Here is a 72,089-nt window from a genome sequence, read left to right as displayed (position 1 = left end):
TCAAATTGGAATTAAATATTATTTTTACTCGATTTGATTAAGTTCTCGTCCCGATTAAGAATGTAATATAAAAAATAGCTGATAAAAAATATAATAAAATAAAATATTTTATTTTAGGAAGGAATTATTAATTGTTACCGTTATTATTAGAATTAATATGCATAGATTTATTTGAAGATGGTTAAGAAAAATTAAGAAAGTTTTTTGGTTTGTTGCTTTTAATGTTGTTGTTGCGTTTGGAGTTGCTTGAGTAACTGTCGTCGACTCAGGTGATCACTTATGAATGAAGATCCATTCATTCCCAGGAAGGAGTAAGAGACATTATTAGAACTGTAGACACGCACCATCACGCGCGCGTGGAGACTCGCCTCTTGAACTGTTTCAGGCTTTTATCCTATTTGGTCCTGCTGTTTCCCAGTTCAAAAGCGCTTTTCCATTCAACCCAGGCCCCTCACTCTCCCTCTCTCATCTTCAATCATTTTTACCTTCTATTCAATATAATATATATAAACAATCAAAACACTACGAATTTTATTCAAATTTAAGATCTAGAAATATTTATTTTATTTTAGAAGATATATTAATATTTTCAACTGTAATACTGTTTATTTATTCTCTTCATCTTCTTCATAGGATATAAGTTTTGATGTAAAATTAAAAATTCTTTTTATTTTAAATTTTTAAGCAGTCGAATCTTTAATCGATCAATATACATAATATATTCAATTAATTTTAAATTTAACTCAATTTTACAAAATCAATTTATACGATATGGTTTACACTCATTTATATGATATTTTCAACAAACTTTTATCATGCCAAAATATATACATTTTGAACATAAGACTAGATATTAATAGATAATCTGATATTAACTCAATAGTGGATATTATAAATCTCGTTAAGATAGGTCTAACCATGACAATGTTTTAAATATTTAAATGATTTTTATTTTTAAATTTAAATATCAATCAAAATTATATTTAAAACAAAAATTGAATAGTTGAGGTTATAATTTTTATTTTTAGATGTTTAAAAACTGAAATATATTAAGACATTAATAAATTTCAATTTTACCGTTAAAGTTAAAATATAAATATACATATTTAACCGGTTAAATTAAAAATTTGTTATCTGTAAAGACTAAATTATCCAAATAGAGTAAATTAAAATTATATTGTATTATATTAAATTATAAAGTCATTTAATGAATTTATATGTATTGAGATCAAAATTAAAAGTCTATTGGATAAGCATGTCTTAATTTTTGGAAAAGTTACGTATAAACCGTTTTTGTTCTGTTCCATATGAAAAGTGAAAACTGTGTTTACCGTTTAATATTTTAAAATTTTAGAGAAGTTTGTGCTAATTTAATATGATTGCTTTTATCTTGGGAGTTAGTTGCATTGCATTACATTACATTACATTGATTAAAATACATTAAAAATAAAAAAATTTGCCAAGTAATATCTTTTATATTTCTATGACATTTATTAATTTACTTTTATCACTTTACCTATACACAAATAATACAACATTATTTTGTATATCTATTTTTCTACATTGTGGTATATTAGTGTACTTTTCCATCTAAAAAACTTATTTAATATTTTATCTCTGAAATTTAAAGAGTTTATACAAATATGATATATTAAAAAATGAAATTCTCTTTCCTGCATTCAGCTAAAACGCTTTAATATATATATAAAAAAAACATTTATCAGTAGAGACTAGTTTCTTAGATTGACGATAATATCACTAATATTTTTTAACTAATAAATTATCTAAATTTCCTTGAGAAATTTGTTTAAACTACGAAAATAATTTGTAACCGCTGTACATAATTCTTAACTTATTTTTGTATAATTTAACAAAATAAACTTTATACCAAAATTTATAATATAAATTCACATATGATAATTTTATTAAAAAATATTTAAGTAATCTATTTACTAAATACATAATCATGAACAGTTATTTAGTTAAAAATGCAAATGATGTACTGTGAAAGGTATGGAAGTTTTCTTTAAATAAATTTGCATTGGAAAGGTAATTTAGATGAGTTTGCCATGAGAAAATGACAAAACATATTAAAAGTAAATAGGATCCACACAGTGTTAACTTTAGTGCATATTTCGAATTAGGTGGAGTTTGAAAAGTTGATTTAACATACATAAACTTATTTTTATAGAATTGATTTCTGTAAAAAGTCATAACACATAAAATATGACAGTATTGATAAAAACATTATTGTTAAATGTATTATTAAAATATTATATATGTATATGTAAATGTTTTAATGTAATAATAAATGAGATTATTTGTTTGATTACTCAGCGTGACTGTATTATTGTTTAGGATAAACGAATAACTATTTAAAAATAACTATATGTTTATTATAACTTATTTTTCACAAACATATATGTTATTTATAGGTGCACATATTATATTTTTTTTATTTTCATTAAGGAAAAGTACATTCCACTTAAACATATCAAATGTTAAGGTACTTTTTTATCAGCCAAAAAGCTACACATTAAAAGCGAAAATATTTTTATATTCTGTATGATATAAGATACGTATTCATGTTAAATTTGTATATTCATTCTATCACTTATTTCTTGGAAACAAGTACATAAAAGAGAACTTGAAAAATAATTTTCTTTTTATTTGGTTTTAAGGAAATAAAAGAAGAAAGAAATTAAAAATAATGGAACAAACATATTAATTCCACCGTATTTTTATTGATTTTCCAATTTAAAGAAAAGAAACACTTTTATGTTCATTATTTCTTGGAATAAGTTAGAAAAAACTTCCACACCCATAATCAAATTTAATTAGATATATTCCATATTTGCAATAGTAACAAATCATAAGTTATTGCATCATTAAAGCTATTAACTTTTATAACATTAAAAATTTTGAAATCAACATCCAAAGCATTATCAAATGTCCGTTTTAAAAAAACATATATAAATCTATCAGCACCAACTATACTGAATATAAAATAAATAAATAAATAAATAAAAAACTGAGTGATTGATTAACGCAATCTCCTTCTTAACAACTAACACTTTATCAAATTCTCAATTTACATTGATTTTCAGAAGTTTCACAAAACATCGCAACCCTGCCAAATCCTCACTTTATTTATTTCTCTTTTTCCACGCGCCTCAGAGGTTGCGTGCCAATTCAAGTTCGTTATTAAATAACAACAACACAGGTGTGCGTTTCGGCTGGCAAAACACACACTCTAATCGCCGTCCATTCCAGCTGAATCTTGGAATCTTAAAAGTATCAACGGTCAGATCTCGATGCGTACAAACTCTGATGCGAAACATTCCACACTTGTATTTTAAACCCCAAAAAACAGAATATTGTAATATTTTATATTATGTGATAAATAATAAACAATTTTTTTTTTTAAATAAAAGAAAACCCTTTGCCATTCCCGTTATATTCATGAGAATCATTTCAACCCCATAAGAAGCACCACACAACATAACTAAAACACACACTCTCTCTCTCTTTCTTTTTCTCTGATGCATTCCTTCAAAAACACAACCTTTTAACTGTTTTTTTTTCCTTTTCCTTATTTTCTTCGCGGAATCCTAGAATGTCATCGCCGGGGTTCACTGGAGGAGGTGGGGCGTCGGAGTATTTCGCCGGAGCGGGTGGATTCACCGGCAGATCCATTCCGGCGGCCACCATGAACAACCCGAACGGCGTCGCGACTGCCACCGCAAACCTCCACCCTCTCTACCGAACCCAACAACAGAACCTCCCCGCAATGTTTCTAGATCCTGCCTCGCAGATCGCTCAACGCCAAACACCAACCCTTATGGGTAAACGCACCCTCACCGAATTCCAAACCTATAACCAAACCTATAACCAAGCCTATAACCAACCCAACAACAACCCCAACCACGTCCTCTCCAACCTCTTGCTTCGTTCCGTTAAGCCTCGAACCAGTTTCTCTCAGGTTTCCATGGATAACTTTCCCGAATTGCATAACCAAAACCCTTCTCTTTACCAACAGCAGCGTTTTGGTGTTCCTTTACTCCATCAGCTCCGTCCCCAGCCCATTAACCTTCCCAGCAATGGGTCTGGGCCCATGCCAAGCCCAAATTTCGGCTATCGGAACTCTGATTTGGGCATGCCACAGAACCGGGTTCGACTTTCTGGTCCTCTTCCGGTTCCCGTTCAGGTGGCTGAGCCGGAGAAGAAGATCATGGATCACCGGCTTCTGGAATTGGAGAAACAACTTCTGGAAGATAACGATGAAGGAGAAGCCGATGCTGCGTCCGTGATAACCTCCAGCGAGTGGTCTGAAACGTATCAGAATTTAATCAGTCCCGGTCCGGTTCAGAAACTGGCTTCCACATCACCGACTTCATCAACCACGTCGTCTACTTCATCTTCTTCCTCCATCGCTTCACCTGCTTCCGGATGCTCAAAGCAGACTCTCATGGAAGCCGCATCTGCAATTGTTGAAGGAAAATATGACATGGTTACTGAGATCCTGAACCGGTTGAACGGTCCGAACCGGACTGACAAATTAACCGATTGCATGGTGTTGGCGTTGAAGTCCAGGATGAATCCGGTGGAATATCCGCCTCCAGTGAAGGAGCTTTTCGGCTATGAACACGCTGAGTCCACTCAGTTGATTTTGGAAAACTCCATGTGCTTTAAGGTAGGGTTAATGGCTGCGAATCTGGCGATTTTGGAAGCTGCATTTGAGGAGAAAACCGAAAACAAATTCTGCGTGGTGGATTTTGAGATTGGACAGGGAAAGCAGTATCCGCACCTCATCAACGCGCTCTCAGCACGTGTACAAAACGTCACGCTCAAAATAGTGGCTGTGGCCGAGAGCGGCAGCGAAGACAGAGTACACATCGTCGGAGACATGCTGAGTCGTCTAGCAGAAAGGAAGAGGATCGGGTTCGAGTTCAGACTTGTATCAACTCAGAAACTCACCGAGTTGACTCGCGAGTCGCTGGGATGCAATGAGGACGAAGTTCTCATGGTGAACTTTGCTTTCAAGCTTAACAAAATCCCTGATGAGAGCGTCTCTACAGAAAATCCTCGTGACGAGCTTCTCCGGCGCGTGAAGGGACTCGCACCGCGCGTGGTGACAATAGTGGAGCAGGAGATGAACGCAAACACAGCACCTTTTTTGGCTCGCGTGGCAGAAACGCTGTCGTTTTATGGTGCCTTATTGGAGTCCATGACATCTAGGGATAACAATAACACCATCAACAGCTCTGACCGAGTCAGACTCGAAGAAGGACTGACCCGCAAGCTACACAACTCAGTAGCATGCGAAGGCAGAGATCGCATAGAGCGTTGTGAAGTGTTTGGAAAATGGCGAGCGCGCATGAGCATGGCAGGGTTCGAGTTAAAGCCACTGAGTCAAAACATGGCCGAGTCAATAAAATCCCGACTCACTGCCACCAACAACAACAACCGAGTCAACTCGGGACTGACAGTGAAGGAAGAGAACGGTGGTATTTTCTCAGGCTGGATGGGAAGAACACTGACGGTAGCATCTGCTTGGCGTTAACATGGCTCACTTTTTTTCCTTTTTTTCTTCTTTAATATTTAGTTTGGAATATTATTATGATTATATCACATATGATATATAAATATCACATTGTTACTATATTTTAACTATGTTTAGAGATAATGGAAAGGCAAAGAGTATAGAATTGGAAAATTATATGATAATAGGGTGAAAAGAAAATCTGAAAGGAAAGTCCCTAACCTATTACCCTTTACCCTTCTTCTCTTGGTTTTACCAAAACTACTAATAAAGAAGTGTTTGGATTCCGAGAAGACTTGTGTTACATTTATTGATTCTTCTCTGTGTTGATGTGCTTTTATTTGTTTATCATCGTCACTTAAGTGTGTGAAAAGAGTTGGTTGCTGTTTGGTACATAGCTTACTTCTCTCTCATACAATGCTTTCGTTTGCCTTCACATTACCGACAAATCAGGGCTCCACTCATACCCTTCATTTTTAGGGGTTTAGTTACATTTCAAACTTCCCTATTATCCAATTTTTCTTCTAAATTTTTAACCGTTTTTTACTAAACCAAGTTCTATTTTACCATGTTCTATTGTTGTGTAAGAATGTTATTCCATTTTACCACGTTCTATTGTTGTGTAAGAATGAATCATGTAGCTTTGAGTCCTGAAAAAAAAATCATAACCCCAGACATTTTATTTTATTTATTTTATAGGTGTTCAAGATTAGGTTACTACAAAAAAAAAAACACCAAGACTATGAGTGTTACCAGAAAATATAAAGACTGCCTTGCATATCATAGTTCAACTCCTTTTCGAGTTTGTTTGGTATAATCACATCTTTTGTATTTTGAATTGAGCTTAAATGTAAGAACAGATTTAGGTTATATAAAGAGACATTCTTCTTAGAAATATATATATATATTTATAACCTTTTTTTCTGGTTGGAAATAGATTGCACAAACTGAAATTCAGATACACTTATGACGTGTTTGTTTCAGCTTTTGCTTTTCTCGCTCATCATCCTCGCTTTTCATAATAAACGTTTTTGTCAGACATTGAAAATATGTTACTAGTTTTATTAGTAGGGAGAGTTAAATAGAACAATAGTTTTGTGGATGATAAGGTAAAATAAGAGTAACTGTGTTTTTGTGTCACTTAAAATTTCCTTTAGGTATGATGCCTGTATACATAATATTGTTATACAAAAATTTAAGACGGCATGGTTTAATATGCCTTAATAAAAGTTATTACAAAAGTTACATGTATATATATGTACATAGTAATAAGTACATTAATAAGGAGAAGAAGAAGAATAATATTAGAAAAGAACAATGTGATGAGCATAGTTTTGCTTTGGATAAAATGTTACAGTAGACAAATACAGTGTTTTTTATTCTATTTGTTTTTAATAAACTTAATTTTTTAATATAAAATATTCAACTTTTTAATTACAAATTGTTCAAACTGTAGTCTTAGAAAATATATTAATAAATCTTCTATATAGTGATTGAACTTAGAAGACAATATGACTATTGTATTTTCAAATTATATATATATATATATATATATATATATATATATATATATATATATATATATATATATATTCACAAAAACTTTATTCCAGTTATTTTAAACAAAATATATTCAAGGTGGGTTCAGTTAAAGTTCATGCCCTAATTATAGAGACATAGTAGGATCATAAAATTTGTTTGTTTTGTTATATTAATTTTTTGATACCTTTAGAATAGTTGGTATCTTTCCTATTAGTTAGATTTCTATTAACTAAATGTTATTATTTTATGTTCTTTTTTGTACATGAGTCAATGAATTTATAAGAAAATTATAACCTCCTTCTTTTTTTTTCTTCTTAATCAATATTTTCTCAAATTCTAATTTTTTATATATTAAAAAATAATATAAAAATGTTTTTTTTATTAAGGTTGGCTCTCAATTTTCTAGTAAATTCCACTGCTCATAATACAAAACCAAACTTACACCATTGATTTTGGACTATTTGATTTCAATGATGAAAGTTTACTCTTGTAAGAGTAATTTATACCAATTATATGTTATAATTAGAGAATAATAGACAATTATAGGAGACCCAATCCTCAGTGAAACTTGAAGGAGTATAATTTACACACATTAAAGGACGTATGAAAATAGTTGGAGAAAAACTTCTAATTTAAATGGAACAAATGATATTTTTTTTGAAAGATTACAAAAATATCACATAATATAATTAAAGAAGGATGAAACATGTATTTAGTTTTCTTACCTACCATATACTAGCTAGGAATCTTTCTTCTGTCCCTAAAATTTTGTACAAAAAAAAAATTATTTATAACTTTATAAAAATCACATGTGGGCTTGTCAAAATCTCAAGTGTGTTCAAATATCTTGGAGGCTATATTTGCTATAATAAAAAATACTTTTATATATAAAAAAGAAGAAAACTAATCATTATCAACCTTTTGTAATTGGTTAGAAATTCCAGAAAAAATGTGTGAGAAATGCAAAAGGTGAGTTACTATTTGTAGAAATGGTTTATTACAGTTGTGGTGAAACTGAATAATGCCTCAACTACTTTGTGTTCTTCTTCTTCACGAGTCATGTTTGTTCTCTTTTTTGTCGTCTTTAGCTAACTCAATTCAATTTCTCACTTTATATTGACACAATTTGTCTCTATTATAATAATATGTATACATCACACTAATCAATTTTATGCCACAAAACTATAATAATTCATCATTCATCATAACAAATAATTAGTAATTTCTTACCTCAAAACTAATTCAAATACATTGTAAAAGAATAAAAATAATATTTTTTTATAAATGCTTAATCAAAGGAAGAAAAAAGAAAAAAATTTGAAAGCAAGAAAATGTGGAGAATCAAAGGAAAAGTACTACTGTGTATAGATAAGATAGAATGTCACAAACATGTTCTATAATAAACATACTTTAAATTTGTTTCCATTGATTTCGCTTGGTGGATCACCACAAAGATTTTTGGTTTGCTGGTTCTTTCAATTTGTCAATGCATGATGGAAGGAGATTTTCTAAGATGATACACTTTTTAGAATTAAATTGGGTAAATAAAATTGTTTTGAAATATATATTACCAAAGAAAATTTGTGTTTTTGTAAGAAATATACATTTTTTTCTTCTAAACTTAAACCAAGGTGCTTGGAATATAGAAACACTCAGAAACATAGTGTACAGCCAAAAATTGTTTTTCTTGGTATAATTTATTTTTCTATTTTGTAGAGAAGAAGAAACTCCATTCATTATACAATATACTGTCTTGTATATCAAATATAAAAATATCTTTTATGGAAAAAATTGAAGCTCAATGCTATTATATAATAATAACTTAGTATAGTTGTTTACTAGAGTACTTGTATTAATTGTTCAGTTGAACAGCGTCATATAGATTTAAATGTTAAATGCTTATTTTAACAGTGTTATTTTACAATTAATATTTAAAATATTTAATTTATTAATGCTTCTCCTTCAAAATGTAAAACTTGTTGAAGGATATTATCATATAGTGTAAGTGCTTAAGATTGTTAAACAACTATAAGACAAAAATTGTAAACAATTTGTTTACATAAATAATATTTTTGTAAGCCATTCCACGCTATGTGTTTCAATAACAAGTTTTATTAAATGTTGTTTATAATAAAACAACTCATATAAAAAAGCTACCACATTAGAAATTATTGTGGGTACTATCTTTTTATTATTGGTACAGATAATTATAGTACATAATTTAATAATATGTTTAAACCATTATCATTTTATCAAAATAATTTTAGAAATATTTAATTTTAATAAATTATAAACATGATACGCCTTCATAATTTATTTTCAGTTTCTAAATAATTTTTTTTAACTCTTTTTAAATGAAATAAATATTACATTTAAATATATGTTTAAGTCTTTTTGTTCATATATAGTTTTAATCCCTATAAAGTATTTGCTAATTTCAAATTTTTGACGTCTTCTTATCCTTTTTTTACCTTCTCATACTTTAATTAATCTAATGTTAAAAGAAAAAGGTATTAATTACAATAATTAGAAAAATAAAAAATATTTTAAATTAGGATAATTATAGTTTTTAGACACAAAATTAATTTGAATGATGTATTTGGTATATAAATTGTTTACTTTTTAACATTATTTTATTTAAAATAATTATATTTTACAAATATTATAATTTATTTTTTGTATATTTATTTGGATATTACTGTAGCATCTAATCTTAATAGCATACAACCATTAAAATAAGAGTTATAAAAATGATAACTAACAATGAAAATTATAGATTTTAAAAGAAAGAAGATTTTACACCTAAAGAACAAACACTTATCTATGTTGCTACTTCATCCTGAACCTCGAACTAAAACAACTAGAGAGATGTTTTCCTTAAGTTCACACCATTTAAGGTGATCATTACAAAATAGAAAACACACACAAACAAAGACAAAAACAAGGGTAAGCTAATGATAAAAAGAATTATACATACTTTAATATAAATCATAAAACATGCAATTCTAATATCAAGTCAATTAAACAAACACAATTTGACACACACATTCCTAACGCTATACCTGACCATCCGAATACATATGTTGGTATCGAACTATTAAGGAAACCTACACATGTGAAAACAACATAATTTCAAATTTCCAACATACCTCCCAATTTTCACACAAGGTTAATTCGTCAAAAAACTATGGTCAATCTAACCTGAGGCTAAGGACTATTTGTCACTCCTCACTATATAACTACCCCACTCTACTTGAGATCAGATAGCTATTTGGGTAAGGAAACATTCCCCATTTCAAAACTCTTATACCAATATATTACACAACCAAAAACATAAAAGGTCTTTCTCATGGAACCCCTTTTTAGTTTAACAAATCATATAAGAGAAAAAACACAAAACTCATCATCATCATATATCATACATAATCATATGCATAATCATATATATAATCATATAGATATAATCTTGTTTGCAATTCATATTATAAACCAATTCATTCTTCACAATAAGTATTGTAAACCAATCATTCAAACAATCACCTATATAGAACACACCTTAAGAAGTATATAAAAACTTAGTTGAAATTCTAATATTACTAGTACAAAAACAACGTATAACGTCACACGTTCAACGTCTAACCACTGAATAACTAACATTAAAAATGAGCGGTGACATTTTTGTAAATAAATGCAATTATTAAACGTAGTTTAGAATTGTAATTCGACCTAAAAGGATATAAAACGTCGAATGAATTTTAAATTCGACGTCAAAAGGTTAGTGAATTTAATATAAATTTGAGCGGGAGATTGAAAATTCATTCACTTTATCTTAGCGCACGATACTCTCTGCTATTCTCAAACTTTTATCGAACAAAGTTTGACGAACATCACGTGTAATCTTTCTTTCATTTGATACAAATGCATGTTAATTAATTACTTTATGTATGATTTTTGTTTGTTTTAACCGATTATTTTCGTGCGTTTGTCCTTCATAGGCGCATTCTGCTTTCTCTCTCACTGTGAGGAAACTTTATTCCGACGAACTCACCTTTTAAAGGTTAGTTTTCGTTTTCGTTTTGAAGAACTTATTTGTTGAACTTGTTTGTTGTTTTTTTGTTGAACTTGTTTGTTGTTGTTGTTTAGTTGAACTTGTTTGTTGTTGTTGTTTGATTGAACATGTTTGTTGTTGGTTATTATTGTTTGTTGTCGATACTATAAATGCACGTTCATAGTTCATGCTTTATAAAATACCAAAAATTGAAATTTGTTGTTTTTTTTTCTTTTTAGGTCTCTCGTAAAGTTGTAAAAAAGGATCACAATTATTTAAAAAAAACAAAAAAACAAAATTCGACGTTAAGTTAATGTCGTATATTAACAAAATTCGTATATGACGTCGTTCGCAAATTTGCCGTTAAAAGCCCAAAATATTCGACGTTGTACGCGATTTTTGTACTAGTGTATTTTCGCTCAACCATCAAATTTGCTCGCTTAGCTAAAAGTGTCTGCTAACCCACTCGCTCAACCACCACGACTTGCTCTATAAATATAGAAATAGTGAGTTATGCTCGCTCAGAGACTATACTCACTCAGCTAGATATAGTTCTACTCGCTCAACGACTACATTTGCTTAGCAAGACTGCATAATTCTGCATAATACCAATTCTGCAAAATTTGGACGCCTCAACTTCTCATGACCTGCCCTATGCACTTTTTTCAACTTCTACCACTTCTAGATGAAATTCTAAGCTACAAAGGACCTAGCAAATAGTATGTAAACCAATCTAAACAAGTTTTAAACTGTTAACCACAAGATTTTTACTTAAAAACCACCAAAACCTCCCTTTATAAACTCAAATTCATAAATAACCAAACTAGGGACTCTAACAAGTCATAAATGACTTAACAACATACTTTAAAACCTCTATTTTGACATATAACCTATATTTCAAACTTTTACTAGTTTTGATCCCCAAAATGAACTTAACAACCTTCTAAACTCGACTTATTGAATACTCACACCTCATACGACAAACTTATTATTAAATAATTGCCTCAACAAGTCTTAATCGATCACCAAATACCATATGTGACTCAATTTTACACTTACAACTCCTAATTCAAAATCTCATCTATCAACATATTTGTTTTTTACTCAAAAGCCCTATTACTCCACCTAATTTTTCTTTCTCAATAATTTAGTAACATTTAACACCACCAACATCCAATAACACAAAAAATCCATAATCAAAGCAAATCCAAACAACATCATCACATTTTAGAGATATCATTTACAACCTTAAACATTTAAATATTAGTTAGAATCATTCCATTACCATTAGTACTAAAACTTATATTTATCTTTCAACCAAATCAAAATAATTTACTATCAATTCATAAATCATACAATTCACAACAAGAAAATAGAAACAAAGAAAGGTAATTATCTTCCTTTACCTTAAAAGAGAACTATCACAGCTTTAGACAACTCACCAACCTCGCTTCTAGCTCAAGGAATCCTAGAATCGCTTACATAACACAAAAATGTGATCAAAAAGGGTCTTTAGAACCTCTGATCAAATAAGAACTAGGAAAAGAGACCATACGACACATGCGATAAAAAAATCACCACACATGATCTCAAACTAAAGTGAAAGGAAAAGGGAGTCAAAACTTACTTCTCTAAACTAGAAATTGATCGGTAGAGAATGGAGGACTCACCATCGTGATCTCTTAGGCACTTCCTAATCGCCAAACAGACGATTCAGGAGTCAAATATCTTAGAGAGAAGGTAGAGAAACTCAAGGAACGATTTTTTTAGAAAGATGATTTATGTTTTAGATAATAAGACAGGATATAAACTTTTGTTTTTATTATTAAAATAAATTGATCTCATTAAAATAAAATACTCATCTACTTTGAATACTCCAATTTTTAAGTTATCATAATTACAATATTTTGTCATTATTATGAAATAAATTATGTTGTAAGGCCTATTTATAGTTTTAAAGTAAATTGAAAATGAGAGTATATATTTTGGAAAATAGTTGTACATATATTTTTTTTTCATTTATTTCAAATTTAATTTTTCTAAATTTTTAAATACTTTCATTTTTTTAAGATTCTTGGCTTACCTATAATTATGTTTTATAATAATATTACATGTAAAATTTTAATTTAAATCAATCAATCAATTCAAATATTAATTCAAATCAAAATTTTAATTTGAAGAAGTCTTTATTTCTTTTATGGTTGACTCTATTTTTTTTTTCTCAATTTTTGAATTATTCAGAATTTATTTTATTATTTGAAATCAACCATGAAAATATCCGATAATACTTATTTAAAAAAGTGGACATGTTTGTATAAGTTGTAGGTTTGAAGGATCATCCTATTACTTTGGAAGTACCATGGACAATGGGAGTTGTTTCTCTTCCAAGACAACCTACTTACGCATAAATAAAACTAGTAACTTACATTAACTAAGACATTCGGGATATATGTTATTGAGAATTTGTTTTTTAGTTATTCTTAGGAATACAATCATTTTTATTATTCTATTTTACAAGAAACAACTTTATCAATAAGAAAATTTCATTCATATTTTAAATATTAGTCCACAAATCAAAATTATCAATAATTTATCAAAATTGGTAAAATGATTTATCAAAATTGGTAAAATATTTATGAATAAGATTTGTTAACGAGATTATTCGTTAGTAATGAAGCACTGATAAACATCTTAATTTGATTTTCTTTTTTCTTTTCATTCTCTTTTTTTTTTCTTCTTTCTCTTCTCCTATTTTTTTTTTCTTCTCTTCTACAGTGGTTGGTACGACCATATTTGTCATTGTTGTTGTCATGTCCACCACCTTTAATTATTCTTTTTCATCCTCTTCTTCCTTTTTCTTTTATTCCTTCGTTGTTATTACATCGTTTCTGCTTCCTTTTACTCTTTCTTCTTTTCTTTTTCTCATTCATCTACAAGTAGTTTATAATAAATATTTCATTGAATTTAGTGAGAAATTTTTTGCATCCATTTTATTGACAAAATTATCAATAAATTTTAAAAATATACAATTACTTATGTATTTAAAAAAATGAATTATCAATATACTAAAAATATACAATTACTAATGAATTTATTAATAGATTTTAAAAAATTACAATTATCAAGGGATTTCAAAAAATGAATTACGAATGGATTTACTAAAATATTTAAAATATTTACACCAGTTAAAATTTAAAATCTATGGAGAAAATTTGTTAGTAAAATTTATTTTACTAACAATTTTTTTTTGTTATTAAAATTTTATTAATAATTTAACATTTTCTTATGGTGTCAGTTTGAGTAAAATTATAAATTTGAATTAGTGTTAATTACTTCTGATATATTCTTTAGGCAAGTTAAGGAGAAAAGAGGAGTTTACTATGATGTTTCAAACTTGTCACAAGACTTATAATGGAGAGCTAAGAAGGATGTGACACTTAGTAAATCATTGTTATTTATTAGGTTATTCAACGTTTTATGTGACTAAATTTTTTACTTGTGCGCCAAATATTTTAATAAACTCACCAATTTTAGAAGCTACATTCCGTTGAAAATTCGTACAACAGACGTCTAATTGCTATTTTGACAGTTCAAAGGTTATTTGAATTTAAGTGGAAATGAATTGATGTAATTATACGACGTCCAAAAATAAGATTTCTAGCATGATGCTGGAAAAATTAGATATTTAAAATTTAGATTGAATGTCATCAATTTTAACATTAACTTTTTTATATTATGACGTTGAACGCTAGACATGAAAGACTTATTTCATCTCATTAAAAAAGTTAATAAAAACTAGATAGTTAATTTTTAAAATTTATTTAAATTTTAATTTACAAACTAATTATAATTTTTTATTTATTAATTAAGATTATTTTAAATATCAATAATTTTTAGCTTATAAAATTGTGTTTAAATTTGATGACTAAATATTTTAGTCTCTAGAATTGATTTTTATTTAATCATTTTCTTTTATAAAAAGGTTTAAGGTAAAATTTGGAGTTGATAGGTAATTACACAAGGCCGTACAACTTACTATTATAATAAATCTCTTTACAAACTTTTAAATGCTCTTAATGTACATTTATAAATAAGAAAAAAAAGGCTGAATCCTTATTAATTTATTCATATTAAGAATTTCTTTCGGTTAACTTATTGACATTTATACTCTTACATTTTCAAGATTGTGCTTCCCAACTATTATTAATCTTATTAAGGCTTTGTTCACTTGAATAGATTTGGAGGAGAGTGATTGAATAGATTTGAGAAGATTTGAAAATAATTTTTTTTATTGTTTATTTGAGTGAATTTGAAGGTAAGTGAGAGTGAATTTGGAAGTAAATTTTTTTAATCTATCACATCAATCAAATCCTACACTAATTCTCTCAAACGTTATTTCCAAATTCGCTCTCACTTAAATGAAATATTACATCAAACAAATGACAGATTCAAAATCGCGATTAAAGCCTGAGGTAATTTATTTTTAAATTGGGGTTTCATTTCCTCTTTCTATAAGTTTACTGCCAAAAACACTTTAAAAAAGTACCATTTTAGAAATCTTATATTGTGTATTTTCTTTTTATTTTATTTGTGTTTTAACCTTTTTCCCTTTTGTAAATTTGACAGTGCATATATAACAAAAATTGTGAAACACAACTCCTATCTATATATTTATATAATAATTATTGAGGAAGAGAAGTAGGTTAAAGTGCAAAATAATTTTTGCTAGAAGATGACTATGAATGCAAAAGTAAAGGGAAGCAATAGTGGGCATGAACAATAATGTGAAAAGGGTAAACAATTAATATGAATAAACCTAAAATTGCAAGCCAAACAAATACTACCATAGAATAATAAAAGGAACATAAATATGACATTAATAACAGTAGTTAAGTGCATTTGGGTGAGTGTTGGGGCAATAATTAAGATGCCTTTTTGATTGAGGTAATCATAAATTAATTAAGTAAAAAGATAAATAATGAAAAAGAATAATGAAGAAAGAATGTTGGATTTGATGGGTTGAAATGATAAAGAGGAACATGTCACCCTAAAGTGGAAGAAGAAACCTCTGTCACTCAAAAGGGGGGACTTTGGAACTTCCATGAACAAGTAAAGTCAAAACCTTATAAAGATCAAAAATATTATTAACCTTGTCTGATTTTTGATGTTGGTTCTGTCTTTTAGATTATAGATTTTTCTTTTTTATTTTTGGAGATAGTTTTGTTCAGGTTAGATAATTACTGAGGAATGACAGATTTTTTATTTGGAATATTCAACCCACTTGTATATTTAATATTTAAATGATAATTTTCTTTACTGCCTTTTAAATCTTAAACCTTTACACTGTTTTCAGTATAGAGCATAGATGAAAGTGAAAGGAAATATTACATTATATAGGAAATGTTAAATTTTGTTCTCTTTTGAATAGTAAATTTAATACCTTGAAAGAAGGAAAAATTCCAAAAAGTCTATCTTTCAACAGAGATAATTCTATTTCTATTCTATTTTCCCATTTTTCATATTTATGTTAATTGATTCACATGTGAATTGTTGAATGACAAATCACGACATAAGAATCTACAATAAAAGAAACTTATTCACACTTAAAAATTTATTTATTATTCATTACTAAATTTTATTAATGGATAGAAAAATTAATTAATAATTATTGATAATAAAAGAATCATGGTCTAAATTTATCAATAATTATGATAAATTTGTTTTTATCAATAAAATTTATTTATAATTTTTGTTTTATTCACAAGTACTTTTGATCGATACATGTTATTTTATTGACCAAATTTTTATCGGTCGATATTTTTTGTAATAAATATTGGTTAATTTATAATTTTTGTAATTTTAAATGTGTACTTTTTCAATTTATTTTAAAATACCATTCAGCTTAATTAATTCTACATCAGAAAAGTCACGTTTGCATAAATTCAAAGAATTTTGATAAATTGTTCAAACCAAGGAAGGTTTAATTCATGTGGAAATAGTAAAACATAATAAGAGCACGGATGATGCTGATCAATGATCTTTAAAAGAAAAGCATAAAAGTAAATAGTCATATTATTACCAACAAGTTGCAATTATGCTGTCACTTTTCGTGCATAGAATAACATTATTTTTTTAAACTATTGTTATATACAATGTTTGTGTATACACGTGTCATGTTTTTTACATTATTGATTGTGACAAACAAAATAAAAATAGTTTCAATTATTATCCAACAACACCTGATTTTCTAAAGAATGTAGTTGTATTTTAAAACACTACTTTTAAATTTTTCATTCAATTGAGATGTACATTAAAATAAATTATTATTTCTTATTTTGCTTTGATAATTTGAGATTAATGGTGTATTAATTGTGGTGGAAAATATCATTGAATTTGGATATAAAGCTTCAAGATTTTTGTTTCTTTTTTCACAAGTGGTGTTTAAACACAAAGACATTTCATCTCCTCCCAAAGACAAGCCATCTACAAAAAATGGAGGCCTTATCTTTACTATATAAACTATAACTAAACTTTTATCACATGTCAAATCCAAAGAGACTTGTCGGCTTATCATTTTTATGGCTAGAGTTTTCTAAACTAATATAAAAAATAAAAACTCTTTTTTTAGATCAATATTGAAATAAAAAGCTAATATAATATGTTAGATACATTTTTTAACATGTTTAACAAAGTTATATATTGTTCTTAAATTTTAAAATTATATTTATATTTTTACAAGGTTGTACAAATTAAACACGCTATATCAATCTATTTTAGATATACTGCAATATTAAAATAAAAGAGATTTATTAACTTATCATAATAATGTCGATAAGAATCAAAATTTGTTGTAAATAAAATTTATTGACGATAAAAAATTTATTAGTAAAATATTCATCGATAAATTTTGATGAATAAAAAAATATGTTATTGATAGTCAAAATCTATTAATAATTATCTTTTAGTAAATATATGTCAATAATTTTTAGTGGATAGTCATCCGATTAAAATTTGTCAATAAATATTTAATTTGGTTTTATTTTTCTTTCTCTTCTTTCTCATTTTGGTTTTTTTTTTCTTCCTTTCTTTCGTCCTCCCCTCCTTTTTTCCTCTTATTCTCTTCTTTTCACACCCTTCCTTAATTAATTTATAAAATATATTCCATTAAATTTGATAGAAAAATTTGTGTTCATTTTACTAATAAATTTATTCACAAAATTATTTAAAAAATTGAAAAAATACAATTACCAATAAATTTATCGATGAATTTATCGATATACTTGTTTGAAAACAAATCACTAATGAATTGTATCAACAAATTTTTGAAACAAAAATCTATTATTAACGGATTTTATCACAACATGATCAAAGCTAGGATAGATGTAACATGGTCAAAATTAATAAATGATATAATTATATAATGATAGAAAAAATTCATATCAATATAATGGAATGAAAAGAAAGAAGGAAGAAAACTTGAAACTCCACACTGTATTTTTATTCAAATACATGATGTTTTGTGATTATAGTTCTCATAAGATATACTAAATCACTAAAACATATCAAAGCTATTATGTTAAATGTTAAGGCGTCAAAATACTTAACATCCAAATAAAAAATTTCTATTGACTATGAATACGCCTCAAAAAATAGTTTGCCTATTCCATGGTTCTACAAGTTTAATTGTTCCCAATGGTTCAACACCCACAAAAACTTGAAATACATAATATATATTAATTATGTTTTAATATAGCATAGGAAGCAAAGTTAAACATCAATAGTTAAAGAATTTCTTACATGAACCAACAATGTTAACGCAAACTATGATCTGATCCAATGCATAATGTGGTACCTACACTTAAAGCTTCCATGTTGCTTATTGCACTATTATATGAAAATTATGTAATTAATATATGAAGAAATAAGATAATTTAGTTGATAATATATACATTAAAGGAAAACTACACACCCTAGAATAAATCCAATCAAGATGGGATGAAGATGTAGTAAATTTACCATCTAAGACTTTGTTGACATTAATAACACTAAAAAGAAAAATTATTAGTAATTTACACTATAATCATGATAAAACACTTTACTTTTGTAATTAATACATACATATGTATTAAAGTTTTCAATTCTTTGATTGACTTCTTATGTAATGAACAAAACCATAGGATAATATGATCTATGAGACAAGTAATAATAAATTGTCAAGGAGACCTATTAAATTATGATTTTAGTTAGTAATTTGGAGTTAGTTAGATAATAACTAAACTGTGTAAATTTTTTTCTTGGATGCATGAATCCACCGTTGAATGTAAGTTTGAGAGTGCATTGATATATTCCCTCTCTTTTGTATGATTTGAGGCTCAAGGAAACCATAGATATTAGTATTCCCCGCGTTAAAAATTTAATTCATTTAAATACCTGCTTTGATACAAATTCACAAGGTTTAGGTTAATTTTACAAAAACATAAGTTAAATTCAAAATTGAGTGTACTCACATCATCCAAAGTTGAATAAATGCAATGTTTAACATTTGATTATCCTGAATTATTTCAAACAAAACTAAAATGCTTATATACAAAGGTATATCACCATTTTCAGTGCCAAAAATTGTTGCATCCCAGGGAATGGCACAAGGTGGTTAAAATAAATCAAACAAAGCCCAAATCAACTCCTAAATTGGATTAACATTTTGGTTAGGTTAGGACTCGAGCTTAGGCTTAGGGCTTGAATGAGATGTAATTAGGGATTTCTCTTAATTATAAAAATAGAATTCTCAGCAATAAAAATTTTTGGAGCTACAAAAAGTTGTTTTGTCCCCTTTTTGTGTGAGACTATTTGTTGTTGTCTTAACAAATTGGTTTATGTTTTTTCTACTAATGTGGTAGTGCACAACCCTCGCGTAGCTCCATTTGGGCACTTGTAATGAAATTTATGAGTGAAAATCTTTCTTTAGGTCAAGCTTCTTCGTTGAAAGATAAACGAAACAAAGATGCTAAAGGAGTGTAATAAGCTTTGAGAATATAAAATTTGAGTTATCACTAAACTTGAACAATAGCAAGGTAAGGGAGTTTTGTGAGGGCTTTGAATGGAACACCAACAACATGTTTGAATGGAGGACCAAGAACAACTTCAAATGGAGGACCCAAAGTGGCTTCGAATGTATCAGGCACAAATGGAGGAAGGCAAAAACGAAGAAGATGAATGAAGCGCAAAAGCGAAGAAGATGAAATTAAGGGAAACTTGGTGCGTCTTGGGGGCGGGTGTTAAAATAACTAATGTATTGAGTTAAATTTAAAAAAGTGGGGGATTAAACATACTTTTTATTTTTATTTTTTCAAAAAACTTGTGTATTACATCGATATCCAAACAACTGATGTAATATGGCTCCTAATATTTACATAATTGTCACCATGCAATCAACTACATCGTTTTTCTTATAAAAGATGTTATATCTTGTTGTTATATCATTGTTTTGCGGTAGTGAGTGTTTATGATTTTAAACTTTGTTGTGTAGTAATTTGTTTATGTTATTATTGTTTCATTTTTGTGATAATTCTATGTTAACCAAATTTTGTTATGATGACTAGGAGACTATGAAAATGGGAAAGGTATTGAACTCTATTTGTATGGTTGTTTATGTTGTTTCATCGAGTTGATTTCTAATGTTGATTTAGGCCTACATGAAGCAGTTTTTTTTTAAAGAAATAGGATTCAATAAAATATGTTGATTGTGTATGGTGTGTTCAAATTGATGCATTGATGTACATGAGATAATTTTAAAATTAAATAGGTTCATATGACATAAAAAATTTATAAAATAACTCAGATAGACCTAATGGACTAGTTTAATACACATTAAACCTCTAGAATTTTAATAATTGCATTGGATGGAAATCCAAAACTGTTGAGCATCATCGAGTAAATAAATTTCATAGATATCATGTTTCTACTTATTAGACTCACGTAGAGGAAGATATTTAATGATGAGAATTGGAAGTGGTTGTTATACTCTAGAGTTTGATTTAAAAAAGAATCGGATCTCACAATATAAAAATTTATCCTGTACTGACAGTACATGTATTATACGTGGGTAGAGAACTAGGTAGACATTTCTGTAGATGACAGTGAGAAGTACCAATGAGACTATGGAGTTTTATTTTAAGTTATATGGTGAAAAATGTAATTATATATTAGAACTTTTTAAATATACCAAGTTAGGTTCTTTTTGGAAAAATTTCACATACAAAGTCACTATTTGTATATTAGTAAGTTTAGTGATATTGTCTGCTACTATTTATGTAATGTCAAAAGTTAGTAGTATAATATATGCTAATTATGGTTGTTACAGTGAAACTTTTGGTATTTATTTTACTAGTGGATTTTGGTATTTATTTTACTAGTGGATTTTATCGACAAAAATATTCATTAATAACAAACATTAAAATATAAACAAATTTTACCATCATATTTTAATGATAAATTCATTATCGATGGATATTTCTATTAATAATAAAATTTTAATTTATAGAAAAATTTTATCAACAAATTCATTTTTAATGAAATATTTATTGATAATTAAAAATTTAAAATTTATCAATAAAATTTATTAATAAAGTCTATTTTGCTGGCAGGAAAAAGTCTATCAATAAAATTCTATCAATAATTTTTTTTTAAATTATTGTTCGAGGATTGACTATATAGGTAAACATGAAATGATTCACACAATAAAAATTATGGGTAAATATTGATTAGGTTAATATAGTTAGAGATTAGTTTATAACTCACTAAGTAAACTTAAGAAAATAGAAGGTGCAAAAATTAAAACCTACAGATAAATTTAATTATATGTGTTTTCGTATTAACTTTTAATAATGTTATACTTATAAATTATAAGTATTTTGGAAAGTAATATTTATATATATATATATATATATATATATATATATATATATATATATATATATATTTATTTATTTGGTAAGTTATAAGTTGGCATGATTTAAGGTGAAAGATTAATTGTTGTTAGAGACATGCCATCCCAAGGAAGCACTTTGTGTTGATAATAACATCTAGTTTGAAACAGTTAGGGTAAGTTGTCTATGGAGCATGTAAGTTGTCTATGTTGGATTAATGTGGTACAAGACAACAAGAGCCTTCGCAACTACACCTACACTCATTTTTTCTTCCAATTCTACCATTTTTTTCTTCTTTCACATGTCATAATGCCTCTGCTGTGTTCTTCTGCTATTTCATAAAATAATGAGATTATATTATAAAATCTTGTAGTATGAAATTATCTTACTTCATATTCTTATTTTTCATCTATGAATCATTTTACACATTTATTATTAAAGTGGAAATATAAAGTATGAATTTATAGCAGGAAAAAAAGTGGTCACATCACATGTAATAAACAAGTTCACGCAACCATGTACCACTGTTGGTACGACTTTTATGGCATTTATTTTAATATCAATAATAAAGTTAGCATATATATGATAGTTTATGCGAGCTTACCGTATATAATTTCTTATGATTGAATAATAGTGGAATGACTTCTTTTCTGATTACAATAAATGGTGAAATATGAAACTTCATAACTGTTTGATGAGAAACAATAACATTTATAATACCTTTTAATTAATGAACGGAAAGTCTTTAGATGACGTTTAAAAGAGCAGCAAAAGTAGCACTTTTAATTTGCTTTTCTTTTAAATAATTTCGTAATTTCTCTGGGTTACGTTACTCGGCATCTTATGGGTCTTTGGCCCAACAAGTTAGTGATTTTTGGGCTTTGGAGATCTATGAATGATAGTTGTTCCTTACACCACCATAGACTACTTCCTCTAACTTCCCATTCCTCTTTTGCCTTTTAGTAATATTTAATTACTAAATTTAATTTTCACCAACATTCCAATACACCCCCACATCCCACATTGGTCAACGGATGTTAAAAACCCATGATCTTCTCCTTACCCACATACCCATGCTCTTCTCCTTAATCACATACAACTATACATTTTTTCTCCAAACAAGCACACTTAAATCGGGTCTTCTTTTTATCTAACATCTATGACCCCATACAAGGAACAGACACCTACTAATTCACAAATTCAATACCCATATTGTTTACTACAAATACACTGTATATACAACACAACTGACCTCGTTAATGTTTAAATCCTCAATAATTCAATTAATGCATTCTTATATAAAATTTTAATAACCCTTGGGTCCTATGCTTTCATCCGTGACGCACATTTCATCTCCTTCAACGAAAATGAGAGAAAGGAAGAGTGAAGGTGAGGCTGTAGAGAAATAACGAAAGGGAAAGAAAGAAATAAAGGGAGAATGGGGGGAGGGTGCAGTGAAAGAGAGAAAAAGTGAGAGAGACAAAGAAAGGGAAAGTTGGAGGAAGGGAGGGAGGGGGGTGTGAGTGAGAGAGACAAAGAAAGGGAAAGTTGGAGGGAGGGGGGAGGGGGGCGTGGGGTTGTAGAGAAAGAAAGGAAGGGGGGTGGTGGGGTGTTAAAAAGGTAAAAAAAAGGATAATTTTGAAATAAAAGAAAAATTGGGGAGGTACAGGGAGCACTAGGGGTGGTAGAGAGAGCAACACTCTCTATGAATCTCTATTCGTTAGGCCTGTTATACTCTTCCTTCATGACATCAGTTTTAGGAATTTTGTTCTTATAGCTTCCTCTCAGTGTCACCGAAATGAACCATAACATGACCTAAACTAGTGAGGTCAAAATTCATGTGTTGAATTTGAACCCATCATGGTTTGGGTAGGGCCGGATTGAAAAATAAAAATGAAAAATAATTAACAATAAAAGAAAACTTGACTCACTTATAATAAAATGAAACTAATTACATATTGATACTTTGTTTTGAAATCATTTATGGAAAATGAACAAATGTAATTTCTACTGTATTATATGTATAATTCTATACATACTATCGAAATAACATGATCGACCATTCAGGTATGGAAAAAATCGATCCATCATAGTTAATATTAATTAATTATTTAATTAATATAAAAAGGTCAATAATTAGGTTTAAGGAAAATTGGATCCGATCTTAATAAAAAATTCATGAAAAAAATTATAAATATAAATTAAAGGTATGATTGTTGAGACTTTTATTATATATTTATTATATATTAATTGTTTGACTAATTTAACTTAACTTTAACACTTTACATTCGAAACATCTACCTTTAAATATTACTATATTAGTAATTTATATTTAACTCAACCAACATAAGAATTTACTTGTGCATTAGTATTTGATAGGTAATTATCATAATCACATTAATGATTTGTATTATAAGACTTTCAATCATGATATCCCTACGTGTGACATATAATATTCTTATTTATCCTAAGTTACAAACACTTCATTTTTTTCTATGCTAAATATATTTAGTATGCACTAGTGTATCACACTTTATAGAATTTTTCTTGCTTAAACATGCTCATTTTTTTTTCCTTTAAAACATTATACGAGATTAAGGAATTTTTGTCTTTCAAATATATTAATTTGTGACTTTTGAGTGATGGTTAAACCAAACATATATGTAAATATTTTTAATACTCACTAAAAGATACACCAAATTAAGTTAATTTCCTTACTTAACAAACCAAAATGGGTTCACACCAATGAGAAAATTCAAAATGATATTAATGTTTTACATAAAAGAAAAAGCGAAGTACAACATTGTCTATTTTTTTTTTCAAATTAATTTGGATGCTTATTTTTATTTGATAATTTAGTTAAAGGTAGTATTTGGATGTTGTGTCACTTGAATGTAACTTTCTGCCCGTCATTATTTATGGGATAATGATTTTTTTACTCCTAATTTTAATAACATTTTGATTCCACTGTGATTGGTCTAGATTGTCAAAATTAAAAGAGAAAAAAAATGATGTGAAAAGAGAAGAATTAGGAGTTTTAAAAGTGTTAATGTTTGAGCTTTCTCATATTTGGATTCAAAAATTTCATTCTTCATTGCGAAAGAAATGACTGTGCGAGAGAGAGGGTTGTGCGACACCGTTCACTGTCGCTACAACCGTCGGTCATCGTCCCTACAACCATCGTTCGTACCACTGCAACCGCCATTTTGAAGCACCGTTGAAGGATCAAACCACCATTGACGTGGGTATTTTAGGTTCCCATCGTTCATTTCGGTTTTGCTTTGTTGTCGTTGTTTAGTTATTTTGACTTGTTTTCATTTTTTTCATTTTTTTTGTTATCATTTTGGGATTGTTCTATTGTTGGATGTTACTAATTCAGAATTATAGCTTAATTAGTCAACAATTAAGGAATATGATAAAGTCCTCGAATCACAAATTCCTCTTATCACAACACCAACGACTAATGCCAACATCAACATATAAATGCCAATGTCAACATATAAATGTCCACCTTTACGTTTTTTTATATAATTAATGATAACTTTTTTTATAGAATTAGTATAACGTTACAGTATTTGGTGGGAAGAATGTTAATGTTATTTTTGGTGGGAAGAAAATAGTTGACATAAAAATACAACAATTTTATTGTCCAAAGGTGGTTGATGGACAAAATGAGGTTAAGGGCTTCTTAGTTCAAGTGATGGAGCTTGTAGTGAGCCAATGGTGGATCTTCATGATAATATTTGTGTTGAGAATGAATATTTTATTATTAAGAATCTTGATGGTGGTGTATTAGTGAAATTTGATTACTTGACCAATATAGTTTCTTTGGAGGATGTTTCTTTCGTTGTTAATAGTTTGTAAAATTTATAACAATTATATTAAACTCATGGTAGTTTAACTACAATTTCTAATCCTTTAACATCTAAGGAGTCCCGTTTAGTAGAGGAAATAAAAATAGTTTTTAAATAGATTAATATACTTAAAGAAATATTCTTGATAATTACGTTTAAACTATAAGAAAACTTAATAGAAATAAGTGAAATAAGGTTACTATTAAATCTTTAAAAGAAAAACTTCTAAAAGTTAAATATCTTTATTTTGAAATGTAAGAAGATTCACGAGATGTTAAAAGAATTCTTTTTTCTTATATATAAAATTCAAAGTAGTTTTGTTTTTTCTTATATGCACAGTATAATAATCATAGTGTGATTCTTAAATTTTATTTTATTTTATAATAAATTTGTATGTAATAACGCTATGTCTCACATGAATTTATTTAGAAACGAGAATATAATCATAATACAATTTTAAAGAAGTACTCCCACTTTTTTACTTTGTTATTATCTCATAAAAAGATATTTTAAATTTACTTGTAGCTAAAATGAAATAAATTCAATGAAATGAAATAGAATTATTGTTGTTATGTGGAATTTATTAAAATTTTCGCTTCACCGCTTAGAAAGAAAACAAAATGGAATAGATTGTAAAATGTAATTTTATATTAGAATCTAACTGTTTTTTTTTAATTATATATATATATCTATATATATTTATCTATTTATTTATTTATTGATGGTGTGGACATATTCTAAATGAATTATTACGTAGGTTGAGACCAAATAATATCAAAGAAGCTACCACAAAACCATAAGTATTTAATATATAAAGTTTATAAAATAATTTTTGAAATAAGGTTGTAAATATTACAATAACCTTTTAATAAGAACCGAATCTGATCTGGAGACTCTTCAGTCACTAGTGTTCCAAAGCCACAGATGTTGTCTCTCAGGCTAACCTCTTTCACCCACCTCTTATCCCCGACCTCTTCCGCCGCCATCGCGCGCCGTTCCCGCGCGATTCTCCGGCGGCGCCACCACCTCCGGAAAAGGCCGCTTGCCGCCTCGTTCTCCGCTCAGAGCGCGACGGCGGAGACACAGGACAGAGTCAACAACTCGAAGAACCGAGTTCCCGAGCAAGTCATCACGCCACGATCACAGGACTTCAACGCGTGGTATCTCGACGTTATTGCCAATGCTGAGTTGGCCGATTATGGTCCGGTTCGCGGCACCATGGTCATTCGTCCCTACGGTTACGCCATTTGGGAAGCCATTCAGGTTTCTTTGCATTTTCTCGCCTCTTGTACCTTTTATTTTCATAATTTAAGTTATTTGAACTTATTTTTTGTTTTCTTTTTGGGTGTTGGTGTAGGAATACTTGAATGTGAAGTTCAAGGAGACTGGGCATAGTAACATGTATTTTCCCCAGGTAAAAGTTAACATCCATAGTTAGTAAATTGATTATTTACAGTTATTAGGGTGTCTTTGGGTAAACTGATCACTTAACGGCTTATTCAATAACTTACCACATCAGTTTATAAGCTTTAACTGCATGAAACTTGTTGATATGAGTTTAAAGGAGCTAATGTAAAAGGGTGTGTTTGGAAGAGCTTTTATGTACCTTTGTTTGTGGCTCATGATGACTTTCTTGAAAGCTCTTCTTAGCTTATTTCTCTAAGTTTCACATTGTTCATTCTTATCAGTAAGCTCTTGTTTTATAAAAATTTAAACAATATAACTCTATTAGGATATTTCTTAGTACTTATAAGAAAGCGAGATATGAAGCAAAGTGAATTGAAACTTTTACCTAAAGTTAAAAATAAACTTACGTACCTCAGTTTCTGGAGAAGGTAAATGAGAAAACTAATGTAAAAGTTCCAAATGCTTCTGTAAATAAGTTCCAAACATACGTACCGAACATGTCTAGGCCACTTTCATCGGTCCAAATAAGCTCTGTAAGCTATTCCAAATGCTTCCTTAATGATATATTTGCCCAAAATTTATGCAAGCATTTCTATGCTAACCTTGACAATTGAGATAGGGATTGCAAAGTGCTTGAATGTTTCTCACTATAGCGTGCCATTATTATATGTCGTGTCAAAAAGTGAGGGTTGAGCAAAGTGAGATCTTTATATTGTGGTGTACAAAGATTATGACCAGGGCATGAAATTATTGTATCTATCATTTGTTTGATGCCTTTTTTTAATCTGTGCTGCAGTTTATCCCATACTCTTTTATAGAGAAAGAAGCTAGTCACGTTGAGGGTTTCAGTCCTGAATTAGCTCTGGTGACAATTGGGGGTGGAAAGGAACTTGAAGAGAAACTCGTGGTATGTATGCTTTTCAGTTGCTTTCATGTGTGAAATTTTTTAATGTTTGTTGTAATATTTGAGATAAATTAAAGTGATTAATCATCTGTAATATTCATTGAAAAGCTGTGACCCTAAGGTTTTGTCTTTTGATTTTTGCACTTGTTGAGGTTGTGGCAGGTCCGGCCTACAAGTGAAACCATTGTGAATCATATGTTTACTCAATGGATCCATAGCTATCGTGATCTTCCTCTCTTGATTAATCAGGTAATGCTGTTGTGACCTTTTATTTTATTTTATTTTTGTGAGCAAGAACATGCATTGTTGAATGACGTACAACTTTGCCAACTTGCTTTCAGTGGGCAAACGTGACTAGATGGGAGATGCGCACTAAACCATTTGTGAGAACTCTTGAATTTCTTTGGCAAGAAGGGCATACCGCTCATGCTACTCCAGAGGAAGCAGAGGATGAGGTGCATGTCTTATCTATGTCAAGATGGTAAAATATTTTCTGGAATGAATGTATTATTGCACAATCTTAAGTAATATCATGTTCAACTGCAGGCTATACAGATGATTGACATCTATACCAGATTTGCGTATGAGCAAGCTGCAATACCTGTTATTACTGGTCGAAAATCTAAAGTGGAAACATTTGCTGGTGCTTGTAAGACCTATACAATTGAGGCTATGATGGGTGACAAGAAAGCACTACAAGCAGGAACCAGTCATAACCTTGGGCAAAACTTTTCCCGTGCCTTTGGGACACAGGTCTGATGTACTGCTTTAATTATTGCCGAATACATAGTGTTTCCTTTATCTGGATTTCTTTTGTGATATGGGATTATTTTGGGTTTGCGTCTACCATGGTAGTTGAATCAAGATACAAAAGATGTATCGAAGAGACTATTTTTTGAATACTTAACTACATAAACATGAAAATATACAATTAATAACAACCACTTAGTCAAAAAGAGTGGTTGTATCTGTATCACAATTTCAGCCACACAACCTCCTAAAAAATACTGCTGTTGCTAAATCCTATAACAATGGCTATAAGCTACTAAACAAATTTTGCTGTATAGCCATCCAAACAATAAGTTTTGTTGCTGCTACTGCATTATTACTGCAAACTATGGATTTTGCTGCTACACTGCACATTCTAAACAGCCTCAAAAACAAAAATTTTCTATCCAAAACATTTATATTGCATCCTATTCCTCTCCAAGATCTACATCACTGCTGCAACGTTCTGTTGAGGAGTAGAAGGGAACATTTAAGAAATCACTAGCATTTATCGTTTAAGTAGACATGAGGGAAAAACAGATAAGTGGGTGAGACGTATAGGTGGAGAAGAGAGATTATGGCTGAATCTAGAAGTTAGGAAAATGGAAAAATGATAAATGGACATGGCTGGAGGCAAAAGAATGACCATTTTGCCCATCTTTCTGCTCATATCACAAAAAATCAAGCAGATTTTGGGTTTTTCTATCCAGGTCACACAACCCATGCACGATTTTGTCCTTGATTCTCACTGTGATTCAAATTATACCATATCAATTTGGGAGCAAAAATGAGTGTTGTAGTGATTTGTGTCACTATTAAATCTTAGTGTTAGACTCAGGGACCACGAGATACAGTACGTGAAAGTGTATTAAAGGAAGAGGGGTAGAAACAGTAATTAAGCCTAAGGGATGAATAAAGCCCATTTTGTCGTTTTTGTTATTTGAAAAATCCTAATGTATGTATGGTACGAATAGTATATTGAAAAATACTTACTACCCTGGTGTCTACAAAAACTAATGAATTTGTCATTGACATAACTTTATAGAGTTATTGATTTCAGCTCATAAAATTACAAAGTAAGCAGGCATAATTCTGCACTTCATTTCTCTTGCTTATTTCAACAGACTTTCCTGCAAGTTATAGTATGAACCCATGCCATCTTACTTGTTACTGTTAATGTCAGTTGCAGAAAAAAAGTGATTTGTTTGTTCAAGTTGGAGCTGTATGGTTAAATAGTTTTCATCTGAAAAGTATGTTTCTGATGTAAGATTGAGAAATCTGTTATATACATATGGGAGAAATGGTGGGACGAAGAAGGTGAGAAGAGTGGAAGTACAAAACCCTAACTAGAACAAAATTAATCCTAAAAGCATTCTGATTTAAATTAAAACATTTAGAAAAAAAGTCCTAAACGACCAAGCTACTAATAAATTCACTTCTTATGATAAATCCCACTTACAAATATAATATAATGATATATTTCTAAATTCTACTATTTTTTCCTCGGTCATTGATTTGTGCCCTTTTGTGCTTCATCAGTTGCTTTTACCCAGCTAGTAACTCAATCTTCTTTCTAAATACCAAGCCCTGAAATACCCGAATACATATGGGGAAGATCAAACTGAATCTTTTAGTATTTGCAGCATGCCGGTATCTAGACTTTGTTTACTCTAAACTTATTTATTTATTTATTTTTGTCCCATTTCTTTTATGGGGTTAACTCTTATTATTTTTGTTTTCTTTTCAAAATATTGATATAGTCTTTTCAATGAGGATGCAGTTGTTCAAAATGTGTAATTGTGCAGTTCACAGATGAAAATGGAGTTAGAGAACATGTTTGGCAGACTTCATGGGCAATTAGTACCCGTTTCATTGGAGGCATCATCATGACCCATGGAGATGATGCAGGCCTAATGCTTCCCCCAAAGATTGCACCGATACAGGTACATTTGGATGCTACTGGTGTCTAAACCTTGTGCTTTAGGCACCATTGGCTAAATTTAGCTGTTCGAAGTTGGAAAACTTGGCACCTTGGTGAGGCTAAGCTGGTGAATAATGTAGTTTCCTACGTTTGCTGTAAATATTCTTACAGGAACATCCTGCAACACTAGATACTAAACCTGCTTTCATCATATTGATTTGCTGAGCTGCCTCTTTCAGGCAATTTGTTGAAGGGTTGTGTTTTTAGTGCTAATTATTTATTATTTATACATAATACATGTGCTTTTGATTCACATGTTAGTATCTCATTGCTAATTTCCTTGATCTGCAAACATATTTCATTAAGGGTATGCTTGGATGGAAGAGTTTGGAGGGGGAGGGTGTAAAAGGCTTTTTGTTTCCTTACAAAATGTTTATAAAAATAGTTAGGGAGCTTAAAAAGTTACATGATAGCCTTTCATTCTAAAACATTATAAAATATAGGAAATGTGACATAAAATGAAAAAAATATATCATTTGCTCTAAAGTCCAAACCTCTACGTTTAGATGCAGGATAATATTCCAAGCCCTTACTTTCATATTGTAATTTAAATAAATTATGAGTTTTTCATTTTCGTCAAAATCATGTTTTGTATTAATGGTTTAGGTGGTAATTGTTCCCATTTGGAAGAAGGATGAAGAAAAAGCTGCAGTTCTAAATGCAGCATTGACTGTAAAGGATGTACTTCTAAAATCAGGGATTAAAGTTAAACTTGATGACTCAGATCAAAGAACCCCTGGATGGAAATTCAATTTCTGGGAAATGAAGGTATTTAAACTTTAATGGATATTCTGGGACGACCAAATAATGTGCATTGCTTCAGCACATGCTGCAGGGTCTTATCTTGTTTTTAGTATCTGATTTTATTTATATCATCTGCGTCTCTTCACATTTTTCAGGGTGTTCCTCTTAGAATTGAAATTGGTCCTCGTGATGTGGCTAGTGGAAGTGTGGTAATATCGAGGAGAGATATCCCTGGGAAGCAAGGAAAAGTGTTTGGAATCTCTATGGAACCTTCGAATTTGGAGGCTTATGTTAAAGACAAGTTAGATGAGATACAGTCGTCCCTTTTGGAAAGAGCAATTGCATTTCGAGACAGGTTCTTTCCTTCAATTCTACTTTGGCTTGTGACTCCTATACATAACTTTTCTAACATACTTTTGAGTTCTTCAAAATAGCCACTGTAATTTTAATGTTAGTCGCATTAGCCATTTGTTTCCTGAATATAAGAATAGTAATGGTAGTATAACTGCTTAATCTTGGGCTCTGTCAAAACAGTTTGGTACTTTGCCTGCATAATTTCTGTGGAGAAAATTTTGTGCATTGATTGACTTCAATAACAAATACGTGGTTTGAGTCTGGTAGGGTTCCGTTCTAAATTCAGATCTGACCTGTAAATAGATATTTGCACCGTGAATTACTGGACTGACCAAACCAAGTCCTGTCTAGAACTTCATTAAGAACTATCTCTAATGCTTTGGTGGTGACAAAAACTATTGCTACCAATTGGAATGAGGGTTTCCTGTAGTAAGGTTTTATTAAAATGCGATTAAACACAATGCCTTCTTACTTTTCCCTAAGTTCTTAAGCTTCACTTTTTATTCTGCATGTTATGCTCATTCAATTGCAAATATGTTCCGGGCTTCACTGGTAGGCAGGCAAATTGACATGCACAGTTTCTTTCTCGCAGTAATATCGTAGATGTAAGCTCATACAATGATCTTAAAGCTGCAATATCTGAAGGGAAATGGGCAAGGGGCCCTTGGTCTGCTAGGTTGTTTCCCCCCTACTTTTTGCCATTAAATATTTATGTTTTGACGTTGAGAAGATAACTTCTAACTCTAATGTATATAGAGAGGAACCTGATTAATTCACGACTCTAATATCAAGCTTTACATAATGTCACAGTGATGAGGACGAGTTAAAAGTGAAGGAAGAAACTGGAGCAACTATTAGGTGTTATCCTTTTGAACAGCCAAAAGGGATTAAAACATGCTTGATGACCGGTAATCCTGCTGAAGAAGTGGCTATTTTTGCTAAATCTTACTAACTCTGCAAGCTTCTTAATTTTTTGAACTCCCAAGTTATATATCTGCAAGCGGGTATTTGTGCTTTTTTTCTTTTTTTACTTATTTTAAATTTACTCTTTTTTATAGAAGTCAATTTCTTGTTGTAACTTAGGTTAGTTAATATGAAAAATACGTTATATATCGATTCAGAACTTCAATTCTTAGGCTGTCGTCATTTGTTTAGAAAAAAATGAAGTTGATTCCGTTGGGGTTAAATTTTGAAGTGATTTATATTACTATTGTTTGATTAAATCTCTGTAATATATGAATTCTTTTATATAGTTTGTCTTTTTTCATAGACATTCTGCTTCCATGAAGAAAAGAGTATTCGTAGTTTATGTTTCTGCCATAAGAATTCTGCTTAAAGGATATGATACCTTGAATTTTTGGTTTTAATAACATCTATATTTTATGTTGCTTTGTTAAAAGAAAAGAATATTACGGATAATTTGCAGACCTGATTGGACAACTCTAGAATTTTGTTTCATTCTTATTTTGTCCTTGTCTCTCCTGTATTATGTTATTTGTCCCCAGGACATGTGCTGTATTTTTCAGTTTTTTTCTTTGTCATCTTGTTTATATTGACTCCTTGATCAGTAAATAGTAGGGAACAAATCTTTCATTTCCTGAGTGTTCTTTTTTTCAGCTTTTACGCTTCTTTTTTTCTTTTCCTTTTATGGTATCAGAGCACCAATCCGATTGGAGCTATGCTTATTCCTCCGTAAATGTCTTCCATCAATAAGAATTCTCACATCTTACAAATGTCTGATCCTTGTATCGATCCTTCCAGCCCTTAATATGTAGTGCCCTAGTGAAAATACTTCTTCAGTCTCTATCATTCTAGCCTTAACTCGCAGCAATTACCATTCGTGGTCACGTTCCATATGAATATGACTTTAATTTCCAAAAGCAAAATGGATTTCTTGAACGGAACCATACCTGTGCCAGCTACCACTGATCTCGTTTATCCTTCTTGGGAACGTGCCAACAATCTCATATCTCGTGGTTGCCTCCACCAATCCCATTTCCAAGCTGCTTTTCGAGTTGTTCGATACCTCAAGAGTTGTCCTGGGAAGGGTCTCTTCTTTAGTCGAACATCTTCCTTCCAATTTTCTGGTTTCAGTGATGCAGACTGGCCCATGTGTGTAGACACTCGACACTCCATCACTGGGTATTGTTTTATTATTGGCAGCTCATTAGTTTCATGGCTGACTAAGGAACAATCCACTGTTTCTAGATCTTTTGCTGAGACTGAATATTGAGTGCTCACCTCCACTACATGCGAGCTTCAATGGCTACTCTATTTGCTTCAAGATTTACAAGTCTCCCTTATACGACGCCCTGCTTTATATTGTGACAGTCAAAGCACACTTTACATTGCTGCAAAAACCCGTGTTTCAGAACACACACTTGGAAATTGACTGTCACCTGGTTTGGAAAAAACTCCTCTTTGGTCTCATGAATCTTCTTCTAGTTTCTTCATTACATTAGCTTTTTTGACATCTTCACTAAAACTTTCCCTCCTAAATTGTTTCATTCCCCAGGGCATGCTGTGCTATATTTTTAGTTGTCCTTTTGTCATCTGGTATATATTGACTCCTTGATAAGTAAATAGTAGAGAACAAATCTTTCATTTTCTCCATCTCTGACACTTTGTTCACTTCGAATGAATTTGGGGAGAGTGATTGAATGGATTTGAGAGAATTTGAAGGTATATTTTTTGTTGTTTATTTGAGTGGATTTGGAGATAAGTGAGAGTGGATTCGAAAGTAAATTTTTTTAATTTGTCACATCAATCAAATTCTACACTAATTCTCACAAACTTTACTTCTAAATCCATTCTCACTTACCTTCAAATCTACTCAAATAAGCAACAAAAAATTTACCTTCAAATCCTCTCAAATCCATTTAATTACTTGGATAATTTTGATCTGAGAGCAATACAGATAATATTTATAGTACTACAAAAAAGTTTTGCGCTAAGTATAATCTTACTCTTGCGGGCACATGCATAGTTTTTAGGATCAAGACAGTTCAGTGTTATCAAATTTCGGTCGTGGCGGCATCATGGTGAAAACAACCTAGTGCCACAACAGGGAGGTGGGCGAAGTGGGTCTTCCGTGATGGCCCCTGATGGTCGCTTTTATTCATGAGGGCCCCTGATTCGTCTTTTTTCATGAGGGCCCTGATGGTCGTTTTTTTTTTCACGGCGGCTGGCGGTGACGGAAGATAATGACGGAAAAAGCGGGGTGGAGAAAGAAGAAGACAACAACTTGAACAAAAAAGGCCAAGGGAAAAGATAGGGGCAATGGCAACGGCGCACACTAAATCTTAATTACATCCTAATATGTGTTTTCCGAGTGTTTAAAACATAACGGTAAAAATCGGGTCAGACTCATTAAAACATTATTTAACTTAACCTGCCAGCTGTCGCTAAGTTTGTTCTTTTTTTTAGTATGTTTTTTCTACTTCTCTACTTTCACTATAACTACTTTTCAAAAATTATATTTATTTTCCAGCAACAATAATGGCCAGGACAGTTTAAGAACATCTAACAGAATTGACCCGAATTAGAAACACTGTCATCCAATGAATTAATCAAATTTAAATACAACTGTTTGTAATTATTGTGAGAAAGTTATGAAAGGAGGAGTTACTAGAGCAACAACGTTGATGCTTGCACCAAGTCTTCGAAAAATGTGAGAAGAGCTTTGGAAATTATATAGAGAGAAAGTAGACAATTCCTCCGTCAATCCCAGATACAGTGCAGCCAAAAATAATAACGAGAGTGAAGATGAAGTTGAAATTTCCACTACTAATAATGATAGAAGGGAGAAAAAACGGTGGAAGAAAAGGACCAATGGATATGTTTTGTAGAAATCCAGCTGCTGCAATAGAAAAAAGAAGGAAAAAACTAAGGCAAGCTAACATCCAGTAGTAACCAATGTAGAATTAATTAAAGAGTGGATAAAGTCTAAACATATTACATCGGTTATGAATAACCAATGTAGAATATGACCACTTGAAATCATAATGCATAGGCCTATGAGACACCTACTAGTAGTTGAGTGGTGGACGATGTTGTAACGTGTGGTGTAGGTGTAACATGATGTTAAATTTGTTGTAAAATTGCTGACAAAATCACGAACAAAATTTTCTGAGGCGTGTAGAGTCACTGTCCTTAAGAACTTATCCGCGGTGTATTGCGCAAGTCCCCAAGGATACAACAGGAACTTCCCAGAATATATCTGAGGATCTCAGAACTAGCAAAGAACTTTATACGAGTATATACCCAAGATATGAGATATAGACAACAAGATAGGAGGATAGGAAATCAAGAGAGAAAATAATAAAGATTGGAAAATATGTTTTTGTACTGCACCCTTAGAATGGAAGAGGAGCTCTATTTATAGAGCTAGGTGCAAAAGAGTCGTTCCTAAGAATTGGAACGTTGCTATAGGAACGTTGCCAAAAAGAAACGTTGAAAATGACAGTTTGGAAAGAAACGTTGCAAAAGTTTCTTTTGCAATATTATAATAATATTTTACAACAATCCCCTACATATTGCAAAAGAAAGTTAAAAGAAAATGTCTTTGATCCAAACAGTTCTGTCTCAAAAGTGATTTCTCATTTTGCAGGTAATTCTTTTTCAAAAGAAAGATATGTCATCTTTGTGTAAACTTGGAAAATGATTGTATATAAAGCAATAGCGCAAATCTTTATTCTGATGAATAATCAGAGATTGAAAGTAAGATAAGAGTATTTATATCCTGGGTCTTATAAGATGTAATGCATCAGAGCTGGTATAGTAAGCTATATGAACCAGTCTTATATCGAGAAACTTAACACACAATGTAATTGGTATAGCAAGCTATATGAACCAAAGACACTTGACGTGTGTTGGAGGTTTATCAATCACAGTACACCCCCACAATCCTTGTTGTTATCGCTGTGATGCGCTTACTAGGCCATGCGCGTGCCCGGTATTCATGAGTGCTCTAGAGATCATGCCAAGATCTCATGCAAGCGGCCCCACTTGACACTTATATAGGTGATTTCATCAAGTGTATGCTGCAAGTCATACATTACCCGTAAGGGATATGAAGATCATTAAAAACTTTGATTAATTACAAAGTTTAACCTCTCAATAATGCAGTCTCTAGCACTTTCACTCACACACCATAGGAAGGGACATAATTGATTGAAATCAATTTAGTGCTATCAGAACTAACAAGTGACTTGTTTTTACCCATATGAACCTTATTCATGGGATCTCCAATCACAAAGGTTGGGTTACCATCACTTGTTTGTTTGTCAGTGGCTTAAGTCCCATTCCCCTCGATGTTTCTAAGATCATATTTCTTCCCAAGGGTTTTGTCAAAGGATCTGCTAGATTCCGTTCTGACTTTACATAGTCAATGGAAATAGTTCCACTCTTTAGCAGCTGCTTTACCAAATTGTGTCTCAATTGGATATGTCTATTCTTTCCATTGTAATTCTTGTTTTTAGCTATAGCTATTGCCGATTGGCAATCACAGTGTATAGATACCGATGGGGTTGGTTTCATTCCTAATGGAATGTTCGCTAAGAAGTTTTTCAACCACTCAGCCTCACTACCAGCCATCTTAAGGACTTATGGCTGACATCAACATCATGCCTTCAGAGAGCCAAACCGTTGCTTCCGGAACCCAGACGGTCTTCGCAAAATCTCTTCCGGACGTGTCAAAAATCGAGATTTTCTTTGGACAGAACTTCCGACGCTGGCAAGAACGCGTTTCCACCCTTTTAGACATGTATGGAGTAGTTGCTGCTCTTTCATCTCCGCAGCCCAACTCCACTATTCCTTCAAACTCAAAACTAGTTGAAGAGTGGACTTACGCGAACAAGGTATGCCGACACACTCTGCTTAGTGCACTTTCTAATGATTTGTTCGATGTGTACTGTTCCTACAAGGAAGCAAAAGACATTTGGGACTCGTTGCTTCTCAAATACACTGCCGAAGATGTCGTCAGACAAAGATTCGTCATAGGAAATTATTACCGTTGGGAAATGATTGAAGACAAGGACATAAAAACTCAAATCAACGAATACCACAAGTTGCTCGAAGACATCAAAGCAGAAAACATTCTACTACCGGATGAATTCGTTTCAGAACTACTGATCGAGAAATTGCCGCCATCCTGGACAGATTACAAACAACAGTTGAAACACAGACACAAGCAAATGTCTCTACCAGAACTCATTACACACATAATAATTGAAGATACCAACAGGAAGGAGTCTGCTACTACAAGGGCCAAAGCTTTATCTGCGAAAGCAAATATGGTAGAAGGAAAACCTGCTCCAAAAAGGTACGAATACAAACCTGATCACAAAAGGAAAAATAATTTTCTTAAATCTCGTCCCCATGAATCTAAACCCAACTTTAAAAAGAAAGGAAATTGCTTCGTATGTGGGAAGCCAGGCCATCATGCACCGCAGTGTAGGCGTAGAGTAAGAAACAACAATCCTCCTAAGGCTAATATAGTCGAAGGAGATGACATTATTGCTGTGGTCGTTTCTCAAGTAAATCTGATGACCAATGTGAGAAAGTGGGTGGTAGACTCTGGTGCTACCAGGCATATCTGTGCAAACAGAAGTGCTTTTACCTCTTACACTAGTGTAGGGGATGGAGAAGAACACGTCTACCTCGGTAATTCCAGGACCACTCCTGTTCTGGGAAAAGGAAAAGTTCTTCTCAAACTCACATCTGGAAAGACTCTGGCCTTGAGTGATGTGCTACATGTGCCATCAATCAGAGTTAATTTAATCTCTGTATCACTACTGGAAAAAGTGGGAGTTAAAGTGACTTTTGAGTCTGACAAGATCATTATGACAAAAAATAATGTTTTCGTGGGGAAGGGATATTGTGATCAAGGACTCTTCATTCTAAATGTTTCTGAAAATATTAATGAATCATCTTCTTCTACTTATATTGTTGACTCGTATGATATATGGCATGCTAGATTAGGACATCTAAATTCTTCCTATGTTATGAAATTAAAACAACTAGGATTGATTAATATGCATGATAAACAGAGTAGTAAATGTGATATATGTGTAGAATCTAAAATAACAAAGAAAACATGTCTCTCTGTAGAACGTCAAACTGAGCTATTAGGGTTAATTCGTACTGATCTAGCTGATATGAAACAAACCATGTCTAGAGAAGGTAAAAATTATTTTGTGACCTTTATAGATGATTATTCTAGATACACCAAAGTATACTTAATCAAACACAAAGATGAAGCCTTTGATGTGTTTTTAACCTATAAGGCAGAAGTAGAAAATCAGTTGAATAAGAAAATTAAAAGGATTAGATCAGTTAGAGGTGGTGAGTATGTGCTCTTTAATGACTATTGTGTTAAAGAAGGAATCATCCATGAGGTAACTCCACCATATTCACCTGAGTCTAATAGAGTAGCTGAGAGAAAGAATAGAACTCTTAAGGAGATGATGAATGCTATGCTTATTAGTTCTAGTGCACCTGATAACCTTTGGGGAGAAGCCTTGCTTACTGCGTGCTTTTTACAAAATAGAATACCTCATAAGAAAACTGGTAAAACTCCGTATGAGCTTTGGAGAGGTTATCAACCTAACCTTAAATATTTAAGAGTGTGGGGGTGCCTAGCTAAGGTGATGTTACCTGATCCTAAGAAAAGGAAAATAGGCTCTAAAACCTCTGATTGTATGTTCCTAGGTTATGCTGAACATAGTGCTGCCTATAGGTTTCTAGTTCTTAAAAGTGATATACTTGAAAGAAATTCTATAATGGAGACGAAAAATGCTGAATTTTTTGAACATGTGTTTCCCTTAAAGGTTAGTGAGATGTCTCAACCTGTTGATGATAATGATAATAGTAATACCTTAAATGACGATTAAAGAAGAAGCAAAAGGCAGAGAAAGGAAACTTCCTTTGGAAATGACTTTTATACTTATCTTGTTGACAATGATCCATGTAACTTTGTAGAAGCCATTAGTGCTCCTGATGCAAAACAGTGGGATAAGGCCATTAGGACTGAAATTGAATCAATTTAGAAAAATAATACTTGGACCTTAGTAGATTTGCCTAAAGGAGCAAAACCCATTGGTTGTAAGTGGATCTTTAAGAAAAAGTATCACCCTGATGGATCCATAGAGAAATATAAGGCAAGATTAGTAGCAAAAGGTTTTACTCAAAAACCCAACATAGATTACTTTGATACTTTTGCTCTAGTGACTAGGATTTCCTCTATTCGAGTGTTGTTAGCCCTAGCAGCTATCCATAAGCAAGTGATACATCAGATGGATGTTAAAACTGCCTTTTTGAATGGTGATCTAGAGGAGGAAATTTATATGACTCAACCTGAAGGGTGTGTTGTACCTGGTCAAGAGAATAAGGTATGTAAACTTTTAAAATCCTTGTATGGATTGAAACAAGCACCAAAACAATGGCATGAAAAACTAGATAATGTATTGCTATGTGATGGTTTTTCACCTAATGATGCTGATAAATGTGTGTACTCTAAATTTGAAAAAGGTGATTGTGTCATTATATGTTTGTATGTGGATGACATGTTAATTTTTGGTACATGCAATGAGATTGTTACTAAAACTAAATTATTTCTAGGATCGAATTTTGAAATGAAAGACATGGGTGAAGCCAATGTAATTTTAGGTGTTAGAATCATAAGGAAGGGAGATAGTATATTACTATCCCAAGAACAATACATTGAGAAACTTCTTAAGAAGTTTGAGTATTATGATTTCAAAACCGTGAGTACCCCTTATGATGCTAACTCTAAATTAATGAAAAATAGAGGAGAATCATTATCTCAGCCTCAGTATGCCCAGATAATTGGGAGCTTACTACACTTGATGAGCTTTTCTAGACCTGATATTGCTTATGCAGTAGGTAGACTGAGTAGGTACACTCAATGTCCAAATCAAGAACATTGGGATGCACTTTCCAGGCTTATGAGATATTTAAGAGGTTCAATGGATTATGCCATTGAATATAGTGGATTTCCCGTTGTACTAGAAGGGTATAGTGATGCTAACTGGATTTCTGATTCAGATGAGACAAAATCCACTAGTGGTTATGTATTCACACTTGGGGGTGGTGCGATTACATGGAGATCAGCCAGACAAACTATTATTGCAAGATCAACAATGGAATCTGAGTTTGTCGCCCTTGAGATGGCTGATAGTGAGGCTGAGTGGTTGAAAAACTTCTTAGCGAACATTCCATTAGGAATGAAACCAACCCCATCGGTATCTATACACTGTGATTGCCAATCGGCAATAGCTATAGCTAAAAACAAGAATTACAATGGAAAGAATAGACATATCCAATTGAGACACAATTTGGTAAAGCAGCTGCTAAAGAGTGGAACTATTTCCATTGACTATGTAAAGTCAGAACGGAATCTAGCAAATCCTCTGACAAAACCCTTGGGAAGAAATATGATCTTAGAAACATCGAGGGGAATGGGACTTAAGCCACTGACAAACAAACAAGTGATGGTAACCCAACCTTTGTGATTGGAGATCCCATGAATAAGGTTCATATGGGTAAAAACAAGTCACTTGTTAGTTCTGATAGCACTAAATTGATTTCAATCAATTATGTCCCTTCCTATGGTGTGTGAGTGAAAGTGCTAGAGACTGCATTATTGAGAGGTTAAACTTTGTAATTAATCAAAGTTTTTAATGATCTTCATATCCCTTACGGGTAATGTATGACTTGCAGCATACACTTGATGAAATCACCTATATGAGTGTCAAGTGGGGCCGCTTGCATGAGATCTTGGCATGATCTCTAGAGCACTCATGAATACCGGGCACGTGCATGGCCTAGTAAGCGCATCACAGCGATAACAACAAGGATTGTGGGGGTGTACTGTGATTGATAAACCTCTAACACACGTCAAGTGTCTTTGGTTCATATAGCTTGTTATACCAATTACATTGTGTGTTAAGTTTCTCGATCTAAGACTGGTTCATATAGCTTACTATACCAGCTCTGATGCATTACATCTTATAAGACCCAGGATATAAATACTCTTATCTTACTTTCAATCTCTGATTATTCATCAGAACAAAGATTTGCGCTATTGCTCTATATACAATCATTTTCCAAGTTTACACAAAGATGACATATCTTTCTTTTGAAAAAGAATTACCTGCAAAATGAGAAATCACTTTTGAGACATAACTGTTTGGATCAAAGACATTTTCTTTTAACTTTCTTTTGCAATATGTGGGGGATTGTTGTAAAATATTATTATAATATTGCAAAAGAAACTTTTGCAATGTTTCTTTCCAAACGGTCATTTCCAACGTTTCTTTTTGGCAACGTTCCTATAGCAACGTTCCAATTCTTAGGAACGACTCTTTTGCACCTAGCTCTATAAATAGAGCTCCTCTTCCATTCTAAGGGTGCAGTACAAAAACATATTTTCCAATCTTTATTATTTTCTCTCTTGATTTCCTATCCTCCTATCTTGTTGTCTATATCTCATATCCTGGGTATATACTCGTATAAAGTTCTTTGCTAGTTCTGAGATCCTCAAATATATTCTGGGAAGTTCCTGTTGTATCCTTGGGGACTTGCGCAATACACCGCGGATAAGTTCTTAAGGATAGTGACTCTACACGCCTCAGGAAATTTTGTTCGTGATTCTGTCAGCCTAAATTTACAACAATAATCTTTATTATTTTCTCTCTTGATTTCCTATCCTCCTATCTTGTTGTCTATATCTCATATCCTGGATATATACTCGTATAGAGTTCTTTGCTAGTTCTGAGATATATTCTGGGAAGGTCCTGTTGTATCTTGGGAGACTTGCGCTATACACCGCGAATAAGTCCTTAAGGACAGTGACTCTACACGTCTCAGGAAATTTTGTTCGTGATTTTGTCAGCAATTTTACAACAAAATTCGTAGATGAATGGTGCAGAGAACAAGAAAAACGATCGCGAGTGGCACATAGAAGAAACACTAACCTTAACGATGGCGTGAGTGGAGTTGTGACGTTGGGAAGCTTTGGCCTGCACTGGAATAGCAATCCACACAACTTGACTGGTGGCGTGAGCAATCTAGGCATGCGGAGAAGCCAATGACTCTAACGGTCCAAGCGTGAAAAGAAACCGGTGCAGCTAACGGTCCAGGCATGCAAAGAAATCAACAACCTTAACCATCCATGTTTGCGACAGAGACAATGGTGCGAGTAGTTCATGCATGCGGAGAAAGTGACGATGTTAAGCGGTCTATCAAGACGGAGGTAATGATTGTCCAACAGGGTGGTGAAACAACGACATAAAGATGGAAGAGAAAGGACACGCGAGAATGATGAAGATGAACAAAGAAAGAGTGAGAGTGAGGGAAATAAAAATGAAAATTAGGACACACACCGATGTGTGCAAGATATACTACATCGCGTGTCATTAGTAACCGATGTAGTATCATCATATGCTACTGTTATCTATTTAACCGATGTTATATAATGCTAAAAAATTTTAATCTTTCTACTGTGTATTTTGTCACATCGACTTCGTTACAACCGTTCTAAAATATTGTTTAACTAAAAAAATATTATTTAATAAAGATCATTTTGTGGAAATTATAAAAATTCTTCACAAATAAAATGATTATTTTGGGTTGTCTGATTGGTAATATTTGTAAGGGTTTTAATTTTCTTTTTGAAGGGTTTTAATTTTTTTTAAGAGGTTTATAACCTCCATAATTCATAATAATTTTTTAAAGTTTCAATCTTCTCACTTAATCTCATATTTTCCAATTTTTTTCCTTTTCCCTAAATTTTCGAAACTTAAGCGGGAGTTTAACTTAAAAGTTCAGATTCATCAAACCCTTGCTTCCAAATTTCATTTTCTATTTGCTCCCAAATTTCACTTCACTTTCGCCCAAAACCTGCGTTCCATTCATTCTGATCGTTGTTAGTGGAGCTATTCATTGTTGCATTCTCTTCTCTGTGCTCGTCAGCCAAGGTTCAGCAAGTGTGGTTGCCGGCCAGGTTTAGGAAACCAGTGTGCAAGTCATGTCTCCTTCAAGCCTTCAAGAAACCAGTACGTTCGCGGCCAGGTTTAACTCTTCAACCTAGTCGTGTTTTTCTGATTTTTCTTCTGAACCCTCTTCTGCTCCGACATGGATAAATTGAGTTCTTTCACTTCCACACTCTTACTCGTTCATCCATTAAATAATTTTTTTAATAGGAAATTGGTATATCTTAATCTCGGTACTTGTTTGACCCTTGCTTCAGATTGGATATTCGCTTTAAAAAAGAACTATGTTGCCCATGTTTTGTGATTTTCTGAACAATGTTTCCCCCATTTCGTGGTTTGATGATTGCAATTGTTTGTCGTAGGTCAATTAGTTGTTTTTTTTGGAAGTATTTTGTATGCGATTTTGTAGTTTGTTTTCAATGTTTTTTGTTGCATGATCTGTCCATATAATTGCTAATTGTAGACGATGGAACACTATGTACTACTATTGATAATTGATAGATTTGTACGGTACTGAGCTCTGGAGAGGCTTGAGTGTTGAACGGCCTTGAAATTATGTCGTAAATGAGTGTTATTTTGGCAGTCTTATTAATTCTGACCAAGTCCCAGAACAAAATTATGTCATAAATGGGTAAAATAACAGCAGTAAGGTTTGGTATTGGTGGATGATTTTTACAACATAGATTACATAAATTATGTTCTACAGAGAAACATAAAAAGCCAGAAAAGTTCTTCAACTCTGGTTACAATGTAGGGATTTTTCTCATAAAATGAAAACTGTTACAAACAGTGGAACAATTCAATCATGAAAGAAATATTAGAATCCGGAAACTTAGTATTCTGCAACCACCAAACTACCAATATGCAGAAAACTACATGAGAAAGGAGGCTTAGCCAAGATCACTATTTCAAATCATAAGTTATTGCTCCATATTTTATTGCATGGAAATGTGTACGTGCTGGAGTAATCTAAAACTCTATGAAATCTATTTACTAATTCAGAAAAATTAACAAAATCTAAAGATAATGTCCAGTTTCTGCAGTGATAGTGGTTCCAGAAGTGAAGGATTCTACCACAAACTGCATTCAATTGAACTCTTCATGCAAGCAGAAATTATCAAGTGCAGTCCTTATTACCCAATCCTCTTAAAATGAATTGAAGATTTAAATACATAAAAAGAAAAAGAAAAGGAATTATGCTTGAGAGTTATTTTGATTATTTTGGGATATGAGTTTTTAACCTATTTTTTGTCATATCAGATTCATCTCATTAAAGAATGATTTGTTCCTTTTAATATTATAACTATAGATATTCGTTTTTAAATAACTTTATCACTCTACATTGATGACAACATCCCTTATGACTTATTCTAGAAACAAACGATCTCATACTCAATTATTCCAAAAGATGATGATTAATGCATGAGTATCAATTAAACTAATAAGGAATAATTAGCTTGATTTACAGATGATGATCTGATCATTCCAAAAAAATTCTTGTGTCCTCTAGTGATATTTGTTTAAAAATGTAAACAATTTTGTTTTTTATCTACTTTTATCTGTTTCATTATTTTAAGTATTTTCCTTGTTTTTTTTTTCCTTTGTGTATATTTCAGTATGATGCAAAGGCAACTAAACGATCTATTCTGAATGGTAAGCTTTTCCCTATTGCTTCCCTCCTTTTGTTAGTTGCCTTGTTAAATATTCTTGGAAATTTTCTATTCTAGGTTTTTTTGCCATAATAAGTTGTCATTTGGTATTTTTATTCTGATTTAGGTTACGAGTCTCTTCTTCAAGAAAGTGCTGAAGATAAAGTTTCTGATTCTATTCTTTAAGATTGTGTATATGGTTGAATAAAATGTTAAGGGTTTTGTAAAACAATATATCATTTATTACATATCTAATAAATTATTTTTACTTTAGATATTGAATGTTTTAAATCTTATATAATTAGAGTGGCATATCTTGTTGGTTGAAGTATTATTAGCGATGTCATATACTTTGTTGTTAGCTTGAGTAATTGGTGTATATGTAGTCTGAATGAAAAACGTGTTATTCTAAATGATTTAGTCATGGTAAAAAAAATTAGAATAGATTTTAAGTGTTTTAATCATACTAGAAAAATTAGAATATAGACATTATAGTTATATATCAATTGTGATACTGTTATGTTTTCTAATTTGCCTGCATGTTATACATTTTTTAAAATTTTATTAAAAATTGTTTATAATAATATTAATAGTTCTTTAATACAACTTTGGTCATTATTTTTACTTTATTTATAATCACTAAACTTTAATGTGAATTGAAATTTATCTTTGGTCTAATAAATATCTAAATATGGCAAAAGATGAACCATATTCATCTATCTCTCTCTATTGATGTTGATGCTTTCGTCCTTGTAACTCATGGAACCATGTTACCTTCACCCTCTTTCAACTGTGATACTGCCATCAAACTTTGGAATCTCACAGTTCTCAAGGTTATTACATTTGGAAACATTTATTTCCATGAATATTGTTATCTCCTTGATGTGATAGTGTATTTCATTTTGTTTAGGAATATTTTTGATTGGATAAATCTTGGATTACTAAGCCTCTAAATACAATTGAATACTCTATTGGTTTAGAAAAATTCTTAAATTTTGCTTTTGAAATGTGGGTTTATGAAATGGCATAATAGAGTTGAAGTTGAGGAACACTTGATTTTAAAACAATTTCCTAAAAATTATGTTATATGGAATCTTTATGGTGAGAAGCAAACAAAAGATATTTCAGGAAATGAAGACGATATACAAGAAACATTTCATTCTAAAAATCTAATGGAGATAATGATAAATGATGCATTTGGGCATTATAGGCAAGAAGGTACTAATATAGGCAGGTCATAACCTGTGGGTGTAAACGATGTTCTGAATGAAAGGTCAAGAGAGAATCATAATGAATTTAATGATTTTTCTTCATATACCAATGTTCCTTCATCATCTTCTAATTAGTGGCAACAAAAGTACAACAATTTAGAATCTCAACTTCAAACAACCTTGGGTGCACTTAAAGCATACATATAATGAAGGAAGGAAAGATTTATGATGAATTGACCTTATTCTTTGATCATCAACCTCAAGTAAGTTACTAATATAGTTGAAGCATTGTGCTTGATATACTTTAATTATAGGCAATCTTTACTATTTTTAATATTTTTGTTTATTTAAGGAAGGTAGTGATGCAAATGAGCCCGAGTCTCCTTTGGATATAATAGGATCATCTCGTGCTGGCAACATTTAGGGAGTTTATGATGTCTTTTAGGATGAAACTATATTTAGTCTATGAATTTTGAGTAATTATGAATTTAGTTGTAATTATGTTTTAATTTAACTTACTTTTATATATTATTGTGTTTTTGAGAATTGAATGTTTTAATGATATATAATTCAATACTTTGGTAAAAAAATTTGTCGTATTTTTTTGTTTTCATTACCGTATTTGAATCTTGTTAAAAATAAATATTGTTGATAAAAATATAAGCATCTTAACGGTGACATTGTCATATGTAAGACAAGCAAAATAAAGTAATAAAATCACACACTAAATAATACAAATGAGGCGACTTAATACCTTTAAATTATAATTTTAAATAAAGTATTAATCCAAAAAAATTGACAAAAACAGGGTTAATTTTTGTAGTAAAATAGTTGAAATAAAGGAGGTTTTAAACTTCTACAAAATAATAATCACTAATATAAGAGGTTAAAATCCTCCACAAAAAAATCTTTGCGATATAAATCGGATACTAGAGACCATTAAAATCTCCACAAATTAATAGTTATGACTTTAATTGCAGGGGTTTAAAAAACCCTTGAAAATTAATTTACGGAGGGTAAACACCTCCGTAAAATGGAAAATAAATCTTTACTAAATAATAATTTTTTTTAGTGTTGTAATACATATTAAAGAGACATGTGACAAAAATTTAAAGGCCTCGATTCATTAATATATTATCAAGTTGGTTTGTCATTCAATCTTGTGAGGTTGAAAAGTTTCAAGATATGCTTGATGCCATAGGTACTTATAGACCTAATTTACCAATTCTTACTTATCACGAAATTAGAGTTCCACAAGTTGACTACACTGAGAAGTTGTTGCAGGATCATAGGCAATGGAACAAACATAGCAATTCTATTATATCATATGCATGGATTGACAAAAAACAACTATACTTGATTAACTTTGTGGTGAACTCCCTTGCATGGACAACGTTAGTCAAGTCCATTGATGGTTCCTAAATTTGTGAAGACAAGAGAAAAATTATTTGAGTGCTTGATTCCTTGTGGAGGAAATTGGAGAAGAAAATGTTGTTTAAGTTATAACAGATAATGGGAGCAATTATGTGTTGGCTAGTAAGTTATTGGATATAAAAGACCTTATCTCTATTGGACTCCTTGTGTTGTCCATTTTATAGATTTGATACTTGAAGACATTGGAAAGCTTACTTTGATAAGAGGAAATTATTAAGACATGTTATAAGGGTTGCTACCTCTTATTTATTATTACAAAGGTTGCATTAAGAGAAGGGAAATTTGAGAAAGATGTTCACTTCTGATGAATGGAACAATAACAAGCTATCTAAGGAAGTTAAGGGGAGGGAGACTACAAAAATTGTTCTTATTCCTTAATTTTAGAATCATGTCGTATTTATTCTCAAAGTTATGGCTCATTTTGTTCATGTGTTTTGTCTAATGGATGGGGAAAGAAAATCAACTATGAACTATATATATGAAGCAACAGAGAAAGCCAAGGAAACAATAATGAAGTCATCAACAACAATCAAAGTAAACACAATGATGTATTTACAATTGATAACTGATGGACATGTCATCTTCATTGCCCCTTGCATGCAAATGGTCACTTTTTGAACCTAGAATTCTATTATTCCAACCCAAACATGGAATATGATTTGGAAGTTACAAATGGATTGTATGCTTGCATTAGGAGGTTGGTGCCAAGTAAATATGTGCAACAATTTTTTTTAACTAACTTGCCTCTTTATAAGAGTGTAAGTGGAGTCTTTGGTGATAACTTTTCCAAAGAATCAAGGAAGACCACAGCCTAGGTGAGACACTTAAGCATGTTCTAAATTGCACTAAAATAAAATGGTTACTTTCTTTGCTTTTTAGCTCAAAGGTGGAAGAATTATGGGCATGCAAATCCCAACTTACAAAAGCTAGCAATCAAGACTTTAAGTTTAACATGTAGTTCATCAAGATGTGAGTTCAATTGTAGTGTTTTTGAGCAAGTATAATAAGACATGGTTCATTTCCTTATTATTTTATTTGTAAAGTGTAGAAAGAAATTAATTCACATTTTACTTATTCATAATGTAGATTCATTCAAAGAAAATGAATAGATTTGGACCATAAAAGGTTGCATGATTTGGTTTACATAAAGTATAATCAACAACTTGTTCAAAATACCATATTAGGGATGAAATAAACCCTATCGTATTGAATGAGACTGATGAATGTAATGAGTGGTTAGTGTGAGAAATTGATTATCATAATGATAATGAAGAGGGAGAGAAATGAGTTGGTTTTTTATGTATCCCATTCTTAATTGGGCAATTGTTTGTGAAGCTCAATTCGTTATGAAGGTTGCTGCATTTCTCATTTGATTGGCCGACCATAGTTCATGATATCTATTTCAATTACTTCCACTAGCTCCAACCACCACAGAAACACATAGGAAATACATCTCATGTTAAATGTCATAGGTCACATGATCTTGAATTTTCATAGACGCCAATCAGAAAATGCCATAGCATCTTAGAAAGTAGAACCAAAATCATTTCAGATTATACAATATAATGTGATATGGAGGAAAAGTAGGAAAGCATCACGAACCAACATTGAACCAAAGAAATCAAGGGTGTTTAAATACAGCAATTATTGCCCATTATATAAATTAGCTAAATATCTCATTTTACGTCATGCTGGAAATCATAATAATAGATATATTACTAAAGTAGGAATTTCTGTTTGGAAAACAAACTAAAACGTAGAGGACAAAAGAGGAAGAAAGTAAAGAGAGATAATATTTCTTGATTTGAAAATAATAGACAAAAAAAAAAAAAAAGATCTCCCCAAAAGTATTCCACTTACTTTATCCCTTTCTAGTTTCTATAACTGGGCCACTGCTCAATTATCAAATGTTCCAAATAACTCCAACTTTAGAATCACTTTCTTTTTTCTATACAAATTAGAAATTGTGGCACGTAATTATATGTTTAATCACATTTAGTTGCCCACGTTTTTTCCTCATACAATGTTTATTAAATGAGGATTAATAACTCTTTTTTTCTCTTAAAAAGCTATCACTCAACTACCAAATAATTGGCTAGTAAACGACTTCGTTCTCTTTCTTAAGAATGAGAGAAGAAAAAGCCTCTAATTGTGTTGTATTATTTTGGTTTAATAGCCAATTTTGTCATCAGTTTCATTGACAAATCTCAATTTAGTCTCTCGTTTTAAAAATGTTTGGAATGGATCCTCATTTTTAAAATTTTGAGTCAAATTAGTCCCTTCCGTTAAATAGAAACAAACGACGTTAAGGGTTTGATGATTTGGCAGAAGACATGTTATTTTATAGATATATTTATGCTGACGTGTTAGTGAATGGGTGCAGAAATGAAATTTAGAGGTGCACTTGACATTTTCTAGGCGAGGCCCAAGCCCTCTAGGGTTTATTTTTTTTTCTTTTTCAGAAACGAAGGTCTCTTCTCCACCTTCATTAGCGGCAGCTCTGCCCTCTGCATGACCAACCCCGCAGTGCCTTCCTCTACACGACCAAAACTGTCGCCAACAACATCGATTGTTGCCAGAGACACCGCCAGCCACTACAACGTTCCTCCCTCCGTGCGCACTTGATGACGCCGCTACCAGTACCATTAGGTTCCGATTCAGAGTAAACGCCGTCGTCCTGCGGAGCAAATCGCGTGTTTCTCCTCATCGAATCACAAACACAAATCGCAACTCGTCTTGAGCCCTAATTCCTTCGCTTCACTTGAGCCTCCGATAGCATCACCGTCGATACCGATCACAATCACCAGCGGCATCGCCTTCGTTGCTGCCTCGCAATCACGGTAACTCTGATCGAGATTCGAAACATCGCTGTCACTCTTCTTCTTCTTCCACTCAACTCAACATTTTTACTCTATCCTATCTCTTTTTTATTTTAATTTGTTTTTCTGTTTCAAGATTTATTATATTATGTATTAGTCTGGATTTGCTTTCCGTGTAGAATTAAGAGAAAAATATTTTCCTCTTCAATTGAATATTTGAGGTTCTGGAAATCAAATCTACAGAGTAGTGGTAACTCTGTTAGATAACATTTTTTCTTTCCTTTCTTATTATGTTACTTGTTTAATGATTTATAGATAACATTTATATTCTCTACTGTCACAAATGGCTCTGAACTCAAATGTTTCTTCAAGCTTTTGTCACCAAAAGCCCTTGACATAGCCAACCGTCTATCAACCCGTGGAACATCCCCTGAAGTAATGATAAAAGTTGCATCCTTAGCATTGGAACAAAAGTCGATGTTGCTCTAATTGAACTTTTTAAAGCAAGCAACTCAACTAGATCAGAAAAACAATGAGAATCATTAGCTCTGTGCTACCAATCTTACAACCGATCATGGGAAGCACAACTTTTTAAAGCCTAGAAGGATGTTTTCTCAACCGGAGGGTGTAAAGCCCCTGGGAAGCACAATACTTCCCACGACAATCTTTACTCTTCACCATCAACTTCTAGTTCACTAAAACGTCAACACAAATATATTTATAAAATAACATGTTAGCACTGTTTTTTGCCAAATCATCAAATCCTTAATGCCGTTTGTTTATATTTAACGGAAGAGACTAATTTGACTCAAAATTTTAAAAGTGGGGATCAATTTCAAACACTTTTAAAACGAGAGACTAAATTAAGATTTGTCAACGAAACTGGAGACAAAATTGGCTATTAAACCTATTATTTTCTTTATGAAACTACACTGAAATCGTTTATCACTGTTTTACTCCAAAAATAAAAACACTTTTGGTTAGACAACTTCCCAAACTAATGAGCTTAAAAGGGAAATATTTTCGTAAATTTCTTCATCAAATACAATATGGTTTTAGAAGAGCTCAGGTGAAGGTTATATTAATATGCTTTTATATACTAAACATTTTCTAAACGCTTTTCTTGTCAAAAACCATTATGAAAGGAAATGTTATATATGAGAGGTATATTGACAACTTTTAAATAGTTATATTGTGATCACAACATAGGTGAACTTTTTTAATGACCTTATTGGGACGAAATTAATATTTAAGTAAAGTTATTCTCTTATTCTTCGATGATTTTTTTTTTACTTTCTTTATTGTTTTTCTCTTTTTCTTTGTTCCTCGTTTACAGTTTTTTTATTTATTTACGGTGGTATTGATTGTCTTTTGTTGTCGAGATATTTTGTCTCACTCTCTTACCTTCTCTTTGTAGCTCATTCTCGTTTGGTCATTTGCGTCTTCATCCATGTTGTTTTCTTTGTCATTCTCATTGTTAATGTAAGATTTTGGAGGTTTGGTATTTGTAACAAACAATGGAAAAACGGTTAATAAAAATTAAAAAAATATTTTGACACTAATTTTTTTGATAATATTTTATTATAATATATGTATTATTTTTTTAATGATTTATTATTTATTTATTATTGTGTTTTCGTATTTTAAACCTAACCTGATGAAAAAAATGACAGATATATCAAAATATTGTAAAAGAAAATGTATGTTAAATAACCTTGTACAAAGGAAAATGCTTTTTCGAACAGAATAGAACATCTGACAACTCAGTATGCAATGACCAAAACTTGATCTTTTTTTTTCGTTTTTCTTTTTTTTCAAAACTTGATCTATCTAGGTACCATCAAATTTTGGTACATCCTAATGATAAGCACAAAACAACATTCATGACTCTAGCAGTATGAATGACTTGTGATGTCATTTGGACTAACTAATCCTCGTGCTACATTTCACATCTTGATGAAGAAGTGTTTCAAGGCATTTTAAGGAAATTTGTCCTAGTTATTTTCTTTCTTTTTTATGACACTGGTGTATAGTCCTAGTTTCTCTCTACGTATGAATCATTTGGAGGAGGTTCTCAAACTCCTCAGGAAACATAACTTGTTGCTAAATTATCGAAATGCTCTTTTTGCTTACAAGAGGTAGAATAGTTGGGACATACTGTTTCAGGCAAGGGAGTTGCATTGGACAAACAAAAGGTTCAAGTTGTCATGAAATGTCTCAATAGCAGCTCCACTTACCAACTTGTTTAAAGAAGAATAGTTTTTCATGGAGTCTAGAGGTTACTACAACTCTTGAGAAATTAAAAACAACCCTTACACATACCAGTGCTTGCTTTTGCTTCAGGTAGTGGAATCAGAGCAGTTCTAAGCCAAAATCACCATCCTATTGCTTTTTTCTCCAAGAAATTAAGTGCAAGAATGCTAATCAATCTGCATATACCATAGAATTATATGCAATTACAAAAGCTATTGCTAAATTCTGACACACCTTCTTGGTCATAAGTTTATCATCTGAGCGGACCAAAAGAGTTTGAAAAACTTAACTGTCAAAAGAGTTTGAAAAACTTAACTCATCAAGCTATTCAGACACCAGAACAACAAAATTGGCTTCACAATTGCTAGGGTATGATGTTTGAATTGAATATAAACCTGGCAAAGATAACGTAACTGCAGACTCCCATTCTCGATCATTTTATATGTCTTGGTCAGGGACCAATCTCCACATTGTGCCACAATTGAAAGTTGCTTTGAATAAAGATGTGATGTTGCAATCTATGATTGCTTTTGTGTAAAGCTAATACACCTCCTCCACATTATATTATACATGATGACTTGTTAATATGGAAAAATATGTTGGTTATTCTCTATGGCAATGAATTGATGAAGCAGCTCTTATAGAATTCCATGATTCGTTGCTCAGAGGACATGCATAGTATGCTAGAACGTTGGCCAGATTGACGGATCAGTTTTATTGGCAAGATATGCACAAGGACATAAGGGAGTACGTCCAAAATTGTATTGTGTGCCAACAAGCCAAATGTAACTCTACATTGCCTTCAAGATTACTTCAACCAATTCTCTAGAACATATTAGGGAGGATGTAACATCCCAAAACTACAGTAATAAAACCATATAATAGAATTGATTACAGTTAATAATAAATCAGTTCAGTTTTAAACTAAGCAACGAACGGTTACGGCCGAACGGCCTTATACAAGTTACAAACTTAATTTGTTCCAGATAAAAGGAAATATAACTGAACGGTTTACAAAAAACTAAATACCGAACAGTCACATAGAACAAAAGAGAGGAGGTGACCGAACGATCACCTCACAACAAAAATTACTATAAACTAGCCGAACACTCCTATGGCTCGGCCTTCACTTCCACTTCTATCAAATTTTCCTCTTCCAGCGCATCCTCCAACAGCGCGTCTCCATCTGCTCACATCCACACGGATGATCATTGCAATGACAAGACAGATGTACAAGGACGAGACAACACAATAAAACACAGGGTAAGCTTATGTAATTTAATTCAAGTAATAACATATATTTCTCATATTCAAACACATCAAATACATTCCAATATACGATTCAATCAAGGCCTACTACTAGACTGACTGTCCGGACTGTATGAAATCTGTGTAGCTACGACGTTCGTGCACCCGGGTGATGTAGTAACTGGAATTCTCTCATCAGCTGCCACCCGAGGTTAGTCCGTTCCGTCCAAAGTACCCCTAAGGACTAGGACCTCCTGCTGTTCCCACACATGAACTACCCTCCTCTACGTAAGGATGAGTACTCACAGAACATCAGGATGAACCGCCAGCTAAGCATTTTCACATTCATACTTTACCAATTCCAATCACTACAAGAAATTAGTCAGTTATCTGCGGATCAATATATACGGATTTAGATCCGTATATAATATATCTATTATATACGGATTTAATATACGGATGAGTCACATACGGAAAATGCCGTATATAATGAGAGAAAATATCTACATACGGAATTTCCGTATATAAGGTCCCTATGTAAGGTTGGCGCCTTTGAGCGCAAAGCTTCCCAAGGATAAACCGTATGTATTTTCCGTATGAAAGGGGATAAAATCTTACCGGCTGATAATACATACGGATTTAAGGAAAAAATAAATTAAAAAATTGAAACTGTTCCTAAAATGCTAAAATGTGCATCTCTCTCGAAATGTTTCCCCTTTCTTTCTCGACAAAACTCTTTCTCCAGAAAACCTAAAATGCTCCTTCTTACTCCTCCTTCGATTCTCCCAATCACGAGATTGCTTTCTTCGTTGAGCTCTCGCAACTGAGTTCCAGTGTGGCAGCTGCATTTTGATCGTTTCACCATCGCGATTTCGAAGCTTTGAGCTTGTTTGGTTGATTGCTTTCTCTGTCCAAGCCTGGAGCTGTGGTTGTCCCTGTGTCGAGCCCTCTTCGTCTGGCTGTCCCTGTCTCGAGCCCTCTCCACTTTCGTTGTCCATCGCGCTTTGGTTCTTCATCCTCTCTCTCTCGAGCTGTCTCCTTCATCAAACACTGTTGTTGGGCGTCATTGTTCGATTCGGTTCGGTGCTGAAAGAGTACCTTCATCTGGTAATTAAATCGTAATGTTGAGCAATCGATGAAATCCTTAAATAGTGAAAATGGCGAACCCTAATCTGTTTTTTTTTTGACATGGTTCGACTCCCAAGCCGTGGTTGGAGTGTTAGGAAGCATCCATTGAGGCTATTGTGTGGCGGTTTAAGAAGATTCTTACTCGTATTAAGGACGAAGACATATACTATTTGGAGTTGCGAAGGCCCGTAGTGAAGGAAGCAAAGGTGAGTGAGTTCCTTTGGACTATTACAATTCTGTGTTTGTTTGATTCAGTGTTGTGTTGATCTGTATGGGTGCTATTAGTTTTCTTCAATTGACGTGTTGTTCATCGTTATCGTTTACTGTCTTGTGTTCTGATTTTTTAATCATTGTTTGTTTGAGTTTGTTTGATTAATTAGTTTTCCAAATCCTGTTCAATTTGTGTTGGGTGTATAGGGAAGTATTGTATGATTTGATTACATCAAATACACTTGACCATATCATACCACACCATCCTTCTATGGTAAAGCCTCCTGTCCTATTAAACTTTAGTCAATATATTTCCCCTAAAATGTAGCATAAGAAGAATGTAAGTGTCAATTATATAATATGAGAGAGAGATATATAGAGTGAGAGTAAAGATGTTACAGAAGAGGAGTTGAATTGATTTATTGGTTAGGTTTAGAATGAGAAGTAGTGGGAAGGAAAATATTGGTAGAAAAGAGGTAAACAAGAAGTGATATGGATTTGGATTGAAAATGATGAGTTAGGTATAATGGAGATAGTTATTATAGTTAGAGTAGTGTTAAGATAAAGATACGTTGGTATGTTTAGTTCCCATCTTTATCTTCTTTTTCTCTCATCCCATCAAACTATAAAAAATAATTAAATAAAAATTAATACAATGTATTATATGATATCTGAAAGCAAAGAAAAGAGCCTGAGTAATGATTCCTCAAGATAATGCATCCATCTTAAAGTCAAAGAAGTCCTCTGGTTCAGAAGACTCTAGCTTGCTTCCTTCAGATCTTCCTTCCTTTGTTCATTCATTATAAGGAACTTTTTCTTGTAGAGTAGTGCTAACAAATTAAATATGCTCTGAAGAGGTGTCCTGTTATGGCTATTGTTGTTGTTGTTGAGGTACTGGTGTTGGATTTTACTAAGTTTTTTTGTGGTGGTGTTAGTTGTTATGGTTGTGGTTGTTCTTCTACCACTATAACTACACTAGATTCCCCCATTTGAAAGGGTCTGTCTCTAGGCCAAGCCATTAGGTTCAGAACATGAAACTTTGAAATCTCCTCAGTTATGACATCTACTATGTCCAACAAGTATCCTCTTTTGATGTAGTATATGAATTGGGCTTAAGCAATGGTGAAGTTAGGTACATGAGAGCTAGGGGTCACATTAGAAATGAGAAAGGTGACCCATATTTGTTATAGTTTTCATGTTTTTCCTTTGGAAGTCTTTGAGGTTGTCCAAACCTCCCTAGCTTAGTGTCACTCCTCTTATGAAATCCTTGAACAGTTCCCCTTTCTCATTGGATTTATTTCTTGTGAGCTACAAGAATTGATGGAATGACTTATGAGCTGTGAGGTTCCCACACATACTCATTCCACTCAAACACACCAATCATCAATCAATCTCACTCAATTTTCGCTGCATCCACAGTGCTGATTTCAATCCGCTGCACCAATACTGTTCTCGATTTTTGAAGCTTTGTCTGCAAGGCCCAGGTCATTCTAAGCATGGCTAAGCTTCCATAAAGTGGTATCTAGAGCCTTGGTTGTCCACGCAAACCAGAGCTAAGCTCCTCTTCCATTTTCTGCTTCCAATGGTGATCTAATTTCTGTTTCAGTTTTCCAAATCAGTGTTCTGTTTTGTTTCCAGAGGTGCTGTTTTTCATTTTTGTTTAGCTGTGTATTACTTTTCCAGTAGTTCAATTTGAGTATCCTTTGTGTGTTGATGTTGTCCTTTCATTTTAATCGGTGAAACTTCATTGTTTGAGTCAATTCCAGCCTTATAATTCAAAATTCAGTGCTGTTATAGTCTTGTGCAATTGTTGTATTATATATTTTTTTTTTGTTTAGTTTCCTGATTCTGCTGGAGTATTTTGTGTTAATTGATTTGCAAGTGCTAAACAAGCTGTATATATACCAAATAAGGCAATGAGGACTTGATCTAGCCTGGGTTATACAAGCTGAAGCATTAAAAGGGCAAATGAGATTTGAATTTGGTGTGAATTCTGTTGCAGAAATTAAATCTGGTCCAACACGTCTAAAACTGTTTCAGCAGTTTTTCTTTGATTCTGGAGCTTGGTACAACATTGTATAATGTTGTTGAATGTGTCTTAAGGTATAGCAAACCAGAATAAGCACTAAAATGCAATATGCATAGTGTGGTTGCTCAAAATCCTTAACCATTCACTATTTCAGCTTGAAATTGTAGCTCTTCACCGTGCTAATCTATTTGAATTGGTGTAATCTGAATTTGGTCATGCTAAGAACATTAAATCTAGCTTAGATCTGTGTTTATACACTTCTTTGAGTCATTGCATTTGCTGTCAAGTCTTTGATTCCATGAAAAGCTAAATTTGGTTGTTTGATTGATGGTTTTGCTGCATAATTGAGCCATAGCATGCGTGAAATTCGGAATCTGCTATTTCTGTGTGTTTGGACAGTTTGAACAAGTCTAAATGGATGATTAAAAGTTGCTAATACTGTTCATTTGGTCAAAATTGAAGTTATATGCAGATTGGATACTTAAACCATTAATTTTGAGTTAAAATTGGAAGTGGACCAGTGAATTTGAGTAGTAAGCATTAATTTAGCTGTTTAAGAGTTTAAACATGTTTAATATCATGAATAAAAGTTGTTTGAACATTCATCCAAGCTGCTGAAACACTGCTACTCATTTTGGGTTCCAAAACCACCATTTTAGTTCATCTTTATTTTTTTTGTGCAGATTTTGATTTTTTTCCAGCAACTGTTTTGGTAATTCTGGTTTAAATTACATTGTTGGAAGAATTTCTGAACTGTGCTTGTGTTTTTCTTGCTTTCTTCATCCATTCTAGTGCCTTTGATAAGTTCCTTTTGTGTACCTTTCATTGTTGTGCTGTTCCAAATTGTTGTGTGTATTTTGTTTGGCATCCTAAGTGTCAAAACAGCTGCATAGTTTGGTGCAAACAGCAGCATAGTTTGGTGCAGATTTTTAAACTGATTGGTGTGATTTTGCTGAGTTTTGGAGTGTATGTGCAAGCTCTTTGGGGCATCCAGCACTAGAATCCTTCTCCTACTTTGGTAGCCTCCTAGGAAGTGGTTTGAGCATTGAAAGTGGAGCAAGAAGGAAGACTCAACAGCAGCTAAACATCACTGTCCAGCAAGCTGTAAATTCTGTTACAGCAGCAACTTGCATCTCCAATTCAATTAGCTTAATGCAGCAGCAAGAAGACAAAGTTTTCATTAAATTCTTGGCCTCATTCCAAATCAATACCCATTGTCCGAACCCAGGTCTAGTGGTTGTGTTTTGACTCATTAACCACATTTTAGGCTACCTAGACTAGGTAGAATTAGGAATTTTATTATGCTTTAGTTTTTTGATATCTTATCTTTATTTGAGACTAGGAGAAAACCCATTTGATGTTAACACTAGTTTTGACTATTTTGCTGTCAAATTTGGTATCACCACTGATTTTAAGTTTCTCTTATTCCAGTACTGTATTGAGAATTTTATTATCTTTCTTTAATGATGTATGAACCCCTAATTACCCCATTCCATGCATTTTACATGTTGAAAAACATTCTAAGATAGAGAGAAGAGGACCTAAATTAATTTAGGTTATTCTTTAGGAAGCCATTTGATAGGGTACGTGTCATAATATAGAGACGTATATTAAGCATTGGCTAATTGTTTTGTAATCGATTTATGTACAGAACATGGATCGTTCCCCATCAAATCGTGCATGGATGTACGATAGGTGTCATAGAGGAAGAGGTGCTTTGAAAGAGTCTTTTGTATTAGGTGTTGAAGAGTTTATAACTAAAGCTTGTGAACAAGAACGTTATCGTAGAGATGGGGGTCTTCGATGTCCATGTTTAAAGTGCGATTGTACAAAGATTCTGCACGAAAGAGTTGTCAAAGTTCACCTTTACAAGAACGGTTTCAAGCCTAATTATTTCATTTGGGAGGATCATGGGGAAATAATACCAGAAGATGATGTACAGAATCATCAAAGTTGGAGGGCTGTAGAGACGGAAGGTGGTCAAATTAACCAATTTCAAACAATGGAAGACATGGTGCATGATGCTCTTGGGCAAAATGAGTCGTGGCAAGCATTTACTTCTAATAACATTGAAGAGGCTCCAAATGAAGAAACACAAAGGTTTTTTAATTTTTTGTTGGATGCAAACCAACCGTTGTATGGAGGAGCATCAGACTCGAAATTATCAATGTGTGTCAGACTATTAGCTTGCAAGTCAAATTGGAATATTCCTAACCAATGCATAGATTTTATTGCAAAAATGGTTATGGATGCAACACCCATCAAATCAGGTTTGCCTAAAACATACTACGAAGCAAAAAAGTGTGTATCAAAGTTGGGATTACAATCGCAGAGGATAAATCCGTATATAATTTCCGTATATAAGTTATATACGGATAAATCCGTATGTAAACTTAGCTACGATGGTATTATATACGGATTTTTGTCCGTATGTAATCCGTATATAAACACAGAATATATACGGATTTTGAGTCTTATATACGGATTTTTGCTGTATGTAATACACTTTTTTCTTGTAGTGAATGTTCATCCAAGAGTCGTTCCTCCCCGGAATGCTCGTTCCAAATTCACAACCTTTAATTTATCTCATATACTCTTCATCCTTTATAATCTTTCACTTTAGTGTCATTTTCATCATCATTTCTAAGAACATAAAATATCGAACGTTCAGCCCTCTTCATAACGAGGACGAACGATAGAAACGAGACCGATAAAATCTCTCGTTCCAGAATAGAATAAGACCGAGAGAGTTACTTTTAGATTTAAGAATAACCCGAGTACAATAATATACCATATATGACGAACGTTATTTACCACGTAAATCAGTTGAATGAACTGACTCTCATGAGTTCAGACCAATACTCAAAGAATAAATTAAGTACGGAGGCTCTAGGCCGGATCCAATGGATGTAGACACATCAAGACGTTAAAGAACTATACCTAGAATAATTCAATTACAGAAACCTAATGCCAGTCAATGACCGAACACGGTAAAAGGAATTTTTACTGAATTTGGACGAACGCCGTTTCATCAAGTTTGATAAATTAAAACGAGTACGAGCGTTCGGTATAAGACCGAGCGCCACTCATTACAAGAGCTTGGGTTAAGACCTATCACTAATTTAAACTTATAATAGAAACATTAAGAATAATAAATATGATAAGACACGTTGGAAACCAGGTTGAAGAATAACTAACTATACCACTACATATTTACAAGATTTTCAGTTCCTCGCATAACACTCAAGTACATCTACGTTTGGCCGAATGCTCAAACATAGCACTATTACAAAAAGACGCTCGTCCTCAACTAGAATTCTTCCCAATTGAAAGAATTCCATTTCAAACAAATTTAACAGAACCACCGAACGGTCAAGGACCGTTCAATGACGAACGTACACTATCATATGGAATACATATTCAGATTTCATTTATATTCAATTCATTTCTCAATACATAGTTTCATAACTTTATAAAATTCTAATCATAATCAATTTGATTACTTCATACAATCCATATCATACCAAGAAATCACATTCCACATCAACCACCATATTAGTATTCATACTTGATACATACATTCAACCATTCATCAACAAGCATTCATTATCAACGAACGTACAACAACATACAATTAAATAAGATAAGCTTCCCTTACCTGAATACGTGATTGGACGTCCTAAGAGTAGGTTTTTGGTTCGTCCGACTACAATCTTTCTACCCTCAACGATCACTTAACTCTTCCAACTAAACCAAACAACATGAAAATCAAAAATAACTTAGACCACACCCCTGCATGCAACCAGAACTTGGTTTTGCATGTAACAAAAGACGAACGACCAATGACATATACACTTACCCGCTCAAACTTGAAACTTGTTCGGTTCAAGAGGAAGCTTGGGACGTCGGGAATGCTCCTACGGTGCTTGAACGGTGATCGGAGCAGAGAAAAGGTGAGTTACAGTAGAGAGAAGGGAGAGTTTTCTAGAGAGAAGAAGAAAAAAATGAAAGATCAGATTTTTGGAAAGAGGATGCATACAGAGGAGAGTGGAACGGAAGTTTCTGAAACAATCATTTTCTTCTCACGTCCAAACGACCATCTGCTCTCCTGCCGACACCTGCCTTCCACCATCTGATTTCAAAAATTCTAAATGCTTGACACTTAACGTTCGCGCAAAAAGTTTTTGGTGCATTTTAAATGACTGACAGGAGGATTTGGATGCGTTCTTTTTTCCTAGGTCTGACAGGACATTGCAATGGACTTCATCACAGGTCTTCTTCCCTCTCAAGGTTTTACAGTAATTATGGTAGTCATTGATATTTTTCTAAGAAAGGTCATCCATTAATTTATTTATGAAAATTTTCTATTTATATAATTTGTGCGACTTTTGCAAAATTATTTTTTTGACTGTGAACTTACCGAGATGATCTGTAAACACAAGGACAAATGTTCATAATTGACAAGACAAGAAAAAAGTACAAGCATTGATTGTGTCCCTCAATTGTTTCAGTCTTCATGAATGCTCCTATAAAGTTTAGAAAAAATAAAATGAAAGATGAAGACAGTTTTTGATTTAAGATATTAACATAACAGAAAAACGTAAGGATTGGTGGTTAATTTTTTTCCCACAACCATTTTTGTTCCCATTTAATTATTTTTCATTTTTCATGAATGTGACAAATTTCATATTGTAATAATAGCAACACACCTCCAATTTTTTAACTTTCTTCCTATTTCGATATTAAGGTGCCTCTCACAAACATCTCCGGTTAAATATTCTTTTGAAAATAATAAATTTCTATTAATTTTTAAATAAGTATAAATTTAAATAGTGTGCCTTCATATCTAAATAAAATTTTCATGTGAACTGATGGTAAAATTACTTTATTAAAACATAAAACTAACTTTTGTTGAAAATGAAATATTTTACTAAAAATAACTATACATATTATTCCAAATATTTTAAAGAATATTTCTATTCTTTATAACTAAGAGGTGAATTGATTATACATATTAACTTTCCCGTGTTAAATGCTATATAAAAAAAAAAACTTAAAGAGCTACCGTATACATGGAAATTGTAATTAAATGAAATTATATTGAATTGTTTAACTCAATTGACTCCACAGTTGTTATAACCCCTAAACCCTAAAAGGCAAGACCTAATTTTTTTAAAATATATATTTTAAAAAAAATGAAAAAGAAAATCATTTATATTTAATTCCTTTTTCAATAGTTTTCTAAGAAAATAAAAAAGACTCATTTTTCTAAATTAAGAGCCTCAACTAGAGAAAATCCCCTGTTAAATATCAATTTAGATAATTTCAAATGGAAAATTAGTTTCTGTAGTCACAAACTGAACTATGTGAATTTAAAATTTATGAACTAATCTCTTCATTGTATACTTACACAATCTGACTCAATATATATTTTCACGTTGCTTCTGCTTCTTGGTCCTAGTACTCTCCTCCTCTAAGGATTTCAATTTATTTTTTATAGCAGCTATTTTTGCAGTACGACTTGTCTGTCCCATGGCACCCCCACCACCAATGAGAAGCATCTTGTGCCCTTCACTTGCTGCTTTTGTAGACTTATCAGCTGTTTCCAGCAAGCACTTCTCGCCAGCAAGACGAACAACCAGCGGCCGGCCACAGGCGAACCTCCCATGCATTTTCTCCTTGGCTAATTCGGCTTCCTGCATTCTCACTTTAACGATGGAAATCAGAAATTGATAGAAAGTGAATTATGTAATGAGTGCAATCAACTTACCTCTTTTGTGCTATACTGGATGAAAGCAAAGCCGCGTGGCTCCCCGCGTTTTGGGCCACGTGTGTGCCATAAGAAGTCCTCAGAAATTATCTTTCCATAAGGAGAAAACATTTTGAGCAAAGCAGCTCTGGAAAGCATTGAAAAGAAAGTGAAAGAATAAGTATGACAGTATGGGCATGAAACACAGAACAAAAACACAGTCAAGTCTTGGTGGCTAGTTAGCAAATCTCACTCTGTAATTCTAAGATCAAGGTTACCAATATATAGTCTGCTTTCACTCTTATCATCAATATTCGCATCCTGCATTAAGTGATACATAAAATAAGTGTTACATAGAATTGACATGCAAGATAGCAAAATTCAAATGAACAATTTTAGGTACTTTCATATATTCATATCAGTTAAGAGGATTCTAAGAATTACAACATTTAAATTTATTCCTGAATGTATTGTTTCTATGAGATCGGATATGCTCTTTCTGAGCTCTATTTTAGGAGGATATCTTGTCAAACCCTTTTTGGTAATACTTTTTTCATTTTAATAGAAATTATTGAATATCTACATACCTACATTACATTTGATAGAGTTTGCTCCATGTAAAGATATACATGTAATGCTTCGACTAATACAAAAATATTGACAAGCCAAAAGCAATGCAAAACCTTAACCCCCTCAGACCATAATGAGACATTGCAAGACCTCTCAACCAGCCATGAAGAGCACAAAAACAAAATTTATAAAATTACACAAAATTAAATCAAATAGCAAATACACACATTGACATACCATGACAGCAAAGAACACAAGTGATACTTCAACCAAAACTCTGAATCATAGAATGTACATCATCCTGTAAATGAACAATCCAGCATAACGTTACTCAAAACAGCAAGTTCACAAATGTCATTGACATAATCAACTATGATAGGTTGACTAAGATCTAGTCCACTGAATGCAATTCCATGATGCACAATCATCACTTAGCCAAACATAAGAGGCAATATTTTATATTGCAATCGCAATTTCAAAATAAAGTTGAAGTTAATTATATACATTATCAGTACAAAGAATTTTTAATCATTTTACCACATCATCTTATTTACAAATATGGCCAAGCAATGAGCTAAATTCTTGTTAGATGCATGTATATAACTTAAACTCTTTGCATTAACAAGACTGGAAGAAGCAATAAAATAAATAAGATAAAGGAATCCCAAGTTTTCCTAAATACCAATTACTTGCCAAGTTACAACCCTCTGCACTTCTGAAATGGCCCAGTTGCACATATTTCCAAAGGAATTTTCAACTACCCAAAAGCTAAAAACGAAATGTTTTAGCATAATCCATCCATGCTGCAAAATCAAATTCGCAAATTTTCCAAATGTGTTCATAAGTTCATTGCAGGAGCAGAATTACACTCAAAATTAAAATAAAAAGGAAAAAAAAAACCTTGAAAGAATCCCAATCAAATTACTCTGGATGACTAACTATACGATACATTCACCATTTTGTTTTCTGCGCCTACCAATTAACAATCAATTACATCATCCCCAAATTACCCATCTCGTCTACTATATTTTAAAATAATAATTAACCCCTGACAGAATATTATTAAAGAAAAATTAAGAGATAGGTAGAAGGTTACCGTTTAATAAAATTCTGGTCGTCGATTGTGGCGAACAGATGGAAAAAACAAGAAATTAGGGTTTTACCCCCTCACTCTGTATCTGATGCAGATTGCAGAAGAAGAAGAACCGAAAAAGAAGCAAACAAGGTCGCGTTTCTTCACCTTCCCATTGAACTGGTCCTCATGAAATGGGCCCAAACCCACGATTCAAAGTGCAGTTCCTCTTGGGTAATTATTTCCTGCACTCCATATTTTATTCCGCACCTCCATCACAATTTAATGAGAAAATAATATTTTAAACCCAAACACTTTTCAGAAAATGCCATCTACAATAGAAAATTTCATATTACACACTTAGGATTTCAAATATGACGAAGATAGTTACAAATAAAGCTGCATAAATATTTTGACACTAACACATTGCAAATGTTATTAGTAAAAATTGACTCTATAAAAAAATATTAAAACTCAGTCGAGATAAAAAAATATATAATAATAAAAACCAATTACAAATTATATATATATATATATATATAATTACATTTTGTAAATAAATATATATTTCTTCAAACTTTCATTTAATGTTATGATTTATTTTGTATTATAATATTGTAGATATATGGTAACATAAATTCTATATATTAAAAATGTGTGCCATTGAAGATAATATATCTCGTAAATGAAATGATATGCTAGCTACTTGAAAATGGATAATCCTTTTATATATTTTATTACTAATTATTATACAAATTATTATAATGCCCTACTTGTACTATACATCATAAATGATGATACAGTGACACATTTAATGGATGTACAATTGCACATGCATGTTTTTATGCACTTAAATTCTTAGCTATGATTTCGTCATGCATGTGTCATTATGTTATGCACATGTGGATTGCTTTAACATCACTTTACTAATTCAATAAATTTCTTAACTATTATTTTAAATAATGGTCATATTATTCATTTAAATTAATATATGAGGCATTTATTTTTAAAACCCAAAATAAACACTGATGTTATTTATTAAAACTAAATCCTTATTAAATTCTTCATCAAATACATTTTTATCATGGTGTACAAATTTCTTCTTATAGACATCATGTTCTTGAAAAAAAAAAGTTTTTTTATATCAAGAAGTGTTTGAGACTTTTATTTAATACAGGGAATTATTTTATTGTTAGATAAAGTAATAGTTTCAGCTACAAGTTTACTTTGAAACCAGAAATGAAAATTTAAACTTGAGATAAAGAATTCAAAAGCTGTATCACTTTGGTTTGAAAGTGTGATGCATTTTTCTTGGCTCTAATCTGTGACAGAGTAGTGGATGGCAGCCAAACCTCAATTACTTGTAATCAAAATTTCTGTCAACTTTCTTTTCAACCAGTTAAAGATGCCAACCAAACAAGACTCTATGCCATTAATGATTGCTAAGTAGACTATAACCAAACAAACCCCACCACCACTTTACCAGTAAAAGTAACTGAATGAACATTCAGTGCAATTCCAGTGTCTTACTATTATTTCTATAACCAGAGGCCATACATTGCCTTTTACTCAATCCAACTACTTGATGAAATAAAGTCATATTTTCTGCTAAGAATCTATATCCTAATCTGAAATAAAGAATTTAAGTGCCTAAAACAGCTTCCACCATCAACTTTTTGATAGTGTGCTAGTATTTATCTTTCTTCCAGTGTTTACCCTCAAATTATTCCTACAACAGGCAATTTGAAAAGTGATCACGATAAGTTAAGAAATGAATTTTAAATTTAATTCACTCTAATAAAATTGATTTATACAATTTCATGGATTGAAATTTTATCTTCATGAAAATCAATATTTACTTTCTATAAACTGTCATGCATTTTTTTAGTCTAGGTAGAGTAGCAGAACAACTAGAAGTTAATAAGCAGTTATATTAATGTGTTTTAAGATTTGAAGTTTTATATTCAGTATGAGATAAACTATTCTTCAACTTTTAAAGGTGTTCATACTCTAATAAAAAAAACTGCATTTCAGTTTCACGATAGCAAACGATCTTAGTATCTTTAATTGCAAATAAAATATGTTACCATTTATCTGTTTTTCCTATATTTTATTACTTCACAAAGGACCTACTAAATCTAGAACAGAACCAAAACAAACTGAACTACTCAATCTAGTACAGTTAGTCCAAACCAGCATCCAGAGACGACACATTTTGTGTGAAACATTCGCAAATGTTGCTTTTTAAACACGACCATTAAGAAAATGAATAGTAGTGGCAGCCACCTTGACTTAATGAGTGACTAAAATTGATGTGAATTTATTGTCTCTTTACTTTCTATATAAGCATTTGCTGCAAATCTTTCACAGTTTCTACTTCCATGTGAGCTCCAAATTCCTTGAGGACCGTATCCTCCTTTTTCCATGGAGACTCAAAAGCTAATTATACATCTCATTCTTCTTCTCCTTTGCATTCCTTGTTCATCCTCTTTCACTCCCATAGATAACTACCTTCTTAGCTGTGGATCACAGAACAATGCTTCTCTCTTCAATCGCATCTTCATTGGTGATTCCACCAACCAAGTCTCAAGTTTTCTCTCTGCTGACAAATCCATTTCCCTCACCAACCAAAACCCTCCTCCGGATTTGCCCATTTTGTATCACACGGCAAGAGTTTTCCCCAGCACAGGAAGCTTCAGGTTCAACGTGAGAAAGCATGGCACCCAATTGGTTCGTTTTCATTTCTCACCTTTTAAGGCTCAAGGGTTTGATCTAAAAGCTGCTAACTTCAGTGTCTTGGTTGATGGTAATTTGGTGCTTAGAAATTTCAAGCCAAGTAATGGTGTGTTGCTTAAGGAGTTTATTCTGAAGATAGAGTCAAATTTACTTGAAATTGTGTTTAGACCTGAAGGTAACTCAGGTTTTGGCTTTGTAAATGCTATGGAGGTGTTCACTGCTCCTGTTGATTTTGTTATAGATTATGGAGCAAGGTTAGTGGGTCCTTTTGGTGTGGTAGAGTACAAGAACCTTTCATCTCAGGTTTTGGAAACTGTCCATAGGATTAATGTTGGGGGTGCGAAAGTAACTCCTTTTAATGACACCCTTTGGAGGACATGGATTCCTGACGAGGAATTTCTGGTTTTTAAGGATGCTGCTAAGCCTGCGGTGAGTAATCAAACACCAAATTTCCAGAAAGGAGGCGCCACTAGGGAGATCGCGCCAGATAGTGTTTACATGACTGCACAGGAAATGGATAAGGATCACGCCATTATAGGTTCACAGTTCAACATAACCTGGGATTTTCCAGTGGCTCCAGGTGGTGTTCGGCACTTGATTCGGTTGCATTTCTGTGATATTGTTAGTCCTGTTCTTAATTTGCTCTATTTTGACGTGTATATCAACGGATATTCTGCATACAAAGATTTGGATTTGTCATCCCTTGCAGTCCATGTGCTTGCATCTCCGGTCTATGTGGATTTTGTTGCAGATTCTAATGATTCAGGTGTTATTCGAATAAGTGTTGGCCCTTCTGAACTGAGCGGTTCTAGGGGGATGAATGCCATTCTGAATGGGGCAGAGATAATGCAGCTGGTGAATGTTGTGGACTCACGTGTTGTTCCTGGGAAGAAGAGGTTATGGATATTGGTGGGTTCAATTGCAGGTGGTGTTGTTGTTTTGCTTTTAGTTATGTCTGCTTTTGTGCTTGCTCTCAAATGCAGGAAGAAGAAGAAGAAGAAGAAACCAAAACAAAGAACACTGGAAAGTGTAGGATGGACTCCTTTACGTGTGTTTGGGGGGAGTTCACTTAGTAGAATGTCTGAAGGAACAGCTTTTCCCTCTCCTGGTTCTTATGGTTATTTCGGATTGAGAATCCCTTTTGCTGATATACAATTAGCCACAAATAACTTCGATAGGAGTCTAATTATAGGATCTGGTGGGTTTGGTATGGTTTACAAAGGAGTGCTCAAAGACAATGTGAAGGCTGCTGTCAAGAGAGGCATGCCTGGATCAAGACAAGGACTTCCTGAATTCCAGACTGAAATAACAATCTTATCCAAAATTCGCCATCGCCATCTTGTTTCACTGGTTGGATACTGTGAAGAAAATTCAGAGATGATACTAGTCTATGAGTATGTTGAAAAGGGTCCACTCAAAAAGCATCTATATGGTTCAGCAGTACATGCACCTTTGTCTTGGAAGCAGCGGCTTGAGATATGCATTGGTGCAGCTAGGGGTCTCCACTATCTACACACAGGTTTCGCGCAAGGAATCATACACCGTGATATCAAATCAACCAATATTTTGCTGGATGAGAACTATGTTGCCAAGGTTGCTGATTTTGGTCTCTCAAGATCAGGACCTTGTCTCAACGAAACCCATGTTAGTACTGGTGTGAAAGGAAGTTTTGGTTATCTTGATCCAGAGTATTTCCGACGGCAGCAGCTTACGGATAAGTCAGATGTTTACTCATTTGGGGTTGTGCTTTTTGAGGTTCTTTGTGCCAGATCTGCTGTTGATCCACAACTTGATAGGGAACAGGTGAACTTAGCCGAATGGGCACTTGAATGGCAGAAAAAAGGCATGCTGGAACATATTATTGATCCTCATCTTGTTGGGAAGATAAAGCAAAGCTCGTTGAAGAAATTTGGTGAAACAGCAGAGAAATGTTTGGCTGAATATGGTGTTGATAGGCCAACTATGGGTACTGTATTGTGGAATTTGGAATATGCACTTCAGCTCAATGAAAGTGACCAAGAAGAGGAGCCATACGATGATAGCAGTGCTCAGGAAACAGTGAATGTGAATACTACGATAACTCCTGGGAGTCCTTCTAGCAACATGAGAAGAGAGGAAAATAATGATAATGGTTATTCAGACATAAGTGCTACTGAAGTTTTTTCTCAACTAATGAAGAGTGAAGGTAGATAGATATAGAATTGTCATGCAAATAGAGGCAACTCTTGATCATGTATAGAAAGGTTCACATGGAAATAAAGGTACCGAGGAGTACCTGTGCTTTGATAATTCTTTTCTTCATAATTTTTCTTGTGTTAAAGAAAACTGCATCAATACCAATATTAACATTCGCATATGGCAGCCAGTGATAAGCAAGACTCATTTCTAGTTTCTTACCTATGTCTGCATAAGCTATATTTTCATGATGTCTGTCACTGAAGGGATGCAAAGTATCTATAACAGTATAACTTTGTCTGTTAATGTTATGTAACCGTTCTGTATTTATGAAGAGATGAATTAGGTATAAGTTGCATGCTTGTAAGTTTACTCTTACTATTAACTTTTATTCGACAAATGAAGTTGATTTTAATGATGTTACATGAGGTAAAATAGTTTTAAAAAATTCTTTTATTTACTCATTTTGGCCTGCTATGAATTCATTTGAGAAGACAAAATATACCATGTTCTTTATATATTACTTGCACCATTGTGAGGTAAGAAGAGGACAGGTAGGAAATCTTATGTTATTGTTTTATCCTCGGACTAGGAGAATGCATAAGCACATGAATGGTTTTTAAACCTAACACACTCCCTCATGGAGGAGGACTTTCAGCTTGAACCATAGAAAATGCTTGAAAATCCACCTTTTCTTGTCTTCTGATTTAACATCTATTTAGAAGAAGGAGGGTAACAAAGATCATATGCTAAACTTAATGGCCATATTTTTTACAGAAGCATTCAATGGGAATTCATCATACAAACACTGACACATTATAGTAACTATTAATAGGATACTGTAGAGATAGAGTGAATTTCTATTGTCTTTGTAAAAAAAAAACTTGTTTTCAAGGCTATTTTGCCAGTAATCATGAAAATATACTCCACTCGTGTTTTACAGATCAGTTATAAGTCACAACTGAAGGAAGTTGTTTCCTAACAGATGCTGTAGGTTCATCCAATCAGACACTTACAGGAATATTTGTTAGGAATTTATACCTCAAAGCTGCATCTGCATTTCACGTGCTATTGTGTCATATCTCGTTCTTTTTTCTCGAATATATGAGAAGATATTTACCAGCTAAAGAACATGTACACATTTGGCAGATCAATCGAACTCATTCAACAACCTTCAATCTATTTCACTTGAAGAAAATGTAGAATCTCCTTTTCAGGTAAAAGGGTCAAAGAATACTTATTCAATTCTAGATTTTGTTGAAGTGATTGCCCCGCCCCCTCATTTTCTTCTCACTCCACTACTACTTTACAGAAAGAGAAGAATCTTTTCAGATAAGATTGGAATGATGCATAGAAGAATTTACACAAACACACACAAATGTACATGAATTACTATTACCCTCAATCAAAGGCCAACCTATTAAAAATAAGATTCCTAAACAAGTAGGACCACCTACATAAGCAAAATTGGCTTCCACCATTTTGCCTTTGCCACCCTTTAAGAGATTATTCTCTGTATAGATTTCTGAGTTCTCTCAGTCAAAAAGGCAAACACACTGTGGGCATATCTGCTGTTTTTTGCAATGTGGAAGCAATAGTAGTTTGTTCTCCACTCCTTTCTAAGCTTCACCATCAAACAAACACTTGTTAATGCCGTGGTCAACTTTGTTTAGTGGAACCAATGGTGTTCTTACACATGCAAATTAGATATTGTGAATGATAG

General features: G+C 32.4%; 4 protein-coding genes and 1 long non-coding RNA gene across 9 annotated transcripts; 4 read left to right on the top strand and 1 right to left on the bottom strand.

The window, feature by feature from the left end:
- Window positions 1-3,464: 3,464 nt before the first annotated feature.
- Window positions 3,465-5,835, top strand: LOC108346058 (scarecrow-like protein 8). The gene has a single exon (XM_017584999.2). The coding sequence runs from the start codon at window positions 3,617-3,619 to the stop codon at window positions 5,561-5,563; it is 1,947 nt and encodes a 648-aa protein (XP_017440488.1). The 5' UTR covers window positions 3,465-3,616; the 3' UTR covers window positions 5,564-5,835.
- A 20,957-nt stretch (window positions 5,836-26,792) lies between these two features.
- Window positions 26,793-33,340, top strand: LOC108346082 (proline--tRNA ligase, chloroplastic/mitochondrial). The gene is made up of 11 exons (XM_017585037.2): window positions 26,793-27,174; window positions 27,269-27,325; window positions 28,115-28,225; window positions 28,385-28,471; window positions 28,564-28,677; window positions 28,769-28,975; window positions 30,796-30,933; window positions 31,578-31,739; window positions 31,871-32,070; window positions 32,662-32,745; window positions 32,880-33,340. Exons 1-11 carry the CDS (start codon window positions 26,836-26,838, stop codon window positions 33,019-33,021), a joined length of 1,641 nt encoding a protein of 546 aa, XP_017440526.1. The 5' UTR covers window positions 26,793-26,835; the 3' UTR covers window positions 33,022-33,340.
- Window positions 33,341-43,902: 10,562 nt separating this feature from the next.
- Window positions 43,903-46,005, top strand: LOC108345443 (uncharacterized). Its single transcript, XR_001833665.2, has 3 exons — window positions 43,903-44,162; window positions 45,700-45,736; window positions 45,860-46,005. It is a non-coding gene; the product is annotated as an uncharacterized LOC108345443 (long non-coding RNA).
- A 17,360-nt stretch (window positions 46,006-63,365) lies between these two features.
- LOC108345087 (uncharacterized) lies at window positions 63,366-65,662 on the bottom strand. 5 transcript variants are annotated; one of them, XM_052867692.1, is made up of 6 exons: window positions 65,480-65,662; window positions 65,066-65,186; window positions 64,621-64,684; window positions 64,067-64,134; window positions 63,835-63,961; window positions 63,366-63,760 (listed from the first exon to the last, which is right to left on the bottom strand). In XM_052867692.1, exons 3-6 carry the CDS (start codon window positions 64,621-64,623, stop codon window positions 63,485-63,487), a joined length of 474 nt encoding a protein of 157 aa, XP_052723652.1. In that variant the 5' UTR covers window positions 64,624-64,684; window positions 65,066-65,186; window positions 65,480-65,662; the 3' UTR covers window positions 63,366-63,484. The 5 variants fall into 5 exon arrangements, with proteins under 5 accessions (XP_052723652.1, XP_017439143.1, XP_052723653.1 ...); XM_017583654.2 differs by lacking the exon at window positions 65,066-65,186 and having other exon boundaries at window positions 65,480-65,661; XM_052867693.1 differs by lacking the exon at window positions 65,066-65,186 and having other exon boundaries at window positions 64,611-64,684; window positions 65,480-65,658.
- A 2,099-nt stretch (window positions 65,663-67,761) lies between these two features.
- On the top strand, window positions 67,762-70,582 carry LOC108343781 (probable receptor-like protein kinase At5g24010). The gene has a single exon (XM_017582167.2). The coding sequence runs from the start codon at window positions 67,880-67,882 to the stop codon at window positions 70,382-70,384; it is 2,505 nt and encodes an 834-aa protein (XP_017437656.1). The 5' UTR covers window positions 67,762-67,879; the 3' UTR covers window positions 70,385-70,582.
- Window positions 70,583-72,089: the final 1,507 nt, after the last annotated feature.

The sequence above is a fragment of the Vigna angularis genome, chromosome 8 (genome assembly GCF_016808095.1).
Source record: "Vigna angularis cultivar LongXiaoDou No.4 chromosome 8, ASM1680809v1, whole genome shotgun sequence".
Classification (NCBI taxonomy): Eukaryota; Viridiplantae; Streptophyta; class Magnoliopsida; order Fabales; family Fabaceae; genus Vigna; species Vigna angularis.
This window is presented reverse-complemented; position numbering and strand designations above follow the sequence as displayed.

Coding starts and splice junctions, on each gene's coding strand:
- LOC108343781 (XM_017582167.2), top strand. CDS start 67,880: ATGGAGACTCAAAAGCTAATTATACATCTCATTCTTCTTCTCCTTTGC.
- LOC108346058 (XM_017584999.2), top strand. CDS start 3,617: ATGTCATCGCCGGGGTTCACTGGAGGAGGTGGGGCGTCGGAGTATTTC.
- LOC108346082 (XM_017585037.2), top strand. CDS start 26,836: ATGTTGTCTCTCAGGCTAACCTCTTTCACCCACCTCTTATCCCCGACC. Junction 28,976..30,795: donor CCCGTGCCTTTGGGACACAG/GTCTGATGTACT, acceptor GTAATTGTGCAG/TTCACAGATGAAAATGGAGT. Junction 32,071..32,661: donor GCAATTGCATTTCGAGACAG/GTTCTTTCCTTC, acceptor TCTTTCTCGCAG/TAATATCGTAGATGTAAGCT.
- LOC108345087 (XM_052867692.1), bottom strand. Junction 63,962..64,066: donor CTTGATCTTAGAATTACAGA/GTGAGATTTGCT, acceptor AATGCTTTCCAG/AGCTGCTTTGCTCAAAATGT. Junction 63,761..63,834: donor TCCAGTATAGCACAAAAGAG/GTAAGTTGATTG, acceptor GTGAGAATGCAG/GAAGCCGAATTAGCCAAGGA.